Raw genomic sequence first — 72,089 nt, 5'->3', positions numbered from 1 at the left:
ATTTTCTGTTTGCGTAGTAGGTGACTGCAGTGTCAATGTCATGGTTCGATGGAATTAGGACAGTTAATAAACCACAGTGACTTAATCTTTCAAAGTTTATTTTTTCAGGTCTGCGATGATGTTTTGTCTTTGGGCTGTCATGCTCTCTGCAACTAGTCCAAAGTATTGCCTCAGAGTTGGCCTTTATATTGATTCTGGAAGTCTTGATGCATGCAAAAAAATCACACATGCTTGCATTTTCGCAACATTACAGATTTTGTAAGTAAGTGAGATGATGGAGTGATGTATGAAGATTGTAAGCCAGACATTTGGTGCTAGCTTCAGTGTTCCTGAAACTATTTTTGTTCTCTAGCTATCTGAGTGTTGATACATTCTGTATACGTTACCAGCCTATGCTCATGTGCTATATGGAGCTGTTGACAGGATGAGGGTCACAGTAGCTAATACCTGCAAAGAAAGAGCACCTACTTCAGCTTCATTTTAAACTGTGTATTTCCTAGCTTTCATCTTACTGACACCAGTTGTGGTAGGTATCTGGGGCAGGCGCCCGTGGCCAAAACAAGACATTGTATGTGTTGCCAAACTTTATTTCCTTCAATCTGCTGCTAATTTGTGTTTTGAGTGGAACTGGCTCTTCCATAACCAGTATTTCAAACTGAAGGATTGTCATGGTTTTGGCTGGGATAGAGTTAATTTTCTTCCTTGTAGCTGGTGCAGTGCCGTGTTTTGGCTTTAGCATGAGAATAATGATGATAACACACTGATGTTTTAGTTGTTCCTAAGTAATACTTACCCTGATCAAGGACTTTCCAGTCTCTCATGCTCTGACAGTGAGGAGGGGTGGAAGAAACTAGGAGGAAGCAGAGACAGGACACCTGACCCAAACTAGCCAAAGGGATATTCCATATCACAGAGCACGTCATGCCTAGTATATAAAATGGGGGAATATAAACTGAGAGGAGTCACCTGGAAGGCTCAGATCGCTGCCCGGGTCAGGCTGGGTATTGGTCAGCAATTGTTGAGCAATTGTATCGTGCAAAACTTGTGTTTATTGGATTTTTTTTTTCTTTCACATTTTAGTTTTATATGCTCTCCCCTTATTATTTCCCTTATCATTACTATTATTAGTAGTAGCTTACTGTACTTTGGTTATTAATCTGATTTTATCTTAACCTGAGGGTTTTACGTTCTTTCAATTCTCCCCATCTCGTTAAGGATGGTGAGTGAGTGGCTGCGTGGTACTTAGTTGACAGCTGGGTTTAAACCAAAACAAAGCTGTTGATATTTTGTTATGTATTAGGGAAGTCTATGAGGACATCAATTTCTAGTTTTTACAAAAGCTCATCTAAGTAGTCTAACTAAGGTGGAAAGACAGCCAAGCATGTCTCATTGTTAACTGTATGTTTAAATGCAGAGCTACACACTTAAAACAGCAGGTGGTGCTTATCCAGACATTGGTAGCAATGCCATAGCACAGAAATGTTTCCTACCCAACAAAGCTCAGAGAAGGGCTGATGTAAAACAACAAAGAACTTTGACAAATGATGAAACAAAGATACACTTATAATGCTTTCATAACTGCAGTCCTTTCAATACAAGGTCAAGTCAATTTTAAACTACTTCTACCATGCAATAGGCTTTTCATTAGGAAGTATTAGTATTTTCAGGAACAGCACTGTCCTCTCACTACCTTATTATGTCTTATTGTATCTACAGTGATGTTATTCCTTCTTTGAGTTTTCAAACTTCTTTCCTGGAGGCATAATTTAAAGGATTAGTCAAATTTAAAAGAAAAATAAGGGCTTTTAGAACTGGAACTCCTCCTGCACGATTCAGTGATACAGTGAGGTTATCTGTAAGTGCTACCTTTTGTTTCTGTGCTGAAAGTTCATAATTATCAGGTTGGCAATTTTGTATATTTTATGGAACACTCACTACCATTCAAAAAGTGAGTTCAGCTCTGCAATCCTATGAGCACAATGTCCAAACAAATTCATAAAATTCAGTGTAAGATTATAACATCCCACCATCTATTCCTGAGAAATTAAAAAAATCTATCCAGAAATATTCATTCTTTAGCAAGTAACAGTGTTAAATGTCAAGACTGAGCCATTAATGTACAAATAACTCATTCTGCAGAGCTTGTTACAAAATCAGTCTTAGGTTATTACGATTTTCCTTTTATGTGGAGATACGAAACCAGTTATATCTATCGTATTAATGACAATAGGAATCATGGTTTGACTGAAATAATAAGGTAGAGGCTATTAAAGTTCCTCATCTTGTATTACCCACACATTTGCTTTTTCAATAGCCCTAGAGGTCAAGTCAATAGAACTTTATCTGCATCCCTAAAAGAAGCATATATAATTCAATACATATGCAAACCAGAACCAGTGAGTAAGAATCTACACCAAGTTTTACTATGAAAACAAATTATATTTCACGCTCTCCATAGCTTAGCTTCCTGGACTACAGTAATTATCCAGCTGCCAGATAACTAATGATGATAGAAATATTCATGATAGGGTATATGTTTTTCAAAAGATGCTAATACCAGAGACATGCCACCCATGCATTTATTAAGAGGTTTATGAAATGCAGGCAAGCTACAGTGTAGGTCTACCAGAGTAATCTGACAATAGTTTGTTTATATACGGAGTCATTATTTCATGCTCAGCTGATCACATTATCAGCCTCCCCTTACCATGCTGTGGTGGGTTGGCCCCAACCATCAGCCAAGCACCCAGTTGCTCACTCTTTCCTCTTCCAGCAGGACAGGGTAGAGAACAGGAAAACCAACAGCAAGAACACTTGTGGGTCAAGGTAAAGAACATTCAATAGGTGAAGGAAAGGGGTGGGGGAAAAGAGGTCTGCAAAAGCACTCACTCATCACCTTCCAACATCAGACTGATGCCCAGCCATTAACAATGACCATATTGGAAGGCAACTGTCTTCTTTCTTCCTCTTTATTGATGTTGATAGTGCTATACAATATAGATTAACCTTTTGACCAGTTTAGGTAAGCTATCCTAGCCCTGTCTTCTAGGAGCTTCCTGCCCACAACCAGCCTATTTGCTTGGATTGGGGGAGGGACGGAATGTAGAGTGGTAAAAAGGGACAGCCTTAATGCTGGACAAGCACTGTTCAGTAGTAGCCAAAATATTGCTGTGTTAACAGCACCATTTTATCCATAAATCCAAAACACAGCAGCATGTGGGCTGCTAAGAAGAAAATTAATTCTGTCTTGGCCAGTACACATACAGGTTTCCTTTTGTCTATTATGTATCACAATCAGACAGAAATTAGCATTGCTTTGGAGGAAGCTGTATTTACCAGTTTCATAATTGTATTCTGTATTGGAACCACAGTGTGGTTTTATCACATATTTTGGGTCTGTTTTGTGCATGGAGGGAAAGAGTTCTCAAATAGATTGCCTGTTCATACAAATGCATCTATTTTCTAGCGCAGGCTTTTAATTATCTCTCCTTCTATGCATGCAGAAATCCTCCACGCAATCAAGGGTAAGCCCACAGGTGCAAATTTACCAGCAAAAATAGAAACATCAATCTGACATCTTTGTCCGTTTTGACCACTGGCCAATTCAGTGTACTTCAAGTATTGGATGCAGTCAAAGGGCACATAGCTCTGCAGCTCTCACTGGCTGCTGTTCTTCCTCTCTGCTTAAAGGGAAACATTATTTCAGATCTGAAAGGGTATTTGTGTAAATAGATACAAGTTTAAATAGTGATCCACAAAGTGCAGTCTAGCTTTTCAAGGGACTAGAGGAATACCCTGATCATGAGTGTGTGAAGAGCATTTGTATTGGAATGGAAACAGAATAAGGGTTTAATATACAGTATTTATTTTTTGTGTCCTGAAACTAACACTTTTAGAGAATAAATATTTCTGGCTGGAGTGGAAAGTAGAGTTGGAGATAATGTTAGAGTTAGGAGTTTGAAAAGAGAGGGCCTCATGCTCCATGTTAAGAGTGATTTGGGAAAAATTACTTGACCTAAATTTATGACGGGATTACAAGGAACATGCTGAGTTGGTCAGTGCTCTGCAGCTATACATAAGATTGGGGCTGTATGTAGGTTAAGGTTTGTGTTTCAAAACAGTCTTGTGAACTAGAGTTAGTAAAGGAGATAACTTTAAGCAGGTTTACCATTCTAGTGTCAGAGCTAATTCCTTAGAGAACTAAGGGAAAATTATGAGTTTTAACCAGCAATGCTATATTTTTTTAGGTGCAAAATAAAGCTAGGCAGGTGCTTGGAAATAAAGGGAGTTAGGAGTTGCAGGCAATGCTGAGATCAGAAGGGTTATGGTACCTTGACTTTGTGTCTAGTTCCAATGGGGTTTACACAATCTTATTGAACTTAGGTCTCTAACAGACTGGTGCCTTGGAGTTTCAGCTTATGTTAAGTTTAGGGTATATAAACTCAGGAAATTCTGGCCAGTCTTGTATTACAGATTCACTGATGAGGAACTTGAAAATTTGTTACATTAGTGTTACATTTTCTGCTGTAGAAATCTGTTGGTTTAGACTAAAAATCTTCATATGCTCTCAAGATCTTACAGGAACAATTCATAACCCTAGAGAGGCAAATTTAGATTGGAATTAAGCTTTGGAAGTCAGTGGTTTCAAAATGACTGCAGCTAACAAACCTGACATTTCACTATATCCACTCCTAACTTATCCCAAGGACTGAAAGGTAGCTTAAAAAACTCAACAAAATCTCCCATGTCCAAGTAATACTGCCCTAAGTTTAGCCCAGACATGTTTTTTTAACTATAATGTTAAAATGAATCCTGATCTTTTCTCATTCTTATCTCAAAATCCAGATTTAACTCAGGTGCAATATAATGGGAGTGATAGAAAGTTACTTAGCATATTACTTCCTTTAGCATCCAAGTCCTAAAGTTTATGTTACTGAACATTTCTAAACCCAGAACTGACTACAGCTCAGAATTTTCTGTGTTTCAGAATTCTAACCAAATTATAACCCTTACAACCATAACACCAACCATATACTGATCTTGCATATATACATGTTGGAATCCAGGCAAAATATCCTGGAAATATACAGAACTTATTAAGTTCCTCTGTGCTCTAATGGAAACTGCCATAAGCCTGTCAATTAACATGTCTGAGTCCCACAACAACCAGGGCTGCTCGGACTTCCCATTTCCAGGATAATGTGTGCAAATTACTGAAAAAAATCCCTCCACAACAGAACCAAACACAAAACAAAAAAACAAAACCAAAAAAATCCCAGAGAAGCTGTGGCTGCCCCATCCCTTGCAGTGTTTAAAGCCAGATTGTACAGGGCTTTGAGCACCCTGATCTAGTGGAAGGTGTCCCTGTCTATGGCAGGGGTGTTGGAAGTACATGATCTTTAATGTCCCTTCCAACCCAAACCATTCTGTTATTTTTTTTGATTCTATGAGATGCAGAGCTAGGATTGAGTTTCATGCAGTAGCCGTCACTTGTCCTAGTATAAATTAGTGTCTGAAGTCAGGTTTAAGACTCAGAAATTCAAGAAGACCTAACTGTAATCAGTGCTGGCTTTAGCTAAGTTAACTGATCTTTAGACTGACACTGTCAGACTGTGTTTTAGGACATTGTTGAACATGTCATCTAGTGGTCTCTTGTAGTGTACTTTTCTCATGGCTTCATGTTCAAGAAAATAAGCTTTATTTTTGGAAATGCAAGTGGCCAAAAAATGTCACTACCTTACAAACCTTTCCAAACACAGCAATAATTGCAGCTCAGCACCCTCTTGATTTCTTTTACCTTTATTTTAACTGTATTTCTAGCCCTTAAATTGGAAATTAACTCTAGAGTAAAAAAATGGTACACATTATTAACTTCCACAGAAGTGTCTTGGAATTTTTTATCCTAATCTAGGATTTTAAAGATAGCACTGGACTTAACTGGGGAGAAATATATCAAATCCATTAAGTTTTAGTTCCTCTGAGACAGGTTAGAAAACATAGCTACACAACAGTTCAGCCCTCCCTCTGTTTCTAAACATTACTATATCCCTAATTAAGAGCTCTAGGTCTTTCCCAAACAAATTGTGTCAGGTTTGCCTTTCCCCTTGCAGAACCAGCAAACATCAGGGAAACAAACTTACAGAAATACAGAAGTAACTGAAGTTCACTTTTCCTGGCATTCCAAGGCAAACCCTAATTCTAGACGTAAACTTAAATGTTTATGTTCTTTGTTCCTTACCACCAAAACCAAGTACAAAGGAAAAGGCTTGCCTTTTAACAGGTGAGTTCTTTGAGTAGAATACTAAGTATAATCTGCCAGCTCCTAGCAGTACCTGTCCAGACCTTCAGATAACTCTATTGTCAACCAAGAGCAGCTGTCATGTACTAGCACATACCACTTCTATCAAAAAAAGGTTTAAAAATATAAACTGGCTACATGTACCCCTTGTATTCTGCTTGCACTTTCTTTCTCTTCCTTAGCCATCCTGTCTGCATGTGGAGAATACCTCACAGAACCACACTTATCTGCCATGGCTTTATTAGCAAGTTTTCAAAACACTGAAGTAACCATAAAAAGAAGAATAAGCTGGAAATAAAGCAAGTAAGCACTGGATTCAAGTGCGGCAAGGAAGATTTAAGTTAGACACTAAAAAACTTCCATGATTTCAATAGATAATTACTGTAACAAATTTCTTGAGATGATGCTGTTGTATCTTTTTTACTGGAGGAGGTTAAAAATGGCAAAAGTCTATGCAGGAAAACAACAGACACTCTCTTGCTCATAAAGAGAAGGTCTCACAGTCCCTCTTAACTTTTTTTCCCGTGATTTCTATCTAAATGGCAGAATCAGGTAATACAAGAGAGAACTACTATAGATAAACATAAATCTCTCTTCGGAGCAAGACTGAGAAGCAGACCATCTCTGGACTCCTGCATTGAACAGACCTGTGTCCCAGGCAAGCTCCAAGTCTGAATGATAAAGCTGGGGCTTTTTAGAGTACGAAGCACAAACTGATTCTGATATTTCTTCACTGAATCTTGATTTTGAGTCTATGCTTTGCATTAATTAGATCCCAGTCAGACTCAAACTGAAATGAATTAAAAGGACAAAATTTGTACTTTTATTAGCATAATAAATCTGATGCACTTCTATTCTTAAGGATATTCACATCTATTTGTTCACATTCTTTATACAAAAAATATGTTTCAGTTAAAATACAAACACCTTTATTACCCAGTTGTCACACTAAAATAAACACTTTTGTCACAGTATCCTCCAGAAGACTTTACAGTCACCCAGTGAAGCCCTTTAAGTTACAGTTAAGGAAATCTATTTTGTCAAACCAAACATCTGAGCAGGAGTGGCAAACAGCATGAACGCACAGCATAATATATATAGAAAAAAAATAGAAAAAGAAAACATGATAGAGGACAGTAACACAAAATAAAGAGGTACAGAATACAGACAGTTTAGCTGAAAGTTTAAAAGGTATTTCAGGAGCTGAAGGAATAAAAAAAGTAAATCATTTATAGAAGCCATAAGAAATTATGTGGTTTAACACTTAATATCGTTACTATTACACAATGTACTATCTGATTGCAAAATTCCTTGCAATTAATAAAAGTGTAATTTCTTTCTTGTCGACTGTACTCTGGCATAACATACAGTCAGCAGGAATCATTTTCTAAATAGTATGATTAATACAAAACGAGTCTGGTTTTAATATAAGTGGTAAAATTCTGCTTATAAGAACCATTTTCCCTGCTAGATTGAGACATGTTTCTCTCTCTGCTGAAATGAATAGGGGTTCTTGGTTGTTTGTTTTTTTCCTGTAGATCCTCATCTGGCATTTAGGTGTCAATCATTGTCCATCATGCTTTCTGAATATCTGCAGGTGTCACAGTCACCCTGCTTTGCTCTCCATGGATTCTGCAGGTACTCCTCACACTGCCAAAACTACAGCTCAGTGAAGGAGAGACTGGAATGAGTCAGATTTTCAGTTACATTTGCAAGAGGTGAAGAGCAGCAGGTCACAGTAGGACACCCACTCCCCCTCCACCCCCAAGGGTGATGTACAGCTCAAGCTCTGCCCATACTTGCCTCATCCCATGGGCTGATAATGACCATGAAAGAGGGGGAGTTCCAATCCACCCAGAGCCGTAAGCAGTGTAGCTGCAGGAACAAAGAGGGCTTAGCTCAGGCTTGGACCTTGCAGCATGCTGATGTGGGCACCCACTACCAGGGAGGCAGAAAGACTTCATGAAGGGTACAATATCATTATGGGCCAAGGTGAATATAGCTATGGGACAATGGACTTGCCATACAGCAGCCACCTGTACCACCACCTGCAGGAGAAATATGATTCGTCTGCCTTAAAAGCTTTGATGGCTTGACATCACAGACAAGACACTACCTAGGGTAGAGCACCTATAGCCTCTGTGCCTTCAGGGTATGGTTTCTAATGTCTGTGGAAGCTTGTATTGAATACAGCATTACTAAACTGAGTAAAAAAACCAACACCCCCCCCCCCCCCTTCCCCCCAACCTGAAATGCCAACAAGCGGTAATGAAAATTCAACTTTTTGGAGGAAATGAAAACACTATTTGTGGTGCTGTTTATCCCTGAAACTGTTCAGGACTTAGGACAAACATAACCAATTAAATTGAAGGAATTAAAAAAATTCAATGGCTCTGTGAACTTTATGTGTGTGTGGATACAGTTCATTAAATTGGTGCCTAAAGAAAAAAATGCTTTATATTATTATTATAGTATGATTTTATCCCTGATGTAAAGTACAGTGGCACAACAGAACAAATTCTCTGTCCTCCAAAGGCCCATAACACCTGTGAATTGTCACCTGTATAAGTCTAGCTCTTTAAGACCCTTTCTTAAATTCAGAGAATTTCATGATTCTCTTGTAAGATGTGTCAATATTGGATGGTACAAAAGGACCTCTGAAGTCTTGCCTGTTGACACCTGCTGAATATTCAAATTCCAAGTTTCAATGGTGTTTCATCTCAAAAATACTGGTATGGGGCTGCCTCTTTGTTTTTAATTTTTAAAATTATCCCTTGAGGTGGAATTTGTAATGTTGCTCTGAAACCATCGACTTGAAAAAATAGTAGGAATAGTTCAATATCTCAGTTCTCAAATTGCACTTCACACTTCAAAAGAAGGGCTGTTTAGCAATCCAGAAATACAAGCAAGTATGTTCTGTTTCATTTAAACAGTCTCTGCTCATGTTCTTCAACAGGCAAACGGTTTGTCTTTTAAAGAAAACATTAGGTTAGATGGAATCACAAAATGTTTCTTTTATCACTGTAAATATCTAACTGCTGTTTATACAATGTGATTTAAGCTTAAAAGCAGACAGTAAGATGTTGTAGTGCAGTACATTCTTTGGAAATCTTTCTGAGTTTTCTCTAATATTCCTGGAAGACCAAAGTGAAAAACTGAACTGCAATCATTGTTGTGAGGCTCCAGGTCTGTATATGCATCTTACGCTAGCTTCTGCTGCAAAACATTGCAGGCAGGACATAACTACAGATGAGATTTTGGCTGGAGGCTCTTATACTTCTTCCAGTAGCAAGAAATTGGTTGCCTTGTCGAGCACGTTCCTCACACATTCAGGATAAAACTGAGTGGAAAGCTGTGTTAAGGAAGGAATTTTTGCCTGGTCAAAGGGACAGAGAATGTGTGGGGGAGGCTGGCAGGGGAGGAAAGGCTGCCTTTCTATTCTTTCCTCTGCTCTGTTTGTGGTACATTAAAATTTTTGAGGCCTCATTTTCAGAAGTCTAAATTTTGCTGTCTGTTCCAAGAAAAGAAATATAAATGACCCCATAAGGTATATATACGTGTTCAAAGAGTGTAAGCAGAATGCAAAGCAAAGTATGTGCATTTGCCTGCTTTCTTTATCCTCAGGAAAACAAAACATGCTTGGGCAGGTTGTCAAAGCAAAATACATGTAGGAAATAAGGCAAAGTATTGCCAAATATACTGTTGACATCTATCTAGTTTTCTTTCCTTACACCTGCAGACCATACAGTTTTCTTAACACTTGGTTGCATGCTTACTCACAAGTTTTAACATGAGCAAATATTCACAAATAAATCTAAATTGATAGCAGACTTCACAGAATACATCTAAAGAGCTCCCTGTTCCCAAAGCATTCTTAGAAGCTTGAGGTTTATGAAGCTTCAGTTATATCAGCAGGAAACAGAAATTATGAGAAGATAACACATGATTAAATGCATGGTGCTAATAGTGAATACTCATGAATAACATATAGTAAGCACTTGATTGCAGACAAATTTTTACCTGCTGGTAATGCCCGTCATATGCGATGTGAGCACATACAGCATGCTCCCCTCCTGAGCAGTTCACTACCCAACAAGAACATTTCATCAGAGTGTTCCAAAAAACTGAACACATATTTCAACACATTCAGAGATCGTTTTTGAACTAAAAATAGCTGCACTTTTCCTGTATGTTATTTTCAGTCAAATATTCTCTTTATTTCTCTTGTAAGGTTGCAGACCTCATCTGTCCTCTGCAAATGCAATGGAAATGTAGATCATGCAACTAAAAATGCATTTGCAAGGTACATCTTGGATTAGACTTTGCATAAACAGTCTTTATTGAGGAACTGGCAGCTTTTTTTTTTTTTTTTTTTTTTATTGTATTCATAGTAATACCTTGCAGCAAATGTTCAGCTTCTCCTAAGCACTTTTCTCTGCAACGTTTCCCAGTTTCAGCAGGGGCATAATTAAGCAGTATTACTAAACAGATGAAAGTAAGATATCCCTTGCTAGGTATTTATCTGGAGACATTCATTATGAATAAACACATTTTCCTTCATTTTAAGGGATGTTCTTTTAAGAAAGATGCATATATATTGCTGTTATGTTGCGGCATGAATACTCATGGTCTCCAGTTATTCAGATTGTTTGTGACATTATCATTTCCAACTTAGCAAATATTGTATTGTTAGAGGATGAGGTTTGGAAAAGAGCTGTCTAAAAATAGAACTGCTGATCCCACAATGGTCATTACTTTACCCTCAGGCTTTATGCCTAACTGAACAGAAGTGCTTGCTGAGGTGCCAGTGCAGTAACCTCACTGAATGTACTCTGCTATTTCAAGCTTATCACTTCAGCATCTATACAGACTCCAGCTTTGAAATCTGAATTTCCTAAACCAAATTTATTACAACAAAGACCTACATTCTGTGCAAATCTTACGTTAAAATAATTTCAAGATATAATGTAGACTAAATATGTAAACTAAATATATGCAGGAGCACATCTACAATAAAAAAAATTATTATGATGTACCTGCTTGCCTGTTTGCATTTTGAAGGGATCTTATCTCATTCTAAACTATTCTGTTTGGTGTCTGGTGTTCTGTGACTGACTGCTTTTTCCTCTGGATTTTTTTAAACATAGTCAGTGCTATGTTCTGGTACCTTCTCAGACTATATTTAAAACACCATAATCATAAATCATATGCTACTCAATACCCATAGGCACAATCAGTTTTAATTCATTTGGTTAGCTTTGCTGAATGCTGCAAGGGTCCCAACCACCCAGTTGAGGTGAGGTTTTACCATCTATTTCAAAAGAGTAGCAGCAGAAAAAACCTAACATAGCTGACTTGCCTCTCAAGGAGAAAAGAAGCCTTAGGCTGCTCAATGTCAAAACCACTTACTTTGCAACACACCCAAGTGCCAAATCAGCTGTGTATTTTGAAGATAAATGACCAACTGAGCCTAAGTAGAACTGCTTTGGCAATCTGCAATGCCCCAAAGGAGAGTATTTTAATCTCTCATGTGACTTCTTTTATCAAACCCATAACAACATCTGAAGTATAATAGCATTGTTTCTAAATTAACAATGCATAAATCTATGAGCAAAACAGAATAGCTGTGAAGTGTCGGTAGCCTCTTAACTGCACTTCATTTTCTAGCAAATATATAGCTGAGCAGGTGCAGGGGTGGCCTTGTGGCAGAGTCAAAACGGCTGTGGTGCTCCCATGTAACGTTTCTGTGGAAATGCTATGCAAATACTAAACATCTCTTTTTTTTTTTCCTTTTAGCTTCTCTTCTTTTTCCCCCTCCTCACTGAGCGCAGGTTTTCAGTAAAGAATGGTTATTAGTGTAGTGCTTGGGATACTTTCAACAGCCCCACGCAGAAGTTAAGCCAGATATGGGATCTTGTTTACAGAAATCATGTGTTGCCATCATCTCTACTTGTCTCTGCTTGAAGGAAAGCTAATATCCATCAAAAGTAATATAACAGATTTCATTTCAACCCAGGAGCACTCTTCTCATAAAGATCCGTGTATTTTGCAGCCAATTCAAGGAGAAAATGAAAATCAGTGTCAGTAATCTCTTTAAAAAGAAAAGCAAAAATCTGTTCCACAATGCAAAGAGAAGACAGGAAAACAGTGAGTCAACGAGAAAGTGCTCAGATGTTATCTGCGAGGCCCGGGGATTGGGCTGCTTTCATATGGCCTCCCCAGGTTCTATAGGTATGTTGGGATGAAATCCAACTGGTGTCTAGTGTTTCAGCCATCTAGTTAACCTGTCCTCAAATATCATCCAGAAAATTCCTTAACTACTTTACATGGCAGAAATTTTCCAGAAAGAGATCCAGCATAGCTAATCTTAGATGAGCAGCATGGACAGATGTTTTACAAGGGTCTCCAGGGGCACCTGTTCTTGCCACTGTCAGAAGAGCAGCCAGGTATTTGTTTCAGGAGTGTAGTGTACTTCTGATGAACTTAATTTGTGTCTATCAGCTATGTGCACTACTTATTTCATAAGGACACCCTACTGACCCAGTTAGACATTCTGAATTTCAACTTCCCTCATATTAAAATCTTTTGAAGTGTGGTAAAGAGAAACAGACATGGCACACTTCACAAGAATCTAATTGAAATGATCTATAGCAAAAAAAAATTAGTTTTTCCTGTGATCTCATAAATTAATGTAAAGTTTTTTAATTGCTAACAGTGAAGTTTTTAAATGTTTACATATATGAATTCTAACAGTAGATGCTGCATAGAAGTGACAGATTTCCACCACAGCTCTATGTTCACTTCATTATGAACAAAAACCATAAGCAGTATCTTAAATTTACGTACGTGGTCTCAGCCGTAAAATGAATTCTTTCAAAATGAAAATTTCAATGGACATCTGCTCACTCAAGTAATAATAACAAAAATAAATTTAAAAAATCTTCCATGTGCAGGGTTTTCTTTGTACTTCTAAAGCACCTTGAACCAAACAACCTTGGCAAGCTTTTCCAAATACTGCTCAAATTTTGCAACAGAAATATAAGGCTGCATTAAGACTGACACAGCCACTGCTGATAGAATACTGCTGATATCTTTCAGTAGTAATTTCCCTCTCAAATGTCAACCCTGTGTGTGCCAAGGAAGAAGAAGAAAATGTGAATTTGAAATAGTAATTTAACAGAAGTCAGAACCATGCAAAATTATTAAATTAAAATTCTGAACTCCATTTGTCTTGATCCCAATTGAAGATACATTCAAAAGCACAGCTCATAAATAAGTTAATCAGAAGGATTATCTCATATTCTGTTACCTCTGTTGTCCCTAGCTGTATGCAGTTATGTGCTGTTTCCTAGAGAGTCTCAAGTCAGAACGGTATTTGCAGAGATGATGTGATATTTCTGTTAAAAATTCAGTGATTGAAAGAGGCTCAGAACAATCATACTTACATTTTGCATAGCCATTATACCCACTGTATTGTTATCTGGTAAAATAAGCTATTAAAATCTAACATCAAAATCCAATTGCTTACAACCATTACTTGTGCTTAGAGATTGCTTTGGTGTATGACAGAATGGATCCTCAAAATGCAGCTGAAGTCACCTAAGCCAGTGCTATTTAAAATTAGCTTTGAAATTGTCAGGATTTCATGACAAATAAATCAAAAATAGTACAATTGTAGTGACTGTGTTTTCAAGTCTGAACCCAGACAGCAATCACAAGAGATATGTCATCTCTTCTAAGGTTTCTTTCTATGTGGGCTCATCCTATTTTCTTTCTATTCACTTTGCCCTCACCTTTGAGAAAATATGTGGCTTGTTGCATTTCTGTACTTCTGGCTTGATTGCATTTCCAATCTACCTAGGAAATTTGGCCACTTAGAAGCAAAAAAAAAACTTCTCTGTGCCCCAGGGTAAGGTTAGCTGGTTAACAAACAGTCCAGAAGGGCCAAAAGTCTGAACTGAGGGAATTTTCTTATTCTATATGACAAGGTAATGAATCCAAAGTTCATTTTCTGCATCAGGATTCCATTACAACATCTCTCTGTCACTTTCTTTGAATAAACATTTATTTAGCTCAGATATCTGAAGCATTTCTTCATGCTGACCATAAGTGTAAAAAAGGCCTTATTCACTAATTTATTAAGAGCCCTTATCTGTAAATTAAATATGACACGTTTCCATTGGATATCAAATACAAAGAGTTCAGTGTTCACTTTACATACCTGCATCAGACCAAAACTTTTTCTCCCACAAGGAACACAAGACAATAGCAAAATTTAGTGCAATAACTAAATATGCAATCATGATAACACTAATGGAAAAATATGGTATCGTGAAAAAAATGTTTACTTAAATTAGATTTTAGTGCTCCTTTTATTAAACCTGAACAGTTTAGAAATTGGTTACCTGGGTTTTAAAACTGTATGCATTTGTGATATTAATCTATAGAGTCCAAACCTTGACATTTCTTAACCAGGATTTACATTCACAGGAGACACAGGTTCATATACAAACCACTGTGCACTAAGGTTTGGATCCCCATCTGGAAAGTTAGAAGGTAACCACTCCAAAGCAGTAAATAAAACCCAAGTTAACAAGGATGGTCATTAACACAGCCTGTTTACTGTCTGAACAGGAGATGGCTCCAGCTAGCCATGCCCAAAAGGACACCAGCATTTCTTAAGTGCAATGCTACATTATCATTAAGTTATAAATTATGAGAAATCTTGCAGAGATTTGAATGTAAAGCAATATGAAGGAAAACATGTATATACAAAGAGAAGTTTGTCTCCAGATCCAAATCATTTTAACTGTGAGCCGTATCCAGAACTCAGGAAATTAAAAAGAGGTAGTGATCCTCTACAACCTATTTGTTTCTAAATTTGGTAATTCTTTTAATATTGGAGCTACAGAAATATGTATTTAGTTTACATATGACAGTTGCCTGATTTTAAAAGTGAGTGCTGGGAACTACCAGATTAAATATCATTCAATACATACAAGGGTGATGATCTCAAAACCTGGAGAACTGTCTATCATACATTAGACTAGCACTTTCTAATGCTCCAGAATGTTGAAAAGAAACTTGTTTGCTTTTTGGAAAGCAAGACATTTTAAGCATAGTTATAACTAGTATGTCTTAACAGAGCTAGCAAATTAACAGCCACAGCTCTCATCTCTGTTGCAACTGATCTTAAATTTCAATAACATAAAAAAATTTGGGATGAGAAGCCGTATGTCTAGAATCATTACAAGAAACATTTACATTGCCTCTTGCTTCCGTATGACTAAACATCTAAGAGCAAATTTTAGCCACATGACCAAAATAATAGAAATCAGAATACTCTGCTCCTCTCTGTTTTCAGTAACAGTGAACAATTGGCATTTGTTTGTTCCAGGAAAAAGAGAAGTGGTAAAGAAACAGGATTTTCTCAATAAAAATCAGAACAATAGACGAAATTTTTTTCAAGACATTTGGGTATTCACATACATGATATCAGCATTATTACAGAGCTGCTTAGATCTTATCCAAACCTAAAAAGCCAAAATCCTTTCAAAATCTCTTGGGAAATAAGAGTCTGGGCAGATGTTCAGAGAGAAAGCAGCCTTGTTTCAACTGCAGCTGCTACCCTTACTGTTGAGTTCCCAGTTGCTAGCAGATAATACTATCTACCTGGAAGTTCATGTAGAAGAAAACTGCAACACATAGGCTGTAACTCTTACCTTTCAATCACATATGACAGGACTTTTTGTATTTTTGTTCCACTTAGATATACAGATTAAGATGTAGGTCCATCATCCAAATGAGACTTGATTTTGACAAGTTTTCTGAACGGCAGAAGTCTAAAAGTAAAAGAGAATGACACACAAATTCAATACAGATCAAATTATTCCTAAAATATTTATTTTAAAAATGTGCATTGGTTAATGTCTGTTTTTTTTTTTTTTTCTGTGCATAATAAATATCTGGGGTTTTTTTTCCTCTCTTATTTTTATGTGGTTTACCTTACATTTCATTTAGGCCTCCTCAAGAAAGTAATGCAGTCATCTTCAGTCTTCCACCAGGTACAGATCTAAGGAGACAGGGTGACCAAGTGCATTATAGCTCTTCCCAGTGCAACACACATGTCCCAGTTTAAGTCTGAGTTCAGTCTTGCAGTTGTGTCAAACCACACATCAACAGTACCTGGATTCTCATGCTCTTGTGAATAACATCTTCAAAACCCTCCTGGATTATTGCTCAACAGCTTAGATAACCATATGAGTCAGTTCTTTTAAGAATAACATATCCTCCTGTTTAGGATTTTGAGGTATTGGTATGAAGGTATTGGTAATGCACATACATTTCTCATTTGAAGAGATCTGCACTTGCGTTTCCCTGGAGAATGCTCTAACTACCAAGCTATACCTCACTGTACAGTATCTTGCCCGAGTCCTTCCTGCTAAAACTAATCCCCTCAGACTAATCAAATATCCATTTGATGAGGAAGAAGAATGATGTCGCCTTATAACTAGCATCTTCACTTGGGAATCAATTTTAAGTAATGAAATGTTTTACACCAGACATTGACTGTAGGAGGGGATGAAATGAAAGTCTCCCCTGAAGTCTGGATAAGTGCCCTAACCACTAAGGTAACAAGTCTCCAGTGAGCTTCAGTTTTCACAAGTAGAACATCTTCAGAAGGAGAAACCACTTACACCTCCAGGCATGACTGTCAGCAAATTCATCAGAACCAAATTATATATGTCTTCAATTTACCTGAATACTAATAACTTCTACCGTCCCAGTTGGTAGGATGTTTTCTGGAAAAAAGGCACCCATACCCACTCCAGTAGGTGTCTGTGACTGCCAGCAGTGAATGGACTGTTCCATGGACTCAGCAGGTATGCTGAAAATGCATTCTCCTCAGGATTTCTCACTGTGTGCATCAAGAATTGGCAATCACTTTGGTGAATATTATTTCAGGTCAGATATATATACCAGTATGCAGAGCCTATGTAACTAACTGAGGGCTTTGTATCCCATAAGGCCAAAATTCTTCTGTGCATGTGGCTCTACAGAGATGGGTACTCTCAAGGCAGAGAAAGGAGCTCTATTCTTTAATGCCCTAGACCATCAACTGAACAACCAGGAAAAGCACAGCCCAACACTTCTAATGAACCCATCCTTTGTACTGTTTTAACAACACCCGTTTATAGCACATATCAGAATGAGGCAAGGGAAGGATAAGCAGAAAGAGATTGATTTTCTGACTTGCAACCAGCCTTTTGGATATGGAACGGAGTGGAACGGATGTGGAAATGGGCTGTAGTCATTATGCTGCGAAATCAGCAACTTGTTTAGCTCCCACAAAGCCCATGACAAAACATTCGTTTGGCTAATGCAAATGTTTCAGCCCTAAGTAACATGCAATAGTACTCTGCAGTCTCTTTATTAGGAGGAAAAATATTATTCCCTCTGTGCTGAAAAGGCAAAATACTTAATACCACCTCCAGGAAAAAAGTCTTCACATGCCTAACAAACAGTAGTTAATTTAGAAAATAACTCCAGCTGTGCTGTTGCTGTTCCCCTGTCAGCTGACATCCCTTTTTGGCTTTTTGGCATATTATCCCGTGCCTGTAAAAATAATTGACAACGCTGTTTTTTCCCTTGTTCCATTTCCTTGAGCTTTAGATTCAAAATGTAAATTTATGGGAAACAGCACATACATTGTTTGCAATAAGCTTTCATTGCTTTGTGTTTTGAACAAGATGATGGTCATCTAGTATATGGTTAGACAAGAAGCTGAGTTCAGAGTTCAGCTCTTACACAATTTCTGCTTCATCTACAGGCTCCACGGTAAATCATTTAAAATGTAACACACTGGCACTGCATCATATTTCAGTACATAGAACATAAAGAATAATCATCTCTTTGACGAGAAGCCAGAATAGGCAACATGTAAGTGAAGAATAGATGAAAAAAGGTTAGTTCAGGTCAAAGAGGCGTTAGATCATCTAGTACATGGTATATGAGCAAACCACTGACATGGAGAGAAACTGATGATAAGCAGTGTCTTCATGTAAGAACAGTGAAAAAAATGGGCTTAAAAAAGGATATCAGAAACTAAATAAGTATTCTGCCAACAGCAAATATCTCTGTTGCGCCTTGGCAAGAACCTTACCAAATAACTTCTTCAGTGAGGCACAGCAGATCAACTTTTCAATGCAAAAATGAAAGAACAACCTTAAAAAAGGGGAGGGAAGGATAGCTATAAAATATGCATATTCTGCCCAAGTATACTGTAAAGAACTTGATGTCTGTGGAAGGAAGAAGTTATTCAAACATCCTAAGTTAGGCATTTATGAAGAACCTTCACTATAACCACTTACCCACTTTCATTTTACAAGACCTGGTCTGAAATTGCTACAATTTGTACTCGTAGAGTACCTTTGGCAACAAACTAGAAGTTGACAATTCAAAATTCACCTGTCAAAGTATATGTTCAAACATATGGAAGATGGCCAAAAAGCTACATTTTCCCTGCAAATCTTTAAAAAGGGATTTGCAGAATAAAATCAGGAAATCTGATTCCTCTGTCAAGGTACAGAATAAAGGTACTCCCAGACATCATGAATAATTTCACTAGGAAGAAAATGTTTTACAATAGACAGCAACAGATTTTTTTTTCTAATAAATGGTGGCTGACCACTGTGTATGTGTCCGTACACATATGCAATTCCCAAGTATTATCTTTCTCAGACCAACCTAGCAAATTCAAAAAAATACTGTTAACTATTTTATTTTTAGTAATTTTTAGTTAATTAGTATAAATGAGCAAACAACATCTTTATATTGACAAAAACGCCTAACAGGAAATAAATGAAGAAAAAACTTGAATTAAGTTTTAATACTGTATCAAGATATTTTTATAAATTAAATTCTATGAATTCTCTCTACAAAATTCTATAGTCCTCTAGAATGGAGTCAAATTTCTAATTAGGCTTAGGTATAAAAAACTTGTATTGAGTATATAAATACTAAAACAAGAAAAATATTCATAAACTGATATGGAGAATACACAGGACTGTATCTGTAGAATTCCTGTTCTAAGGATCAAACAAATGCTCCCTTGCACTTCAACTGAAAAAATAAGTCTTTTAAACAGAAGATACCTGCAAGCAACCTTCAAATTTATATTTGACTGGTTTTTTTTTCTTTTATTCCTATTGGAAAAGAAATGAAGGATAGAATATATAGCAGGATAGCTGGTATTGGTCAAACCAAGAGGTGCTGCTGCTCACTGTCTGATCAGGAAGAAATAACCATAGATTTGAATTCTTGCCTAGGAATTCTCCATAAATGTAATGGGAAAAAGATGATATTTTTACTCACATTAAAAAAAAAAACCAAAATTTTGTATACTTATGAAAGTAGTATTTAGACGTACTATAGAAAATATAGTAATTTATATTCTTTTTTTCTTTGGGGAAATGAGATGAGGAAAATGCTTTAGCAGAGAAACTATGAAAAATGAGTCCAAATGAAAGGCTGAAGAGGCTTTCAAGAAAAGCTGTCAATGAAAAAGATAGTTTGATAAATTCATGTGTCTTCTACATGACATTTGATGGCATCCCAACTTTCTTCCCCTCCTACAAAAAAAAAAAAGTGACAACTTTAACACAGACAGCATTATACCTAAAAGCTAGTCTCTCCTTGTACTTTAGTCTAGAAATTTAGTGGAAACTTCCATGGTCCCATCTCTGCTTACTTCCTGCCAGTCAAAGGGAACATGATAGATTTATTCACAGGAACCGTTTTCCCAGTGCTGTGAATTGACCGGGGATCAAGCCTACTCTAGAGAAGTACTTCTCCAGCACTGTGAAATCAGTTGCTTAAAAAAGTACATCGCCATTCACAACTCCCACACAATTTTCCTTTTCCTCATATGCCAAGCTAAAACACAGCAAACTTTTTCTCCACCAAACCAAGCTAGTATCAATTCTCCCAGAATTTGCATATTACATACCTAATGCTGGTACATCAAAATGAGAATCGAATTTAAGAGGAATATTGCTGGAACTTTGAAGCCCTGACTCTAATTGTGCTGATCATATGGAAACAATGTCCCACCAGCACATTTTGCCTGTGCAGTACATCTCATGCTGAGTGTTTCAAGCCTGCTTTCCATGAGCCAAACTGTTGATCTCACTTATGAAGCATGCACAGGACAATTTCATACTGTATGCACAGTCCTGCTTAGCACACAACCTCCCTGCAAGGCACAGTGCTTTTGCAGAATTCTTAATTCAGCTCGTTAGAGAGCCTTTCAGCCCATCTAATGGCCAGGGCTGGAAGGACACAAAATGTGCAGTACTTCTATACTGCTTTGGGGGTAAATATTCTTATATTAAAAGTTAGAAAATACTTATGTCCCAGGGAAGTGGTTAAGGGGCTTCCAGGAATTGACGAAAGCGTTTATTTGTTTGTCTCTCAAAGTTGCAGTTAGACAGCCGGTCTTCAATACCAGGTTTACTAATTATGAGCTCAAAATTCATAAACCTGGATGGGAAAAAAGAGATGAGCAGACCAAAAGCCAAACCCACATACTGGACTTTGTATTTAAAACATCTAAGTTGCTTGAAGTGAGAATCGTTGATTTTTATACTTGAGAGATAAGGATAGTGTTTGAATATAGTAACAGATAAAGAACAATTTTGGAACACAACTTCTTTTATTTTTATTCTTGTTCTTCAGGGCAATTTTGGTTTCCTGCATTCTTTTATTAAAAAGAAAAGCCAAAGCTGGAGCACCAGTGCCCAAACTCAGGAGCAGGCAATATCTTCTCTATTTACTTTCAGTAAAGAAAAAGCAGGGATTTTCCATTTTGCACATGATGTCCACTTTCCTGCAGTGATGCCAGCAAGCCAGCAGCATGTATACCTAAATACAAATTATCAAGGGCTATTATTCTGCCATTTTCATAAAAGCCCTCTCTGGGAACACAGAGTGTATATTTCATTTTACCACATCAGAAGCAGGCTTGACAGCAAGGCCCAACTTTGTGCCCCTCCTGCAGTTTGTAACAAAAAACTTGTGAACTGTTTCTCAGGTAATACTGGCATTTCACCAGGGCAGAGAATTTTTCTGATGTGCCATCCTGTTGAGGGAATTTTCCCTGACAAACAAGAAACAAAAAACCTCGCCCCAGTACTGCCACCACCACCAATTCCTATTGACATCAGTAAGCAACCTGAGACCTTCAGCTTTCACAGGTTAGCTGAAATCATTAGACAGAGTAGATCATACTGTTGCTGACTGTTAGCCACTGATTTTCTGTTTAGCTTTAATGGCAAATTTAGCACTTGCCAATGCTGCCAAATTAAAAGCATTGCTTATAAAATTGAAGTCACTTCAGGAATGAAATAAAAATTAAAGGCAGGTCAAATTTTTCCACATTGTCAGCATTTGCTCCTAGAAGCAAGTCTGAAGGAAAAGGATCTTCTATATTACTACTAATTTCACTTTGGTCTCTATAGAGACAGTCCAGAAAAGTGCTAATTTATGTCAGAGTTTCAAAACCCAGGCAAGATTCCTTAGTCATACTCTAGTTTCCTGAGAAAATTCCATTAGCTGGCTATTAGTCTCCAAGAAGAATTCACATCTTATTAGAAAGTCATCTCTATTCTGTATCTACCTGATGCCATGATCTCTGGCCAAATTACTAGAATATGGAAGGGTACAGTATATAGCTTAGAATAAGGCTTCTGTATTTTGGGGTGAGACAGTATTTGTGGCTTTGTATAATCACCAACCACAAAGGCATCTCAATCCTTCATAAAAAGGACTAATTTCATATTTTAAAGAACCTAATATATATATTTTTTAAGTCCCACCTTCTCTCTATTTGCAGACTAAGAGATGGAATAAAAATATATATAAAAAAAAGAAAAATTACAGAAAGAAGGATATGAAAGAACTGGAATAAATAGATAAGAGAATTAACAATATACCTACTACAAGTATCTCCACCTTTGGAGGGGAAGTCTTGGAAAAGAATTGAAAATAATCTTCTCCCCCACCCCCAAAGACCCTGTTTTCTCTTACTAGAAATTACTAGCCTACTAAATCCTGCATTTTCACTTGAAAGAGTCAGGGGAGGGCATTTGCTGAATGGAAAAATTCATAATAAAGACACCATCTGGAATTATTAGCAAACAAAAAAAAATGGCATCATGCTGATGAAAGCTTGGAAGATGCAAGGAATGAAAAATCTAGCACTGACTACTAAAAGTAACCCTTCCAGCAAAAGGCAGTATTTTTCTTAATGAATATTTTATCCAGAAGGCTCTCACCTCCCAAATTCCTGCAATCGAAAACCTAGGCAACTAAGGATGAACTCAAAATATAAAAGAACGACAGAAACTCCCAATCCCTCCCCAAACCTTTTTCAAAATTCCCAAATCATAAATAACTGAAATGAGAACTTGTCAGAAATTATTAGTCTCTGTTGACACTAGTAGAGGCTAACTGAATGCAAGCACTATCAAAATGTAGCAAAGTATTTCAGATTTCATTTTCAAAGGATACAAAAAACTGGCAGGGCCTCAGTCACTCCACTGTTTTCAGCCCAAAAGCAAAGCCCAGATATTCTGGAGCATATTAAGAAATATGGGTTGCTATTAATTACTTTTCAGTAGTGCATTAATTTTTTCCTTCCCCTCACCTTTTCATTTCCTGTGATACCTTTTCCTGAAATTTTTAATCCTTGTTTGCAGTGTTTATTAGAGGTTTTATCAAACGCTTGACAGAGTGGGTCAGTTAGGGCTTTTGGACTGTTTTTTATAGACCACTGAAGACTAAATGATTACTATATGGGTTCCTGTGTCTCCAAGAGCAGGAACCCACTCCCACTGACACAGGTTGTCTCATCAAGTCTTACATGCAAACATATGAGGAGGAAGATAAATATGAAATTTTCAGCACTGACTTAGTAGGAGTAGCATGTGAAATAAAACCACTGAGACAGCCACAAACAGATCTGCCAAGTACCATATCTCTGACTGACTAGCATACACCATGCTTTTCCTTCACTGTTGTCCCTTCTTCCCATTCTTGATTTGACACCCACTTTTCTTACACCCTGTATGTGACACCAAAGTTCCTCTTCATGCTCACAACATTTTATTATCCCTCAAGTCTGGTACTTTTACTTAAATGCTGTTATCAGTGATCTCAGATGGTTTGGGGCTTGCTTTATTTTACTTTGTAGTAGTATTTCTAAGATCTAAATGCTAGTATTTCTAAGATCTAAGCACTATAAAACTGTGTTTAACTTTAATTAAATGTGGGTACAAATCTCCCAGAGCAGAGAAAATAGAAGCCTGGTGTTTCAGAGTGTTTCTGCTACACTGGTGACAAACCCACTGCCTCTAATGGAGTCATACCATTACAAATGAGTGGACATTAAGATCACTTTTTGAGATAATATAAATATTGCAACCATTTTTACAGGTCTTTTTCATACAAATCACATTCTTGACGACAGCAGAGTTATTTCCCTGAGTACAAGACTGATTATATATGAGAAATAATAATGGGAGAAAAATAATTGAAATAAATAAAATGCTGATGATAATTGACAATATATTATGCTAAAGCATAGCTATTTAAAATTAACAGAGCTGCAATTTAAGTACAGTCTTAGAAGAGAAGAGCCTTAGGCATTAAAATATCCTATTTTTCACTACTGCAGAGTTTTCTGAAAATCACAGAACACAAGTTGCCAGATACCTTTTGTTTGCTGTTTTCCTTTATACTCAAACGAAAATGGTTGCTTAGAGATAAATAACAGTATTTTCCTGTACTACTGTATGCTGGTGGATACAGAAGTAGATCTGCTGGAAAGTAGGGGTTGCACACTAGGTGATTTACTGGAAGATACTGTGCTGTATAAAATATTTTCAATCTAGTATGACTGATCACTTAATAGCATTTCTGTTCAGGAAGAAGATCTGAATCTCTGTACCTTCACCCTGCCAGACTCCATGTAGCCACAAAGAGTTTGCAAACAAGATAGATAGTTTTATTAGCTTGCAACCTTAAGACAACCATTGCAGAGGGTGATTGGTAGCAATCAAGGGACCTAACCATTCAAGTGTATCTTTTGGTAAGGTTAGGATAGACAAGACATGAAGATAAAGAATAGACTAACCAATCTCAGTTTGCTAGAGAGCAAGTGAGGCACAGATCACTGATATGACTTCATGTGATAAGAAAAAGCAAGAAAGCGAAAGCAGAACTCTAACCCCCCCCTAAGTCTTATTAGTTTTCTTTCAACCCACCTTTACAGGTTTCAGACTGTGCTATCCCGCCACAGCCAGTGTTTCAGCCTGCAAGTTTCACAAGAAAGGAATATGCCCTGATGCACCTTTTTCCAAAACACTGCAAAATGTTGTTGGATAGTGGGTTTTTTGGTTGGTGGTGATTTTTTTAAAAAGCTGCATTCTCCTTTTGAAATTAATTATTAATGCAAACAGGGTAATTTATGAAGTACTGCCAGTTAAAGCCTAACTATATCAGGTTTTATGCATGCATTTCCACCATGCTGAACTAAGAGTTTAATAATACAGCTGTCAGAGTAGTTAAAGTTAGCAGAGCTTTAAAAGCTGTCTCTCAACAAAATGGTGTCCTAAATTTTATGAAAAACAGAGTAAAGGGTGAAAAACAAATTCAACCCAAACTTATCCACGGATCTTTGACCCCAGCTATTTACCACCTTTTCCTCTAAATTTCTTCAAATAAATAAAATGGATGTATGAACGATGGGAAGAAGTACTTCTGTGGCTGCTACTCAGTTCTTAAAGAAACATTCCAATTCAAATCAATCATTGGCCTAAGATTCAGAGCCCCTTAACTGTGATGTTGTAGAGCTGCAATTCCCTTGAAGATTTTTCTTTTTGTCTTCTCTTCTTATTTAGAAAAGTTTCCACTTCAAGGGAGGAATTATGACTTCTGCCTGTTACATGCTTAACTTTACTTACACAAGGACTGTAAATGATGTAACATAAGTATTACTGCTTCGCTAAATCACCATGATCAGACAAATTCATCACGAGACACAGTGAGAGCAATTATATAAAAATTATGTAAAATTATATAAAAAATCAAAGAGATAATCATAGAATCATTTAGGTTGGAAAAAACCTTTCAGTTCATTGAATCCAAAATTTTTCAGCTGCTGTTAAAAATAAAGCACATTCCACGCTTTGCCAGAGTATATTCTATAGGCAGGATAAGAAGCTATATCTTAGTTTATCATTTTGATTTCAATGAAAACATTAACCTCATTTTGCTTTGTGCTCTGGTGCACTGCTGAGGTCTGCAAGGAAGCACAGTGATTTCTGGTCTGACTCAGCTCTGCTGTGAATCAAGAAAGTATTATGATTATTGCTGTTTACGTAGGCTGTGTACACATAGACTTTGGTCTCTATAGCTAAATGACTGTAAAGTGTAATGTTTATTGGGCCTAGACCACAGTCCATACCATCCAGTCAGAAGAGTAAGATTCACTCTTGCTATTTGAACACTACTAGAGCTACTTAGAACCTACATCTTTCCAGGTGGGTTAGTGCAAAGGGAAATATATAAATCCCGGAATAGAATTTCTGCGCAGCTTTGTGTAGTATCACCTTTACCGGGACACGTGGCATCCATATGGAGTTCACATAGAGTATACAGTCACAGACTGCATCCGCTGCAGCATGTCGTAACTTACTTGAGTTCAATTACCTTGTTCATCATTCAATGCAATTTCAGTGAATACAGATACCTAGAGTTAACTAATGAAATAAATAAATAAGTAGACTCTGTTACATCCATCAACTCACAGAACTAACCCTTCTGATGATACTAAGTGTGCAAAAGGTTAGTATGGCATTTAGTCTTGTACAAGGTTCATGCAGATAGGCTTTCTTGTAGTGATTAATAATATTAATAACTATTAATTCTTTCCTCTTTAAATTTTTTTTCAGCTGTAGTGTTTCTTAGAAACAGGTTTATTGTAGGAGTAATTTTACTTTTTTTTTCTAAAATTTTATTTTGGTAAGAAGAAAAGCATGAAAAAAACAATATTCTCACTGTAGCAAATTCTCAATGTTCAGTTTTAGGAGGTGAAGTCTTCCAATTAGGTAATTGAATTCACTGCACCCCACTTACCTATTAAATGACATTTCTTAAAAAGGTGGAGTCTACCTGCTTTTTACTTTTCCTCACTCCAGAGGATAATATTCTCTTCAAAAGTTATACTGGAATGTATAGGACTTTCATAATTTTTTTTCTCTTTGCTATTTTTTGCATATCCACTACCTTTGTCATTTACATTTTCTAAGTCTTTACAGAGATTTTTTTTGACAGAGGAGAATGATATTCTTCCAAAGCACCTCCTGTCAGTGGAGGAGAAATTCCTTCTATCTCCATGCATTGTAAATAAATTGTATGATTAGAACATCAGCCTTTTAAAATAACGTCATGTCTATTTTATGTTATGCATCTTCATCTTCCCAGTCTCTATAAGCAAAATATTATGAGTCAGACTAGAAAAGAGAAAAAGTGGACAAACAGAAGTACAGGATTACCTATGTTTTCCAAGTTATTAAGTATTTTAAATTAAGATTGTGGCATTATAATTTCTCAGCTAATATTTAATTTTCCCTTACAAATTGCCACTGTGAGGTACATTTAATAAGGTCCTTTTCTGGAGGGAATTTGTTCAAGATTATTTTAGTTCCTTAGTTTTTCTACAGAAAATCTTGCTATCCACATTTACCAGTCCCCAAATCAGCAATTAATCTTCTGGCCAAGTTGCAAATCAATTCTGATTCTTAAATCACTCTTGATTCTTGTATGATCATTTGACAGCAGTAATACTGAAGTCACTGATCATACAATCATAGGATAGTTTGGGTTGGAAAGGACCTTAAAGATCATCTGTTTCCTCAAGCATCCTTGTCCCCCATACAGTCTACCAAAACTGCAGCCCCCAACCCAGTCACAGCTCTCAAAATCCCTGTCTACAGTGTCCCACAATCCCTCTACAGTGTCCCACAAGCAGAAGCCCTGCTCCTTGGTCCCCACATCCTCTTTTTTCCATCCCCTACTTCCAAGCTGTTTTATGAGGTCCTTCACTAACCTCTCTTAAAGCAGCAGAATAACTGGGACCAAAGGCAGCAGTCAGGCCACACATGGAAAGGCAAAGAAGATGAGTTTTATTGCTCAGATAAGGGAGACAAGAAAATTAATCCAATTCCACCTGCTTACGGATGTCTTACTAAACAGCAGATATTAGGCGAACCAGATGCCTCTTTGCTGGGATGTAAACCAATGCACTAGGGATAGATCAGAAAAGCTCTCCCTCAGAAAGAAACTTCTCATACTGTGGGATCTTGCTCTGGCAAAAATCCCATCTCTGAGGCTAGAACCGAGGAGCTGATAACCCAAATGCCTGTATAACAGCGAGTGGCTTGAGGAGAAGACCAGTATGCTACCAAAAAAAAACAGTAACAAATCCTCGTGGTAGCTCCAAGTGACGTTCATTTGATATAGGCCAAAACCAGCTTAGGCTTTACACCTGCACATGATAATAAAAGGCTTTGCAAAACCACAAGTAGTGTATCTGTCTCTGCAGAACAGTAAAAGATAGAGAGTAAAAAAGCAGCTTCTGAAGGGCTGCTAGTCCACCAGAGTCTACTTGCTAGTTCTTCTTCTCTTCCAGAGGCAAAGAAGTGAACAGATCCTTGACCCCTTTTTCCACAGCTATGTGGTTATTCTACCTCCAGAGCTGACTGGCAATGAAGGATCATGCTGTGGTTCTGGTTCTTGGTATGATTGCAGTCTAGAGCAATATGATGTGTTGCTCTAGACCTGGGTTGTATGTGGCCATCTCATTAAAATGTTCTTCAAAAAGTTCTGAATTAGAAAAATAAAATGTTTCCCTCAATGAGACCTCCAAAGATGAGCATGTCAAGGCTACATTGGAGCCTGCCACAGTGGTCACCCTCCAATCCAGTATTTTCCAGTATTTTATTTTGTCAGTGTTTTCCAGTTATGCTTCTCACTATTTGGTTTGCAACCACTTTTTTATCCCTGCTTCCCTCATTTGTGTGTGTTATCCATCCATCAGTCTTTCGTTTTATCACAATTACTCAGTTTTTGCTTTTTTGATATTTGACCTGAGGCACATATTTCGTTTTCTCTTCGCACAGGCTTTATTCCCCTCCTCTCTAAATCTCTAAATTTCTATGTAGAAAAGAAAATACATTACATCAAATACATGCTGCTACAGAAGCTGAGATTAATAATTTGGCACCTGGTAGATCCTGAATTGCCAAGTTAACCCTCCAGATATCTGCAGTATCTTTGTGAAAATGCTACTGACATTCATCCTTTTCTCCCATACAACATAGACATACAGAAAATAAACAGAAATCATACTAAATAGACAGTCTTGCAATTTAAGAAGATGAGATGAGAAAAGAAAATTTAACGGTAAACTTCTAGAAAGATTTTGTGAGACCTTTGAACTTCCTGACTCATTTTCTTCACTGCTAGTGTCCTTGAATAAATCCTCACCAGCTCTGCACTAACTGCATATGCTTTTCTTTCTACCTCTTCATAAAGAATCTAACAAATGTATTTTAGCCATTTAAACCCCATTTTATTTGGCAAATTACATACATTTTTATAGCATATATTTGCTGAAATAGGTCCATTTGTGTTGAAAATGCATATTGCGTTCCTTACCTGAGGTGAGTGAATATAGCATCTGTAGCACAATTAACTAAAAATTTTTAACTTCTTTTTAGTTCTCCCTAAGTCTCTTCTCATTTCACTCAGAAATATATGTTTCAGAAATAACTTTTAACAGCAACACTCAAAAATCTGGGAATATTTCATTTCTGAAGTTATAGCAATTTATCACTAAATAGCAGTAGCATTTTATTGTTTGCTTTTCCACTAAAACTGTGTAATCAGGGTGATTGTGACTTAAATAGGAATGAGGATAGAGGTCTGAAATATTCAGAAAGCAGAGGGATAGATGTAGTAGAAATACTACTGTTAATTTTGCAAGAACTAGTTGTTTCTATGTTATTGTCTTGGGTAGGACATGAAATTTGTATTTAACATTTGCTGTTTATCCCAAGCAGCACTTTGAAACCTTGACGTCATTTGTCTTGATCGCTTAAATGAATAATGGCATTAATAATTCCTTTGGGCTTTTCCTGGACTGTTTTCCATATGCATTTGCTTTGGTTTTGTTTGTTTAATTCTTGCTGTTCTTGTTTTATCTTTAATTAGTTCAGTGTTCCTCTTTCCATTCCAAGTTGCACAATGCCTTTTGAAGTAGCAAAGAAATAAGTCAGGAGGGAATAATTCCATCCTTCAGGAAATGCTGAAATTTTGATTTTCTTTTTCCACTCTGAAATGGAATTAAAATGACCTATAAAACACTCTTTCAAAAACATCATTAAAAACATTTGGAGGAATCAGATTGTTTTGTTACAATAAAGTCTAAACATTTTACTATTAAAACATTTTTAAGACATGATCTGTACTAAAATAGAAGTTATTTTAAAAGTGAGGTTGGAAAAAAATGAATCAAAACTTCCACAGATGTCAAAGCAGGATAATTCTCTATATGAAAAAAAGATGTGCCAAATTTTCCAGTACTTCCCAGTGCATTATTTTCCTTTTCTTATAATTCCACAAGATTCAGTACTCTCCACTTTTGTGTAACCTTCAGGCAACACAGAGCAGCCATTTAAAAAAGAGAAACACTACAACTTCCTTCTCTTAGAGAAACTTTTTCCCTTTCTCTCAGCTTCCCACTTACCAACTGGGAGGACATTAAATATCTTTGTTTCTATTCTGCTTCCCTAATGTCTTCTTAACAGCACCATATAACAATTCTCAGGTTTCCAGCAGCCCACCTTCTGGTATGTCCTGTTCATGTCCGACATCAGCCTTCAGAGCTCTGATTCCAGAGCTCATTAACTTCTCTGTTGACTTTCCTGTCCACCTTCAACGGCAGCATCTGTTATGGCTTCCTCAGAGCCAAACTGCCAAATTGCCCAACACTACTGGCCATACTTTGCACTTCTGGCATATAGCTTACCTGGCTCCAGCTGACCTCTTTCTGCCCTCACTCTCCATAATTTTCATTTGTCCTCCTTCTGTCAGAACTTCAATACATCAAAAGGTCTTTGGCACATTTTATTCTCCCCTTAGATCCATTCCTGTGAATACAAATTCAATTGCTATCCTGATACTGATTCAGCCTGCATAGAATCCTTCTGTCCAAATAAAAATAGGGATGGGGCAGGTAAAGGTGTAATTTATCAATGGGAAAGAAGCAAATAATTTGTAACTGCTAGCATGAATGCTCTCTGGAGCTTGATATGGAACCCATGATTCCTAATTGTCACTATTTTGTTTGCCATTAAATACCAATTTGTTCTTTTGGTGATAAACTACTATCATTACCAGTAACTTTAACTTCCCAAGTATCAGAAATGTATATGAATCCAAAGACTATTCCTCTGCTGATGAAATATGTGACATTCAGACTTAACATAAGATGATGCTTTTATTTTTACAGTCTGCATATAAATCACTAGAAATGAGTTTATCTACACAGAAAACTTAAGTGAAGAGGCATATATCTCTTTATGAAAATAAAAATTACAGTTGATTACAGCTGTAATCTCCAATTGCAGCTGAACCCACATGTACAAGGACTTTGCAAAGCACCCTTCAAGAAAACAAATTAAAGAAAACCCATACTATGTTCATTCTTTCCATGTATGTGAAATACCTACTCTGGGCTTGAGTGTGGTGTCTGTCACATATCATATTGCAGATGCTGTGAGTGATCTATATATTGTACCTATCAAAAATGAAAAAATTGCACTTGTTCTAAAGTTCTTTTGCCTGGAGTCTGAATTGCAGAAGTGCTTAGCATATATGACTTCCCATTCAAGCCAATGGAAGCTGTGAATCATGTTTAAAAAGTATGGATACTGCCTGTTTATTTAAAGGAATAATGTTTGAGTCAACTATTGTTTCAAGTTGAGCGCACAAGTTAGTTTTGATCTTCATAGTTTAGCTATCTTCCATCTACATGTAGAACAGCAACAGCATGCTGTCATCAGGATCTTGAGAAGTTTAATTCACTAATTCTGATGGTGCCTAGAGGGAGAGGGGAGAGAGGAAAGGAGGGAATGAGGCCTAGCTGAGAGCCTACAAACAAGATCCTATTGACTACTGACGCACTGACTTCAGCTAAACTGAGAGTCTTCAGAGTAGGCTCTAACCCCACAGCTCCCAGCTTTGAACACCATGATCCCTAAGTGATGTTTGCCCAGGATAAACATGGTCAATTAAGAATGATGCCTTCAAAATCCAATTTGAAAATTAAGTAAGATCTAGAAACAATGGGGTGAAAACAAAGATGTTAAGTAACTGGTCATTAAGTGAGCATTACAGATTTTGTGCACAGGAAGAGGCAGATGTTCTGTAGAAAAAACAGTCTGTGAAAATGCCCTAATGTATAGGAAAAAGGAAATGAATTATGGGTGATCAGACATCCTTAATTATGACACTTCTTAACTGGCAATTGTTTGGACCACATAGTTATAGTAGTGTTATTCTAATGTAGGTATGTGTGTGTTATTGAACTAATGGATATTCTGCACATACTCTTTCACACAATTGCTTTCTGACTGGTTCTCCGCTGTTCTCACTGGTTCCTAGTAACCGATAATATTTTCTTCTGCAGTCATGCTGCTTGCTAAGCCTAGTTCTTAGTGAATAAAGCCTTGTCATGGTTTAAGTCCAGCCTGTAATTCAGAACCACACAGTCGCTCACTCACTCCCCCCTTCCTCCTCCAGCTCCTGGAAGGATGGTAGGAGAATTGAAAGAATGTAACTCCCACGGGTTGAGATAAGAGCAGTCCAGTAACTAAGGTATAACACTTATACAAGAGGCTCCATCTCTTATAACAGTCTTTCAGAGCAGGAGAGGATGTGTGCAGTGTTCACATTCATGAATAAACTCGGCAGTAGTGTCCATTTCTAAGTCCACCCCTCAGTCATGAGTCGATCTATATGTTGCATCTCTGCCCTGATGGCCTGAAGTGTCATGGGTCCACCATTCTCAGTATAATTCCCCTCCCCTTCAGCAGTTTCTGCAGCTTCTTGCTGGGGACTCCATACAGCTGCCTTCCATCTCCGATGCTTCCAAAGCACTGGAGGGCCCCACTGACCTAGATACTTGCCCATGCTGTCCCACACACCCTGCCGCTCATGACTGTCCAGCCTTGGGGAAAACCTCTTGGTGGTCCTCCTATATCATCGTCTAATCCTACAGAAGACCCACTCCACTTAACTTTTGAGGTCAGACAAAATGGTCACAGATAAAACACACTCTGTATATGTGCCAACATGGTGATCCCCATCACAATCAGCAGGCAGGTCTCAATGGTGTCCAAAGGCCATTCCAATCCTTCAGAACTCTCAAACAATGCTGCTGTACTTGTCACTGGGGCTGGTGTAGCTGCTGTGTTTGGAGATGGAGTAGCTTCACTGTCTGCTGCAGTCAGAGTTTCAGCAGCTGCTGTAGTTGTTGCAGGGGTGTGTGGCAATGTCTCCCTCATAGGCTGACCACCCGAAGAGAGGAAAAAGGATGTATAATTATTATACACTTCTATTATATACCTCCCAAAGTATAGAGGTGGTGACCACACTGGGAACACAAACCAGATCAGTTTCATGATCAGTGAGTCTATTGTATTACAAGTCATTACCATAAAGTACAGTGAAACAAGAATCTTAGCCCAAGGCCCCCAGCCAATAAACACTAACACAGCAAATACTGGCTGTAAGTAAGTTACAACATGTTGAAATTGTGAGATCAAGAGCAACAACTTTGAGAGCCAATAAATCAGCATTGTGACAGGTGACTATTAATCCAAAGCAATGAATGCTTATCACAGATACAATTAGACACAGTCTGGTCAGATCTGTGGTTATCTCAACCCTTCATGCCCCATGCTGGGCACCAAAAGAACTCTCATGATTTAAGCCCAGCACTGTGACTGGAGCACAGCTCCAGCAAGTATAATGGAGCCCTGAAAGATCAGAGAAAGAAAATGGTTGATCCTGTCATGTTTTTATTTCCACTTTCTTTTGAAATGAAGCACCTATGATAAAGGTCATTTTACTAACCTTTATAACCAGATCAATATAAAACACTAAGGAAAACAAAACTCCTTAATTGGCCACCTTAAGCACAGTACCCCTGTGCCATTTTAAAAAACACAGAGAAAGGAACACCCGCATTTTCTTCCTCCTAACCTCTGGAATTTTTCTGCTCCTGCTCTCTTTTGATGGAAATAATTTCAAACAAAGCCCACAGTCTGCCTTTTTTCACCAAGGAATAACTTATAGCACACATTAACGTATCACTCCCTCTCCTGTTACAGCAGCCCAGCATCAGGCCAGTTTTATGGTGCAAGAAACTCTGACCCTAGGGTAAAAACTGTGCTGCAGGACATACTCCCTACTTAGCACATGAACTATTTCTCATATTTTCCCAACATTTATGTTCTAGAGGAATGCTTGCAGCTATGGTTTCAATTTCTTTTGTATGCAAAATTGCTTCTAAAATGCACCAGCATATATGGTTAAACAGAAAGAGAGATCAGACAATGCATAGGCAAGTGGCATAAGGTTGAAAGTATAATGTGGCATTTATAACTGAAAAGGTAGAACAAGGAAAGTAATCTTTAATTTTTAAGACTGGAAATTTAAAAAAAATATTAGGCCATGGTCTGCCAAAGGTCCACTGAAATATATGGCCCCAGGCTGTACACTGTGACAGTGATCATATTGAAAAGAAAGGTTTGAAGTTAAATGGTCCAAAGTCAGTTTTCAAGAAAAATACTCAGTATAAGAATATTGCAATAAAATCACTGCTGTGACAGAAATCAGTAAGTCTTATATATAATTTATTTCATAAGACATAGACCCATCTTTCAGTTGTACTTTGATTGTGGTATTTTAATTCTCTTAACTTTAGCAGCTGAGACACAATGGTTTGGAAGAAGGAGCACTGGGTTAATGTTTTAGGATATATTATGCATGTACCTACTTCTACCTTTTATGACGTTTAATTCATTGATTTTTAAACCTAGCAAGAGCTATTGTGATTGTTTAGATGGATTTCTTGCAAAACATTGACTATGAAACCAGTAATTCATGTCTCAAATCAGTAAATTCTGTCTGAGCCGCAAGACATCTATCTTGCCTTATTCTTTCTTCTCACTTTTACCTGTTCCGTTTGCTTCCCTTTCTCTTTCTTCTGAAAAGAAAAAAAAAAAAAAGAAAGAAAGAAAGAAAAAACGTCAATCTATTTTCATCCTACAGCTCCTAGGAACACATTTCTTAAATCACATATAAAAATCTAATGCAGCTTATTGGATGCTGGATATGAAAGTTGATTCGGAGAAAACTCCAGGAACAAACTTGCCAACAAAGTTTTCAAGCTGACAAGCAGGTATTCTTTATTGCGGCACCGGGAGACACGAGGGAAAGCTCCTCCTAACATGTGTCCCCATATTGCTATACAAGCCATCCTTATATAGTCTCTGGGCATGCATACATATTCATGAGGCTACGTATGGATTACATCATTTTCCAGAGAGTTCCCCACATGCGTACAGAATTGTGGTGGTGGTCTCTGAGGGTCGTTTACTTCTTCCAACAATCTGCATCACTTCTGGCAGCCTTTGAAGCACGCCCAGCAGATGCTCATACCAGTTTAATTGGTTCGTTAGCTCCAGAGACATAATAACCCTCCCATCCTCCTACTTATCAGTTAGTTTAACTGTGGCCCATCCTGGACACCTGCGGTTCCCAGATACTCCTTATCCCTGTATCCTGTTCTTCTAGACTGTTTTTCTTAAAACTATGCCAACTATAATGATTTCTCTTGTGAGAATTCTCAGTATGTTCTCTAGCTGTACTCTATTTTTTTTCTATGTATCATGCACCTCAGTAATTTTCCATTGCTACTATTACAAAGCCATCAAACTTAACATTACTTAAAACTAATTCTAAAGGTTTCTATATTCCATTTCGTGATTTTGTGCCCCTTCGTCTCAGATTCCCCCCCTTTTCTGCCCTTTTGCAAATTCTTTTGCAACATTTTATATATTACCATTACCATCAAAAGTCTTTTTGAAATAATTTCCTGTTTCTACCTGGTGCTTAGTTTCATTCCGTTTCCAATCTTCGTAATTTATCATAGACAGTTTGCAACACCAGAGGGAACATTGTATCATACCACAAGTAATCAATATTAAAATAATTAACACCAATATTCCTGCAACCAGTTGCCTCAACCAGGAGAGATTGGGTAACCATGAAGTTAACTTTTTCCATGTTTCTTCAAAACCCCAGGAGGTGTCATCCATGGCCATTTCATGAAATATCTTAGTTTGTTTCCAAATTTCCTCCAGATCTGTTTCAATTCTGCCACTTTAGTCTGTATAGGAACAACAGCTTTCATTGATTATGGAAGAAACCCCTCTTTGTGATGCCAGTAACATGTCTAGAGCCATTCAGTTTTGTAATATCACCTTAGATAGGCTAGTTATCTCTTGTTCTGCCTGGATTATATCGATGTTTTTACTTTCCATTTCCTCTATGGTTGCCGAGATATTTACAATTGCCTTCTCTAATTCACTTACTGCCAAAGATGGAATTAGCCCTTTTACAAAACTGTGAAATGAGTTGTGCCGTTCAATAATAGGGTTAAACCCTCAATTAATTCGTTTAGCAAAACTTCTAATCCAGGTCCCAGAAGGGTACCTGTTGATAATAGTAAAATTGGGTATTACAGCACCTAAGGTGCATGCCCCCTTCCAGCTGGGGGTAGAATCTTATAAGCATTTTTCCACATAACCAATACCATCCTTTCCCTTTAGGAACGGGCCATCACTGAACTACGATACCATCTATATTAATTGTATGATTGCAATTTGAATGGTGACCTACATCTGTGGCATTTAAACAAGCCTGATCTCCTACCCTGGTTTCTGATGTAATACATCTTTGTGCACAGGTGTAGTATTTATTACCTGGGTTAGGATTAACTATTTCAAATGTTAACCTTTCCTTCGAATACAGATTGCTAGTGTTCACCCACAAATTTGTCCATGAGACAGTGTTAGGAATTGGAACTCCAATTAATGGGAGATCCAGGCTTTCTCCTGATTTAGGCAACTGTGCACACACCCAACAGTCACTATGATTAAAACATTAGTAACATTCTGCACTAATTTCAGGTATAAATTCTGGTCCCAAGCTTGTGCGCCAGTTATCATATGAGTCCAAATTATGACCGACACAATTTCATACGCAAGGGTACTGAAGGTTCGATCCACCATGTCTTCTCTGGCTCTGGTGCTTTCTTTATTCTTGAATAATGTACCCAAGCAGGTTGTTCCTTTATCTTCACTGCTGTAAAGGTGATCAATAATATCTGGTACAGTCCGCTCCACTTCTCCTGTAGAGGATCTCCTGAAAAATTCTTAACATAAACCCAGTCTCCAGATCTGAAAGGGTGAATTGGATAATCCAAACCTCTGGCTCTTGTCCCTACTATTCTCTTATTTATCTCCTCCAACTGTTTTCCCAGATTGATCAGAAACTGTCGGAGATAGCCTTCTCCTACTTCCTGAAGACTTTCTCCTTTAAACTGGGACTGATATGGTCTTCCATACAAAATCTCAAATGGGCTAACCTCTTCTTTTGACCGGGGTTTAGTTCGAATTCTTAATAGAGCCAGTGGCAATGCCTGGTACCAATATAAATTCGTTTCCTGACATATTTTACTAATTTGTTGTTTAATCAGATGGTTCATCTTTTCTACTTGCCCACTGGCCTGAGGCCTATATGGAACATGTAGTTGCCAATCAGTTTCTAATTTTTTGCTAATTTCTTGTAACAATTTTGCACTAAAGTGCGAGCCTTGGTCAGAAGAAATTGCATCTGGTACCCCAAAACGAGCTTATTATCTTGTTAAATAATATTTTAATCACTTGTTTTGCATTAGTTATTCTATAAGGGAATGCTTCTGGCCAGCCTGAAAAACACCAATAAATATCAATAACCCCCTTTTTTTTTTTTCTGTAATTCAGAAAAATCTTTTTGACAATGCTGTCCCTGATAACTTCCTCTACCAGTTGTCCCAGTTTGATTTCTATTTTCAGTCTTAGGATTATTCTTAAGACATAGCTGACATTGTTTTGTCACTAATTGAACTGTGGTGTATAGATTCCTTCCTACAATTTGTTTGTCTAAATATTTATGCAAAGAGTTGCTACCCCAATGAGTTTTATTATGTTCTTCCTGAGCTAACATCCAGAGCTGGTTATAGGGGATTACAAGGGGACCATCAGGTATTTGAGCCCAACCCTCTTTATTTTCCTGTCCCCTTAGATCCTCAATCAATTTTCTATCCTCTTTTGAATATCTAGGTTTAGATTTTTCAATTGTTAGTTTGCCATCAGGGATTAAGGACATGATTTGAAATTGTTCAGCTGCTCGTTTGGCTTCAAAATTGGCCAAATTATTTCCAATTTATTGATCAGAGTCACCTTGCTGATGTCCTTTACAGTACATAATAGCTACTTCTTCAGGTAGCTGAACAGCTTCCAGTAATTGTAGAATTTCTGTATCATGGTTAATCTGTTTCCTTTGTGTGTTCAAAGGTCCACATTCTTTCCAGATAGCACCATGGACATGGACCACACCAAATGCATATTTAGAATCAGTCCTAATATTTATCCTTTTATCTTTAGCCAGTTCCAGGGCTCTTATTAATGCTATTATTTTTGACTTCTGGGCAGAGGTGTTACCAGGTGAAGGTTTAGATTTTTTTTTTTTTTTTTTTTTCCTGTGAAGTGGTGGTAATGGCATATCCTGCCTTTCATTTACCATTTTTCATGAAGCTACTACCATCAGTAAACCAAGAATCAGCATCTTCCAGAGGTTTTTCTTTCAAGTCTGGTCGGCTCGAATATACAGTCTCTATGGTGGTCAAGCAGTCTTTTGTTAGTGGTTCTGTCGACTGTTCCAGAACACCATAATCATGGATCCAAAATCTGCACCATCCAGTCATTCCCAGGGATGTCCGGAGCTCCTTGACGGTCGATGGTCTTGGAGTCTGGCAAATGGCTTCTTTTCTAGCAGTTCCAAGTTCTCTCTGTCCTCCTGTTATTTCATATCCTAGGTAGGAAACTTGGGTTTGGGTTAGTTGGGCCTTTTGTCTGGATACCCGATAACCATTCAGTCCCAGAAAATTTAACAATTCCACTGTCCACTGGATACATTCTTCCTTTGTTTCTGTAGCAATTAACAGGTCATCCACATATTGTAACAGAGTCCTGTTTGAATAGGTGGCTTCCATGATTCTAGTTCTCATGCTAGCTGATTTCCAAAAATTGCCGGACTGTTTTTTTTTTTTAACCCTTTAGGTAATACTGTCCAAGTTAATTGAGTTTCCCTTCCTCTGTCAGGATTTTCCCATTTGAAAGCCAATAATTGTGGCTTTCTTTGGCCAATGGTAAGCAAAAGAAAGTGTCTTTTAAATCCAGGACGGCAAACCATTTCTGATTATTATTCAATTTAGTCAATCAGTCGTACGAATTAACTACTACTGGATGAATATCCTCTGCAATTTTGTTGATTGCCCTGAGATCATGAACCAATCTACAACTTTTCTCATCATATTTCCTTACTATCCAGATAGGAGTATTATATTCCAATTCACATTCAATTAATAATCTATATTTTAAAATTTATCAATTTTTTTTTATTCCCTTTGATCTTCTAATTTTAAGGGATACTGTTTTATTCTAATTGGGTAGGCCCCCCTTTTTATTTCCACTTTAACAGGCAAAGCATTTTTCGCCTTACCTGGAACTTCAGATGCCCATACTCCCACATATACCTGATTAAGGATTTCTTCTATTTCAGGGAGGTCCTCCTTTTTGCTTTTCTGTTGAATTAAACTCAAAACTGCAATTAATTGTTTTTAACTCTGAATTCCATTTTGCCTTCTTTAAATGTTGCTTCTCGCCCTAACAAAGATTTTAGAGAATTTGGCATGCATAAAAATTTATGCATTCCGATTTGTTTTCCCAATTTGTACTTTAAAGGTTCCAAAAAGAATGCCTTTTTTTTTTTTTCCTCTTTTCCTTGGTGGCCAGTAGCTCCCACATCTGTAACGAATTCTTTTCTCTCTTATTTAACACCAAATAAGTTACTCCTGTATCCACTAAAATTCCACTTTATTTCCCCTAGTTCATAGTCTTAATGTAACCAGTGGATCTGCTAGGGTAGATTCCCCAGGTCCTCGTCAGTTTAGTTCCAGTTCAGTCACCGGAGCCACTCCATGGCACTGCCCTCCCCAGGCAGTCTCACTTCCAGCGTCCAAAACCCCCCATAGCACGCACACCGGTCCGGTCCCACAGAAGAGAAGAGCCCACTCCCCCACCTCCTCCCGACATCCCTCCTCCCACGCTCAAACACAGGAGCTGCTCGAGCTCCCCTCCTTTCCCCCTTGGTTTTCCTTTTTTTTTTTTTTCTTTTTCTCACAGCAGCTCCCCCTGCTCTGCAGGGCCTGCAGATGCCTGCCTCTGCAACGGCACTTCTGGTTTAACCCCTTCTTAACTCTGAATGTGAATGTGCCGCTTGTTGCCAGTGACAGAAATCTCTTCCTCCTTATCAATATCAGATAGGACAGAGGCAGAGGGTGCTCCTCTCGGAGATACCTGTAGTACGTGATTTTCCACCTTATGTTCCTGATTACTGTTTTTTAACTTTAAACATCTTTCCCCAATATCAGAGGCTGAGCATCTCCAGCGTAACTTTCAGTTTTTCCCTGTCCTTTTCCAAAGCCAAAATTAAGGAATCTGGCGGAGCTATATTAATTTTGCATTCAGTCTGTCACTCTGTGTGATTTCTTAAAGTGAAAAACGTATCTGCATACATTACTTCATCCCATTTTCCTTGCCCCCTTAAAACAACATTAATTGTAACAATGTATTATAGTTCAGAGTTCCATTTTTAGGCCATTTTTCCTGATCTTCCAAAGTATACAAAGGCCACCATTGGTTACAATATTTTACCAATATTTTCTTATTTACCAAGCCCCCAGGAGACCCTCCAAGTTCTTTCCAGTGTGCCAAAATGCACCCAAAAGGATTCTTTTTCAAGATCTCTTCACTCTGCTGATTTTCCATTATCAATCTCACATTCACACACACACACAGATGGGATCCCCAGACATACTCCACACAGTTACAACACTTGAGACAAAGATAGAGACTTAAATTCAACCAACCAAACAACAGTTAATAACACAGTTATAACATCCTGTCACCAGTACCAGAATCACAAGACCAAAATCATTACTGTAACAAGCCACAAAATAAGGCGAATACCAGTAGAATCAAAAGCAATACTTCCTAACCCTTATAGCTCAGACCATATTGTAACATTAATAGGGGGGTTTCCTTGAACCCTTTATAGTTGACCAGCCTGTCAGTGTCCCAGGAAGGATGAGACCCTTGTGTCCGACCAGCCTGTCTGCATCCCACTGTGGGAACCATACTGAACAGCCCACTGTATCGGAGGGTGATTCTACTAACCTATTCAGGGACCCCCGCTGACAGCATCACTGAAAAAAATCCCTTATGGGCTGTTGATAGCACACTGGACCCAAAACCATTTCCACAAGACACCCCCCTGTGTCTTGTAGGACCTAAATCACAAGATGCCCCCTGCTTAGTTATAACAGTCTGTCACTGATACCAAAACCACAAGACCAAAATCCTTAATATAACAAGCCACAAAATAAATCAAATACAAGTAAAATCCAAAACCTTTTTCTGCAAGACACCCCCTGCGTCTTGCAGGACCCAAACCACAAGAAGCCCCCTGCTTCCTTTGGGTGTATACCAGTAAAATCCAAAACCTTTTTCTGCAAGACACCCCCTGCGTCTTGCAGGACCCAAACCACAAGAAGCCCCCTGCTTCTTGTGGGTGTATACCAAACGGACGCTAGCAGCCGGGTATACACCTTTACCTACGAGATTTCTTATCTCGATTTACGGAAGGCTTCCAAACCATGCGTACGCTTACCAGGCCAATTTACCAAACCAATTTACCAAACCAATTTACCAAACCGAGGTGCCCCCTGCACCTTACAGACTATACAAAAAAAAAGAATACCTTTTATGAGATGGTCCTTGTCTGCTCCCGCAGCGATCCGAATGAGTCGAGGGGTCCCTCCGGGAAAAATTCCCGAGGGCCCTAGGGAGCCCTGTCCTCAGCGGGTCCTGCAGCTGAGCAGAGAGGGTCCCATCTGGGGTGCCAAATTGATTCGGAGAAAACTCCAGGAACAAACTTGCCAACAAAGTTTTCAAGCTGACAAGCAGGTATTCTTTATTGCGGCGCCGGGAGACACGGGGGATAAATCCTCCTAACGTGTGTCCCCATACTGCTATACAAGCCACCCTTATATAGTCACTGGGCATACATACATATTCATGAGGCTACGTATGGATTACATCATTTTCCAGAGAGTTCCCCGCATGCGTACAGAATTGTGGTGCTGGTCTCTGAGGGTCGGTTACTTCTTCCAACGATCTTCATCACTTCTGGCAGCCTTTGAAGCACGCGCAGTAGATGCTCATACCAGTTTAATTGGTTCGTTAGCACCAGAGACATAATAATCCTCCTATCCTCCTACTTATCAGTTAGTTTAACTGTAGCCCATCCTGGACACCTGCAGTTCCCAGATACCCCTTATCCCTGTGTCCTGTTCTTCTAGACTGTTTTTCTTAAAACTATGCCAACTATAACGGTTTATCTTGTGAGAATTCTCAGTATGTTCTCTAGCTGTACTCTATTTTTTTTCTATGTATCATGCACCTCAGTAATTTTCCATTGCTACTATTACAAAGCCATCAAACTTAACATTACTTAAAACTAATTCTAAAGGTTTCTATATTCCATTTCGTGATTTTGTGCCCCTTCGTCTCAAAGTCAAAGATACATTTGTTTTCTGAACACCTGCTCTGTACCAACTCTGACGGCTTACTGACATGACAGTGATAATCTTGTTCCTCTGTTCAACATAAAAATGTTGACACAATTTGTCATTTGTACAGGGATAAAGCAGGCAGGAAGGCAGGTTTAGAGTTATCATGACCTGGCTTGAGTAGTTCTTCTATGTACTCCTGTTACTGTCATAGCCACAGCAGTATTGCTATAGGGGGAGACCCTGAGGAGATAAAGTTACAGATTTTTTCATCCACTTTTCTGACTGGAACAGATGAACAGTCTTCATTTGTTGTGCAGACATGCAGGGCTATGACCAGGGAGGCAGGAAATGTGGCTAAGACCAGAACTTGATCAGAATAAAAAATGGACCTACCCCCACATTTCCTTGTGTGTGAGCACCTACTAAGGCATCAGGCTGCACTCAGCATCTGAAGAGAGGTTTCATCAAGACACAAAGATCTAGAAATGCATTTATCTTTAAATACAGAAGAACCAGATCTGTTGCGAAGGAAAAAAAATTGTTGGAAAAAAAACTTCCCACAGAGTTCCTGGTGGGAAGTGGAGGAGACCCTTCAATTCTTAATGCAGCAATTTCCTATAGTCTTCCTCAGACCCATCTCTGCATCTTGAAGGATGTCTCTCCTCTTTCTTCCCTCCCAAGGTCTAGCTGTGGGCACATAAGCCCCACCATTCCACTCTTCAGTTATTATCTAAATGTACATATACGTGTGCCATACTTGCTGTATGTACTACCTTTTAATTTATTATATTTCATTAATATTTAATGAAATATGTAATTTCATCTTATGTCCAAATAATTTCTGTCATTCCCTTTTATGTGTCAAGCGGTGTTTATAAAGCCCTAATAAATGTTCTGTGAAGAATTCAACAAGAATTTAAAAGTAGCTGCCCTCAATAAAATGTATTGAGTTGCACCTTTTCTCTGAGTGTTTGACCATTGCAGTGCTGCAGAGGAAAATGCAAGATTTATCCATGAAAATCAGATGTTATAGCAGAAGAAATTACGATAATGTACATAATTAATAAAAAGGTACCTCATGCACTTTTGTCTCAAAATATTACACACAGCAAAATTTTATAATCCAACCATGCATCATATTTACAACTGGCACAAGCAGTGCTCATAGCAAGTGCTGATGCTGAATTTACTCTGTGCTGGTCATGCTGAAATAAATAAAGAATGATTCAAGAAACTGCAGTAAATGGTTTCTACCTTTTCTTCATAATCAGCTTCCTGTGACTTTTCTAACATTTAATTTCACTACTTTGCACTTATTGAGAATTTTCATTAGAGAATCTCAAAGCTTTGAGATCTGAACATACCTTAGTGAGGAAATTTATACTGATTTTTGATAAACTATAACTGAGGTTGAGTTAATGGCAAAATCAGTGAAAAATCAGGAAGTCAAACTGACTGAACATATTTGCTGGGCTAAGTGGCTGATAACCACTTCCCTGGAATTATTTTAAAGGGCTTGCTGCACTAAAGATTTCTTCTTCTGAGTTATGCCTCTCTAAAAAGCTTTATAAAATATGGACCAAGTCAACTTAGGTAAAGGATATTGTTTTTAGAAGGGAAGAATTTGGAGAACTCATATTTACGTATTATTTCAGTCACCTTTAGAAGCACTATTATACTACCCAAAATAGAATTCCAAAATTAGGAACAAGTGTAGCATTCATTGAGATGAAGTTTGTAAGTTCTGGATCTGGCCTCTACAGAATTAAGTGAAACTTGCTGCATTACAGGTATTCTGCCTTGTGAGTTACCGGTTTATTTTTTAATAATTTTTTAATAAATTTTGTAAACCAGAAGTTTTATCAAGCTTAATCCTCAGCTGTTTTACATTTACTATGTTTGTAAGCGTCCTGGGTTCAGCAGTAGCAGTTATTGGTGGTAAGCGGTTGTGTTCTCTTCCCTTGTTATTTCCCTTATCATTATTATTATTGGTGTATTCATTATTATCATTATTATTATTGGTGTATTGTTGTAGTCTCTCCCCTTGTTATTTCCCTTATCATTATTATTATTGGTGGCAGCAGTATTGGTTTTGTGCTATACCTTAGTTACTGGACTCTTCTTATCTCAGCCCATGCAAGTTGCATTCTTTCAATTCTCTTCTCCACCCCTCTGGGAGTGGGGGGAGGAAGGGGAGAGTGAGGGAGCGGCTGTGTGGTGTTGAATTACAGGCTGGGCTTAACCATTACAGTTTTCTTTGGTGCCCAACATGGGGCGCGAAGGGTTAAGACAATGGCAATCTGACTGGAGTGTGTCTAATCATATTTGTGATAAGCATTCATTGTTTCTGATTAATAGCCACTCATCACAATGCTCTTGATCTCACAGTTTCAGCATGTCATGCCTTACCACCGGCCGGTATTTGCTGTGTTAGTGTTTATTGGCTGGGGACCTTGGGCTGAAATTCTTGTTTCACTGTACTTTACAGTAATGACTTGCAATACAATAGAATCACTGATCATGAAACTGATCTGGCTTGTGTTCCCAGTGTGGTCACCACCTCTATACTTTGGGAGGTATATAATGGAAGTGTTTAGCAATTACACATCTTTTTTTTTCTCCTTAGGTGGTCAACCTGTGAAGGAGACATTCCCTTACCTTCCCAGCTCCCCTACCAGACCATTTACAGCATCATTTGAGAGTTCTGAAGGTCTCAAATAGCCTTTAGGTACCCTTGAGACCTGCCTCCTGATTGTGATGGGGATCACCATGTTGGCACACATACAGACTGTGTTTTGCCCACAACCATTTCACCTGATCTCAAAGTTAAGCAGAGTCGGGTTTGGGCCTTGTCTAGGGTTAAACAATGATATAAAAGGACTAAGAGATTTTCCCTGAGGCTGGACAGTCATGAGTAGCAGGGTGTGTGGGACAGTACGGGCAAGTATCTAGGTCAGTGGTCCTCACCAGTGCCTTGGAACTTCACTACTGAACAAGTGCAAAATCCAGAAAAATTAGTAAAACATTTAAATGAGGTGTGTTGTCATCCTGGTCATACCAGAGAGGGACAAATCATGGCAACATGTTGGGTCTTGACCTATGCTTACAGACCCCTGTTCAACACTGTCCAGCACCTCCAAAGGGAAAAAAAAGTCTCTGGATCTAATGGCAAAGCAACAGACAATGCAGCTACTCCACCTCTAAATGCAGCAGCTACACCAACCCTAGTGACAAGTACAGCAACTACTCAAACTCCAACTGCAACAGACATTTCAGCTACTCCAGCTCCAAGCACAGCAGCTACACCAGCCTCAGTGACAAGTACAGCAGCTATCCAAGCCCTGACAACAGATACTGCAGCCACTCCAACCATAGTGATAAACACTGCAGCTAAACCAGAGGACCAATTCATGCCGATATCAGTTGCCCCTGAACGTAAGGGGAAAAGCCAACAAGAAGCAGGAAAGATGAAGCAAGATGAAGAAACAATGTACTCACCACCCAGGACAGCATTTGACCAGGAGTTATTAGTACATGAATCAGAGGAAGAAGAGGAAGAAGAGGTGACTTCCTGATCCCAGATCTCAACTGAGCTACAGAATATTAGAAAAGATTTTTACCCATCATCCAGGGGAGCACATCATCACCTGGTTGCTTCAAGGCTGGGACAATGGGGCCGATGGTCATGAACTAGAAGATAGAGAAGCCAAGCAGTTGGGATCACTTGCTAGGGAAGGGAGAATTGACAATGCAATTGCAAAACAGAAACAGTCCCTCAGCCTTTGGAGGCGGCTCTTGGCAGCTGTGAAAGAAAGGTTTCCATATGATGTTATGAGTCATTCAGCCAAGTGGACTACTCTAGAGAAAGGGATCCAGTCTCTGAGGGAATCAGCCATTGCAGAGATGATCTATCACAAGCAGAATGCCAGGAAAGGACCCATGGACCCAGATGAAGTCAAATGTACACGACCCATATGACAGAAATTTACATGGAATGCACCGTCATCACATGCCCACTCACTGGCAGCAATAACCTGGAATGATATAGCATCACCAACAGTGGATGAAATGATTTGTCAACTCTGAGGGTTTGAAAACAATCTCACCCCTTCCATCCTTTCAGCTGTGGAAAATCTGTCTCAGGAGTTCAAACAATTGAGAGATGACCTATGTGATCTATCCAGTTCCCCACGTGTATCAACCCACATCTTAGCTATTAACAAAAGGCATCCTACTGCTCAAGAGAGAAAATATAGGAGGCACAAGCCACAGTCCACCCTATGGTTTTACCTGTGTGATCATGGAGAAGACATGAGTAAGTGGAATGGAAAACCTACCTCAGCTCTGGAGGAACGGATGTGTGAATTGAAGAGGAAAACAACGGTCAAGGACGATCATCACATGAAAGCTGCGGCTTCAGCCTCTGGTGAGCAGGGTCCCAGATGGAGTGGAAGAGCTGATTTTACTTCAGCTCCTGTGGTAAAGACTAATCCCTGTCAACAAGATGTAAGTAACCAATGTGATGACTATTAGAGGGGCCCTGTCTCCAGCCAGGTGGACGTAGGTGACAATCGGATTTACTGAGCTGTGTGGATCAGATGGCCTGACACATCAGTCCCACAGAAGTATAAGGCTCTAGTAGATACTGGTGCACAGTGTACCCTGATGCTATCAAGCTGTCAAGGGGTGGAACCCATTTATATTTCTGAAGTGACAGGAGGATCCCAAGAGTTGACTGTACCAGAGGCTGAAATCAGCCTGACTGGGAGGAAGTGACAAAAGCACCCCATTGTGACTGGTCCAGAGGCTCCATGCATCCTTGGCATAGACTAGCTCAGGAGAGGATACTTCAAAGACCCAAAAGGGTACCAATGAGCTTTTGGTATTGCTGCTTTGGAGACAGAGGAAATTTAGCAGCTGTCCACCTTGCCTGTCTCCCTCTGATCCTTGTGTTGTGGGGTTGCTGAAGGTCGAAGAACAACAAGTGCCATTTGCAACCACAATAGTGCACCAGTGGGAATATCGCACCGAGACTTCCCATCCATAAGCTGATCCATAGACTGGAGAGCCAAGGAGTGATCGGCAGGACCCGCTCACCCTTTAATAGCCCCATGTGGCCAGTGTGAAAGTCTAACAGAGAGTGGAGACTAACAGTAACTATTGTGGCCTGAAGTGCTGCCATAATGGACATGCCAGAACTTCAGTATGAACTGGAGTCAAAGGCAGCCAAGTGGTATGCCACAATTGATACTGCCAATGCATTTTTCTCAATTCCTCTGGCAGCAGAGTGCAGGCCACAGTTCACTTTTACTTGGAGGGGCGTCCAGTACACTTGGAACTGACTGCCTCAGGGGTGGAAACACAGCCCTACTGTCTGCCATGGACTGATTCAGACTGCACTGGAACAAAGGCAAGCTCCAGAACACCAGCAATACACTGATGACATTATCGTGTGGGGCGACACAGCAGAAGAAGTCTTTGAGAAAGGGAGGAAAATAATCCAAATCCTGCTGAAAGCCACAAAACGGAGTAAGGTCAAGGGACCTGCACAGGAGATTCAATTTTGGGGAATAAAACAGCAATATGGATGTCACCAGATCCCCACAGATGTGATCAACAAGATAACAGCAATGTCTCCACCAACTAATAAGAAAGAAATACAAGCTTTTTTGGGTGCTGCGGGGCTCTGGAGAATGCACATCCCAAATTACAGTTTGATTGTAAGCCCTCTCTATCATGAGACCTGTAAGAAGAATGATTTTAAATGGGGCCCTGAGCAACAACAAGCCTTTGAGCAAATTAAATGCTAGATAGTTCATGCAGTGGCCCTTGGACCAGTCCGGACCAAGCCAGATGTAAAAAATGTATTGTACACCGCAGCCAGGGAGAATGGTCCTACCTGGAGCCTCTGGCAGAAAGCTCCAGGGGAGACTTGAGGTTGACCCCTTGGTTTTTGGGTTGGGGATACAGAGGATCTGAGACCAGCTATACCCCAACTGAAAAAGAGATACTGGCAGCCTATGAAGGGGTTTGAGCTACTTCAGAAGTGATTGACAATGAAGCACAGCTCCTCCTGGCACCCCGGTTGCCTGTGCTGGGCTGGATGTTCAAAGGCAGGGTCTCCTCTACACATCATGCAACAGATGCTACATGGAGTAAGTGGTCTGCACTAATTGCACAACGAGCTCAAATAGGAAATCCCAGTCACCCAGGAATTCCAGAAGTCATCATGGACTGGCCAGAGTGAAGAGATTTTGGAATGTCACCAGAGGAGGAAGTGATGTGTGTGGAAGAGGCCCCACCATATAATAAACTGTCAGAAAGTGAAAAGCAGTATGCTTTGTTTACTGAGGGGTCCTGCCATATTGTGGGAAAGCATCTAAGATGGAAGGCAGCTGTATAGAGTCCCCTATGACAAGCTGCAGAAACTGCTGAAGGAGAGGGTGAATCGAGTCAGTTCGCCAAGGTGAAAGCCATCCAGCTGGCCTTGAACAGTGCTGAACAAGAAAAGTGGCCTGTACTTTATCTCTATACTGACTCATGGATGGTGGCAAATGCCCTGTGGGGGTGGTTGCAGCAGTCGAAGCAGAGCAACTGGCAACGCAGAGGTAAACCCATCTGGGCTGTGGCACTGTGGCAAGATGTCATTGCCCAGGTGCAGAAACTGGTGGTGAAGGTACACCATATAGATGCTAATGTACCCTGGAGGGGTTCACTGAGGAACACCAGAGCAACCAACTGCTAAGATTGAAGTGGCTCAGATGGACTTAGACTGGCAACATAAGGGTGAATTATTTTTGGCATGGTCGGCCCATCACACTTCAGGCCATCAGGGCAGAGATGCAACATAAAGATAGGCTTGTGATCGAGGGGTGTATTTAACAATGGACACTATTATCCAGGTTACTCACAAGTGTGAAACATGCTGCAATTCAGCAAGCCAAATGGTTAAAGCCTCTTTGGCATGGAGGACGATGGCTGAAGCACAAATATGGGGAGGCCTGGCAGATTGATTATATCAAACTCCCACCAACCTGCCAAGGCAAGCGCCATGTGCTTACCATGGTGGAAGCAACCATCAGATGGCTGGAAACATACGCTGTGCCCACACCACTGCCCAGAACACTATCATGGGCCTTGAGAAACAGATTTTGTGGTGACACAGCAACCCAGAGAGTACTGAGTCAGACAATGGGACTCATTTCCAGAACAAACTTATAGACACTTGGGCCAAAAAGCATGTCATTGGGTGGGTATATCACATCCCCTACCATGCACCACCCTCTGGGAAAATCGAATGGTACAATGGGGTGTTAAAAACTACACTGAGGGCAATGGGTGGTGGGACAATGAACTCAATTGTATGCTGTTGCCTGCTATGTAGCACTTTTATAGCCCACCAACTAGATGTCTGCAGGTCACCAGCGACTGCCCCTCACTTCCTTACCATCATCCCAACAAAGAATGAACTTTGATCAGCAGGCAATGATCCAATGCTGCACACAGCCTCTCCTGCTCTGAAAGACTGTTACGAGAGATGGAACATGATATCATGGACCTGATAGACTCAGCAGCTTTGTAGTGACTGGTCCATGCACTAAGGAATGATCTCTATCCCTCTCTCTCTCTGTGTGTATATATATATATATATATATACGATAAGAGTGATGGCATATTGAAAATATGGGATCTGAGCATGACATGAATGGTACGGAATAAGGGGTGGATACTGTCCTGGATTCAGCAGTAGTACTAATTTTTCTCCTTCTCAGTAGCTGGCAGTGCTGTGTTTTTGGCTTTCAGCCTGGGAACAATGCTGGTAACATCAATGTTTTCAGTTGCTGCTCAGTAATGTTTACTCTGACCAAGGACTTTCTGAGTCTCATGCTCTGCCAGGGAGGAGGGGAAGCCAGGAGGAACCAGGGACAGGACACCTGGCCCAAACTGACCAAAGAGATATTCCATACCCAGCATGTCATGCCCACTACATAAACTGGGGGCAGTTACTCGGAAGGGCCAGATCGCTGCTCGGGTTGGGCTGGGTATCGGTTTGTGGGTGGTGAGTGGTTGTATTCTCTTCCCTTGTTATTTCCCTTATCATTATTGTTATTGGTGGTATCAGTAGTGGTTTGGGTTATACCTTAGTTACTGGACTGCTCTTATCTCAACCCATGGCAGTTACATTCTTCCGATTCTCCTACCTATCCCTCTGGGAGTGGGGGGAGGAAAGGGGGGGGAGTGAGTGAGCAGCTGTGTGGTTCTGGGTTGCCAGCTGGGCTTAAATCACGACAAACATTGGATTTTAATAGCAAGATTCTCAGGTTAAAGTCTTTAAACATAGTTCATCCTCTTTTTACCCAATTTGCTCTTTAAAATAGTAAATTAATAGAGAAAAATGGGGATAAGAGGCTGAAGAATGTTGCATATATAAAAAAAAATTATGACTGCATAAAAATGAAATTTCTGTGCATTAATGTAACTCTGCAGCACATCTACAGCACTGCGCTTTATGGCTATATTTAAAAGAAAAGTGAAAGGAAAAAAATAGTCTTTCTGCACACAGAAGAGAAATGCATTTTCCTGTTTACACACTATAAGACAGTTAATGATTCCAGAACCTTAATGCTTCTGCTAAACTCAGTAGACCATTATGGTACACCCAGAATTCCCTGACTTCTGTATTTTTTCATCATGAAATACCTCAGACTTTTTAAAGAGGGTTGGGGATTTGGAAACTTATTGGCTTGGAGATCTTAATAAGCCTCCAAACGTGTATATGGCTGTGTTAACCCGTGAAGCAGTGCCTATATGAAGTGTGCAGAATCAGATGCTCTTAACCACTGTGTTCCGGCAGGGGCAGAAGTTTAAATTTGTGAGTAGCTTCAGAGCAGATTGTGTGCATTTCTTTGTTATAACTTGGATTTTATATTGTTTGTAACTCATTAAAAGTGATTTTCCTTCTATTACATAGGGCTTAGAAAACTTATCCAGGAAATGAGGCCCCACATCCAGCTCTCACTTTCTTCTGAGGAAATGCAAACACAGACTTTAAACACACCAATCCCCTCAAGATGCCCAGCTGCTCTCCCTGATTTGTGGACCTAGTGATCAGAAAAGGGCATGCTGTTTCTGGCCATGCAGAACTGCAAGCCCATTGACACTCCTCAGAGCAATCAGAGCTACCTATTCCATTCAGAAATCCCCAGTTATGAGGACCTTCAGAAGCATGGTTTGGCATTTTGGATTTAGAAATAGAATCTGTCTAGGTGTCATCTGGAATGCTAAATTCCTTTGAGGTATTTGGTGGAGCAGTCCCAGCTCAGAAGTCCAAAAGCAAGGCACTCCCTAATGTATGAAACAGGTTCAAGACATTTCAGTGGTAATTTCATTGTCTTCACACCAAATATAAAGTTTTCAGTCCTTGCCCCTGTGTCCTCTGCTTTAGATCACTGTTCATAGACATTTTTTCAAGTACTCTTTCAGTAGGCACCTGTCACATATTTATTAAATTTCTTTAAATGATAGGGACAGTAGCATTAAATAGTTACTTGAACTTTCCTGTGTGCTGGAGAACCACAGCCTTATTCAATTTCTACCTCACCTCGACTTAGAGTCTTCATGTGTATTTATGTGGTTATATGTGTATCCTATAGCAAATTTAATAAGAGAACTATGCAGTTTGAAAATCACATTGACAATTCTGGAGTTCTTTATCACCTTTTTAAATATCTGAGCTGTCCCCTGAAGCCTGCTGTTTTTCAAGAGACTGAAATCTTAACATTGCTTTTAATCAAGCAATACTACTTCATTATTTCACAGAATTATAATTGTTTTAACTAAGACAGGTTCTTTGCAGAATAGTAAAATTCCATCTCCACAGTTTAAACCTCCAGCTTATCAGACAAAAAATTTCTAAATGTGTTTCTATGGAGACCTGGTAGGAAGAAGACACAGTTTACAGTCTTGGTAGATGTAGACTTATTTTTCAGGTCTACATAAAAATGCCAATTTGGACAAGCTTGTCATTATTATATGTTCTTTTATTCTTATGTAACACACAACTTTTCATAATCAAAGGAATTTTATGTTTGAAAAATTGTACAGAAGAAGATGGCCCAGCCAAGTAGATACTCAAGTGTGTTTTTCAAAGTTAGGTGCTTAGAAAGAAGTGTAGAAACTGTCTAGGCTGCTCTAGCTGCAGATAAAAAAAAATAAAAATAATTGTAGTTTAAATTACATCATTGGTTCTGGCTACGCTGAACCAGTAATTCTTTTTCATTAATTTTTAAATCACCCTGAACTTAAACAACTTATATTTCCTTCTTATTTTATCTTTTTTTTCCAAAGTCCTTCGCATAGAAACAAGATCTGTCAGTAGCCAGTAGTATGATCTCTACTCAGCACAGTTTTGCCAAGAGAATCCGGCCTATATGCATGAGCATCATCAGGGATAAAATTGTTTATACCCCAGACCTTTTTGTCCTGAATCTTCCATCAAGGTACATCCATTCTTTAGTGTCTATCTGAGTGGAGAAAACACAGAAAAATAACCCCAAACCCAAAATTTAATGTTCTCCGTAAAAAAAAACAACCTAAGGACCTCTCCCCTATCATTTGGTCCACTGCCAACCCCCTTGATTTCCTTTATCTCTTGAGCTGATCCACCCAATCAATTCTGTTTGGGACAGAGCTCAACAAGCCCAAGTAGGGTTTGTTTCAGTTCTACTTGAAGAGCTAACTATACCCTCAGATCAATTAAGCAAATGCTATGCAGAGTACACACCAGTCTGCCTGTACCCGTACGTGGAATATTTTACTGGCTTATAAGCTAAAACTTATATTTTTTAATTGTGATATACCCCTGCTATAGATGTGAGATTTATAATTCAAGGTGCCTAGCATGGTGCAAAAGGGAAATTCTCACTGTAGGGCTGGATGACTGCATGTCCCAGTGTCTGACTCTCAGCCCTCAGCAGATCTCCAGCTATGCTCTGAGTCAAACCAGCAGAAGTTTCATAAATGTACTCCACTATGCATCATCAGTGAAAAATATTTCTCTTTCTTTGTATTGGACTAGTATGTATTTTCTGGCTGGAGGCTGTACTGCTACTGTGGACTGCAAAAGGAACTCCATAGGCTATGGAGCTACACTTCTCTCTTCATTTTCTTTTAAGTTCCTGAAATGACTTTCAGATGTGTTTGCAATCACGGGGCTTGTTGAAGGCAGTTGGTATTTCAAGTGTTCAGCTCAAAGCTGATTAAAGATTGGCTTTGTGTAAAATTTAAATATTTCATAACGTAGCTTTCAGCCCATTTTGAAGCAAAATCAAATGTAAGTGCCGACTAAAAGCTTCAGTTTGGTATTTAGAAGAGAACAATTCCTACACTTTGATTAATATTTTTTTGATATAACATCTATTATTTTAACTATGTCTATTTGATAAATCTGTATGACATAATCAATACAAGTGCAGAACTAATTATTTGAGTGTTAGGTCAGGTGGAGTTCTTTTGACACATTAGCAAGAGGTCCAAAGTAGCCATCCTTTGGTTAAGAACTGTAGTCAGCCTGATGAAGCAGCACTTCACTAATGCGTTCTCATTAGCTTTTCTGGGAAGCCACACAGGAATAGAACTGCTGCCTCCTCCCAGATGAAAAGAAATTGGCTAGCATCTATCTCTGTAGCTGAAACTAGTCACTGAGTTCCCCATTGCCACAGGTGAGGTAGGATAGTAATCCCACATATTGTTGCCAGATCGTGTTGTTTTCTTTTTTCTCCTTAGCCACAGAAAAGGATGGTTGGGGGCCTTTTTGGCTGCTTTGAATGCCTTCCTAGGGACCCCCTATTATTCCAGAAATGCTAGTACAAATTGTTTTTAGACTTGTGTATTTAGAAAGTGAGATGGATATAGTTTCTTTATTTTTAGATATCTACTTTGTTGTGCTTTTAAGTTCAAGTAGTCAAAGCAGTTCAACCTTGACTAGTCTCATTAGCAATTACTTTGGTTTCTAGTAATGAGGTGAGTTCTGCTGTTCTGTATTACCCCTTGAATTTCTAGAACCTAGATTTTAGTATCTAAAGAACTACTAAGGTCACTTAAATACAGCATATGCTATCAAGTATACTTTTTATTTACATGAAGTAGACCACACATATAGTAAAATTTCCTGAAATATATGACTGAAAAAATTCAATGATTACATGGGATCTAAAATTAAATTCACATTTGGAGGTTTCATCCTACCTTCATTTAATAAATTTCTGGTCTCTATTAAAGATATCTCTCCCTCAATCTTTTGCAGCTTTAAAGCTAAAGCAGATTGCTCCTTATCACTTATTGTTTTTGTCTTTTTACAGTAAGAAGTATTTCCAGGATGAAATGGTTCTCTAAACAGCAGGTAATAAAAAAAAAAAGCAATAAAATCAGAATTGATTATCTTCCAGAAAATGCATAATTTAATTTAATTTGAACTAATTATCCCTAGAAATCAATTGTACAAGCGTTATGGTATTTTCCATGGCTTTTTGCTATTGTTCTGACTGAACATATGGCTGTGATGCAAATGGTCTCCCTCTGAATTTAAAAGAAACTAAAATGTTCTGCAAAGGAGTTAGATTAAGTGAGGGAGAGGACATATTTTATTGTCTCACATAAGAATTTTGGGTGACTTAGAACTCCTTCAGCAAAACACCAAGCAAGTGGCAGGTAAGGGGAGTTTCAGACACCATATTTAAGTAAAATAAACCTTCAAATATTTTATAAGGAAGATAGGTTCAAAAACAGGATTGGGAGGTCTTGAATTCACTTAATTCTTGCTCCAAATATGATTGTTTGTGTAATCTTAGGTTTAGTTGCTCAGCTTCCTTTTACGTTAGAGTGATTGTACTGGATGATGTAATCAGTACAAGAACCTCAAAATAGGCCAAAATACAGTCGTGCCTCTATTTTAGGTTGCTTTACCTGTGGCTTAATACAAATGAAAATCAGATATATCTGCTTCTGTTTTTCCATGTCTAGATGAAATGGGATGGGAAACGAGTAGAGATGGAGGTCTGGAAAATTAATTGCTTGGATCATCTCAGTAAAAATTTGATTGTCTTCCATAATGAAGTCCTCAGAATATTACTTGTGCTATATTTCTAGTTTCTTCAGTCAAATCTGAGTTTGTTTTTGTTTTTTTGTTTTGTTTTGTTTTGGGCTTTTTGACAGGAAGGAACTGTAAGAGTTTTTAAGCCATGAAGTCAAAGATGATGATTCCTTAACATTTCTGAGATTGCTGCTGCCCATTGGTTCATTTTCGTACCAGCAGCAAATGTATTTATTTTCACAAAATCAGTCACATTTGTTTTACTTCTTTCCAGTTCAACAGCATACCTAAATGTTGTGGGTTTTTTTTTTTTTTGTTTGTTTGTTTGTTTGTGTGTAGGTTTTTTTGTTTGGGTTTTTTTTGGTGGGGGAGAGAGGGTGTGGGGAGGTGTTTCTTTTTCTGGTTGGTTGGTTTGGGGTTTTCTGTTGTAGGCTTTGATTGGTCGGGTTGGGTTTTTTTGTCTTTGATCAGAACACTCCACTGTTTTCTAGTGCTGTTCTCTTTCATTTATCTCATAGAAATCACTGCCTTTTTTAGATGGCTAGAATTGTCTTCCTCATACTAAAATTCTCAGTTGCCTCAAACTCAACAGTAAATGCTCTGTACATAAATGGGCAGGAGATTCAAGAGAACATGCAAGAAACCATCTCTTGATTTAGTTTGCAACCCTTATTCCATAGCCAGGAGTATCTAACTTTCAGGGAAGCTGAGCTGCAATCCATTGGTGAGGAAAAATCATAGCAAAGGAGTAGATGTAAGAAAAACATGACAGACAGCCTTGGCCATGGTCTTTCCTGCTTGGATATTAAAAGTAGGATTGTAGTAACCATTAAAATCTTTGTGAGCTTGTATTTTCTAAACTTAAATTATTTAAAAATAATACAACTTTAAATAAAAGTGTTAGGTTTTAATTATAACATGAATGCCCACCTTCTTCTGGACTTTTATTGTAACTTTCAAGGAATACTATGCCAATTGTATTCTTCAATTAGTAGTAACAGATTCCCCAACAAGAAAATTCTTGGTGCTTAAAACATCTGCCAAACATCTTTGCCTTACACTGACTATTTCTCATATTCTGCTATTGTGTGTATACATGTAAACATCTCTGTCTATCCAGACACAGAGTACAGTGTATACCTTGGCATTTAAAATTTTATCAATGCATGTGTTTCACATGAAATCCAAGAAATAACATGCTTCAGAAAACTTCATAAGGAAGAGGGATTTGACCTAAGGCTGTTGTTGGGTGTGCTGAAGAAGTCACAGTTGACTACACTGCTTAACTTTTTCTGAGGTATTAATATTATATTTTATCTATTCCACCTTATACCCACCCCTTTGACATCAGTAGACATTATATCTGTAAGTTCAGTGAGAGCAGAAGTAAGTCTATGGTACTTACAGAGAAAGGCATAACTTGGCAACATAATTTCCAATAATAATTTCCATAATTTACTTAACCAGTGTTTCTGTGTCTGGCTTCTGTTTCAAAAATTCACCAAAAATTCATCATGTTTGTTCAACAATATATACTTTGAAATGGAAAGCAACAAACTATAAATGATGTAAAAGGGGAAAAACCCATATGCTGCTATATATTCACTTTTAATGGATAGGAAGCATGAAAGTGAGTGCATGTAAACTAAACTGAGCACTGGCTTGCAAGATAATAAACAGAAAGAGTTAAAAGATGTTTCTCTTTCACAATTTCCAAATTCACAATTGCTGAAATTCAATGGAAGCGGATATTTCTATGACAGTCAACATTAGGAATCATAACTGAGGATCATTCTGCCATGCTGCAAATTTTACTTGTTTGATCGCTGTTTGATGTAAAGAGACAAAGTCCAAATAAATTACATACAGCATCTGGGGAGGATCAGACCCTTGGATGTCATTGCTTCTGTATTGGCAGATAAAGCTTCGCTGCAGAGGACCATTCCTGCATTTACAACCTGGCCCAAGGCAGCAGCACAGAAATGGTGAATGGGTTTGAATACACTATTTAGTGTAGATTTTTATAGACCCTCAATACCTGAAAGAAAAGTATGCACTGAAACCAGCTCATATACTGCTATGAGCAGTGAATGTGGTGGGCTTTCAGGTTTACAGTTTTTGCATTTATATCTAGCAAGTCTTGGGTAAGAGGGGCCAGCACTGAACAAATGGGGAAATAGGATTTGGAAAAAGGCTTCTTGGATAATCTTTGATGCATCTTTACTATAAAACTGTGTTCATGTCATTGTTCATGACAGGAAGATGACTATAATCCTGTGGGATTTATCTGTTGGTGAGCCTTAATCACTTTTCTTGCAGGCTAGTGAAGGGCTCACGTCAGCAGCCAGAGTGCCGACAGTTACGCTGAAACAGAAACTTCTTTAAAGTCTTCCTGGCAAGAGTCCTTATTTTTATTCCAGCTACTGTCAAAAGCACCAGTGAAAAATGAGAAAGTCCCCAGGCATTTTTTTAAATAATCAGGTGAGGATTTCTCCCAGAGGAAGATGGATGAAATTAGAGACACACATTACCTTCCATTAGGGGTGCCATGGTCTCAGGAGAGCCCTAGCAGAGCTTTCCAAGCAGCCTCCAAAACTGCAGCAAGTAACTCAGTGTCAGAGAGCCTTATAAAATAGTGAAATGCACAGAAAGGATCTTTGTGAAAGCAACGAGCATTTGTAAACTTGGAAGAAATTAGGTTATCTACTTTATCGATCCAGGTTCAAGACAACTGCAAAGGCATTACATAAACCTTTCTCAAAACATTCAAGCTCAGCTACAACGTAGAATTGAAAGCCACATTTTTGTAAACTAGTTGTCAAAGCTATGAAATAAGAAGCTTGAACTTGAGCTGGGACATCTCTTGGTAAAATTCCAGGGCGCTTGTCAACCTTGTTGTTACATACCAGTGTGAAGCTCTGAGCTCTGTGGTCTGAAGAAGCTGTAAGCTAACATGTGAGCTTGGATCTCTCTGCTTTGGTTTCTTTTTTGCTTCCAGAATCCAAGTCAAGCTTTCTGCTGTTTCAAAGCCACTTCTCTCTTTTGTCTTTCCTCCCAAACCTTTCTGGGGTGGGCACAGGCTCTGAGGAGCTGTAAAACCACACTGTAGCTAATTAGACAAATAGGTCTGGTAGTTTTAGCAGCATTTCTAAGTCAGAAATCTGATAAAGGGATATCGTAATCTCTGGACAATTTTGAGGGTTTATCATGGTCTTTTGACTCAGAAGGCTGCTATTTACTGATTTAGAGAATAGAGTTGAAAATGGTCAGAAATGTCATCCTGTCATGGCTCAGTACAAAAGTTCAGTATGTTTTTATTACAGTCCCTTTGGTTATGTACCTGCATATAAAACTAGTAAACTAAAGATAAAGTAGGGGAAGTTATATATCTTAGATAATTAAATATACCCAAGTGACATATACTGCTTGGTGGAAAATCAGATCTGAAAGAGTTGTTTCTTCCCAGCATTGTTTAGACTGACCTTCAGGAAAAGTTACGAATAAAGTGCTAAACAAGACTTCTTACTGGGAGCTTAAGAAAAAAGGAGTTTAAGACACCAGAATTAATTATTGGGCTCAGGACTATGTTCCTTATCATCTAGTATTTCTGGGCTGCTGCTTTTGTTTTCTTTCTTTTCCTGGACTTTCTCTTGGCGTTACTGTGGGGAGCATGTGCAGCAGTTTCAAAGTTCAGGGAAAGAAAAGCCTGCTCTTCAAGGAAAGATTGAACCTCTTTGTTATGGAATAAAAAATGTAAAGCTGCTTCCCCAACACTTTGACACTTCACACTTCCATGTATTTAACAATGTGGATGTTGATAAGCAGCAACAGTAATGAGTGTCCATCAAATTTTTGGTTCCTGGGTGAATCAGTCCTTTTCTAAAAATGGAAGAATCTTCTATCTTCTCTGGACACCTGACAATGATAGTCTTTGTGGTTCTAATCATTATAGCTATCTTATTCTACTGTTACCTTATTGCTACTTAATGTTCTTTTTCACCAATAGTTTTAATTTTAGTGGCTGCCCACAATGTAATATTTGCAATTAAATGCTGAATGTGTCAGTGTCTTAAGCAGCATGCAATCAGGCATGTTTTCTTCTGATTTGAGTGATAGGTATTTTTATTAGAAATAAATTGCAGACTCCTTCTCTCCCCATTCTTTTTAACATGCCAGAATAATTACGGGTGAAGAGAAGACAAATTATTTTTTATCTTCCCTTGTAAGCTAATTGTTCACAATGGTAAAAAGATGATTTACATATTTCTGTAATGGTGGACTTGCTAGGCTAAGTCAGAAAGCAATGAAAATATTAGTATACCAGTGAGAGGTTTCTGCCTGCAGCCCCCATGAGTCAACCTCCAGCTCTGTTTCTATGAGTGATTTTGTTTACATTTTAAGACGCATTTATTGGAGTATAAAAATGTAAATATCTGCAGATTGGCTGTACACAATTCATTGTAGGGGGGAACAAAAATCCCTTTGCTTGGCTTTGTGTGTTTAATAGGAATAATTAATGAGCCTGACAATTTAATTCTGCATAATCATATTCCTATAAGCAGCTGTACAACTCCTCATTTATCAAATTCTGCAGGACAAGCAGAAATGGTACAAAAATAGGCATGAAACAAACCCCGGGCTCCTCTGAGTGCTGCCTGCACATGAACTTTCAAGAAAGAAAGTATGAAAATTAAGCTATTCCATCAAAAATCTAAAGATTTTGTGCTGCACATATTAAAGACTAGGTAGTAGATTGGACCCTTCACACATTTCAAATTAGTGGTGAGTGAAAATGAAGAAGAGTAACAGGAGTTAGGGGATATAAATGGATGATATAGCCAGTACCAGCCCCTAGGAAAAGTGTTATCTCTTTAAAGACACCATTTGCTTTCCTGCTGACATTTTTCTTATTGAGAGAGGCCAAACATTGCCCAGTCAAGATTCTCTCTTACCATCAGCCAGATGCAGTTTTCTAATTATTGTTGTTAGATTTTTATGAAAGTGACTTAAGCACTTTGAAGGTTAATTGCGAAAGGAAGACTGTGGGATATGTAGCCTAATGGGAATTGATGAATGATTATTTATTATATCGGGGTTTAAGAGCAAGTTGCTTTATATCGTATTAAAAAATCCATAAAAACAAGTGCTGCCTCACATGTTACTGATTGATTGATTTATTGATAGATTGATGGCTTGGCTTTGTGAGTGAGGATTTGGGAAGGGCTTTACCCACGCTTACTACAAGCACGATGACCAAGGGTATGTGGGATATGCAAATCTGGTTGGAAAAAAGGCTGCTTAGGCAATCAGGAAGTGTCTGACCAGGACTGTCATCTCCTGAGCAATCTCGAGTGACCCATGCGCTGGTCCACCCATGATCATGCAAGGTTGGATCTGCAGCTTCCCATGCACATTGTCACCTGCCGTTTTGACCCTCACCTGTCCATACAGACAAGTGAGAGTGAGCCCTTCCAGCCTGCACAGTCGAGTTTTTAGGTGAGGCACAGAGTGCACAGAACTGGCCCCACCCTTTAAACCTGAGGTTTAACTGCCATGGCCTAGCTAGCTAGGACGGTGACAGCAAAGTCCTCAGGTCATAGGTTTTGTAAGAGAGTCCTTCTCTGATGGAAGACCTTATAAGACTAAACAAGCTCCATCTGCCCGGGTTTGAAGATAGGAGTTTTCCTTCTCCTATGAGGAAGGGCTTTCTTCGCTAACGAAGATTCAGGAAGGGCTTTAACCCCCACATTCTGAGCAAGACTGTCATCTCCTGGGTCAATCTTGAGCGACTGATGATGCAACAGCACAACAAGCATCTAGACGGGATTCTGGCTTAGAAGCGTTCAGTCATAAGCCCGCAGATGGTAGCCTTGCACCAGTGGCTCCTCAGCCAAGAGCACGCACCAGGGGTCTGAAGCTGAGCTGTTTATGTAGCACAAATTCTGATGCTATGCGTTTTCTGCCAAGGCACAATATTAAAACTCAAACCCCAAATTTATCAATTATATATAAATAATTTTCATTCTTACCAAAATTTTCTATAGTATTTGGTTATCTTCTGAGGGACTATGTATTAAGCATGCAGAGTTTATGGAAGATACCTGGTCTGCTGTTTTTTTCCACCTGTTTCTACTCAGGTCTGGTGTCTCCACCTGTTATTAGCAGTGACTCTTGAGCAAAGTGACAGACTGTTCGCTTTATGATGTGTCAGATTTGAGGAATATGTCACCTATTTCTGGTATCATTGTTTGTCTGAAGTGACAACCCTACAGACTCTGGAGCAACCTATTCTGATTCACTCCTGTTTGCAGTTGTTGTGGGGTTTGGGTTTTTTTTGTTTGTTTGGTTTGTTTTCCAAAGAAGCATAACAGTTTCATGATTCTAGGACATCAGATCATATCAAATGATCTTTGTCCCGCCTTTTCTGTATTTCTCTTCTATCCACACTAATCAGGATCACAAGTATTTTAACAGTTCAGAGGTTCTCGTTGCAGATTTCTTTTCAACAGAAACAGTAAGTGCTGTTTTGTGATAAAATCATGCTAAATACAGATCAGACTCTGACTGCATTCTATTTAACAGTCTTCTTAGAATTAGGTATGATTTAGAATTGTGTATGATTAAAGAATCTTAAAGAATCTTTAAGATTCTATTCTTCTGTCATTTTAATTTCTTACCAGAACATTGCACACACATTATAGAGGGTGTGCTTATCCAAGCTTCTATGCACATTTTGCACTAAGATTCTCAGACCCATATTATCCACTCAATGGATATTAATGCATACCTACACTTCAAGCAGAGATGAACTAAGTAGCTCTTTTTCTGAAGAAGCCTGGACAAGAGGTTAGTCCTTAATACTGTGGCAGTATTGAACCTTACAGGTTTTTATGCACCCCAGTGATTGCAGGCTTCCCTCCTTTTTAATATAAGTTACCCTCTCCACAGATCCATATATCACTGCACAAATTGTTGTAGTAGTCTTGGAAGGACAGTGCTCAAACTGATATATTCCTGCACCAGGCTTGTACTTATGTCTATGCTGAAGGAAGATTTATTTTTGGAATTTGAGGGGAGAGTTAACAAGGAAGGTACAGGGTGGTTTATAGGAACAAGCATGTCATGCTGGATCAGGTTTCAAAAACTGGTAAGGATGAACGTCTGATGTTTCGGACAAAAGCTTTTCTTCACAGGCAAGTCCATATCCCTTCCAGAATCTGAGGCAATAAACACCAAGCATCTGGCTGTCTTTTTCCACCTTTCTCAAAATAAACATGTAAGACTTGTTCCATCATTGTGTCACTGTCAGAGCACTAAGTGCATCTGCCTTTCCCTGGGGTTTGGCTGCCTGGACTCAGCATGCACATAGATAATGGTGCCTGGTGTCCAGCCTTGAACTCTTTGAGAGTGGTCTGCCAAAAAGCCTTCCTAAGCACTTTTCCTCCCTGCTTTCATTCTGCTCAGGAATTGCTTTTAAGCTGTGTTGCAGCTTTATCTGTGGTTGTTCTCTTATCTCCCTAGCTCTGACCTGATTCACTGACTTGACTTTCTGGTTTGACCTCACGCCTGCCTCATCACTGTGGTCTTGCTGGATAATTGCTGGACTCTTGATGACCTTTGTTAACATCTCAGACCAGTTCTCTGCGCTCAGGCGCTGTGGGGCCATTCCTTGATCACTGCTTCCTCCATTCATGGAGTAGCACATGCCCTTGCTGCTCCTTGGCAATTAGAAAGAGACTGTGTGTACCCATGGAGACATCTGGGTTATGAACATTCAGGCATAATTTATTGGTCTTTGTTAATCATCATACTTAATCATCTCCAGTGACTGGCTGTGACCAGTAGGATCAGAATTTCCCATTCATGTAACTGAGGGTTTGCTGTAGCATGTAGCATATGGGGAGATACATCATTTACACAGTAGTAAAATGACCGTGAGGCAGACTCTGAAAGCCACATGGATGTTAGTAATGAGTAGCATGAAAGCATGGACAGTCTGCCTTATCTATGAGAAATCCAGCAGCAGATTTGTAACTCTGAACTGGTTCCATAGAGTTCGGGGAGCCAGTGTTCATGCTGCTGCCCTGGAGGATGAAACTGTAAGCACATGGTGGGAGAGCTCATGCTATACCACAGATACCAGGATCTCTAATGCAGCCTTTTTTTTTTTTTTTTTTTTAATCTTGAAGTAATTATGCTTCCTGCTAAATATCCCATCTGCAGTGAGCAATATCCAGACTGGGAGAGCTTCACTCTTGCTGCAGGTTTAAGACCTAGGGAGAGGACCATGATGTAAAACTGCTTTTTTTTTGTAGATTTTTCTGGTAGTATCTAGTAGGGCATGGATAATTGTCTGTGATTTGCACTTTGCCAACACAGCCAGTAGCAAGAGGCAGCACAGCTGTGCAGCAAGTGGGAAGAAAATAAGTCAAAATGTATCATACAGTCCTTTTCATGAATCTTGCCGCTGGGGTCATGACATGTTCAGGGAGCACACACATGAAGTCAGAATGCTACAGGGCAAGTATTGTTGAGGTACTTCACACAGGGTAGTTGTGTTGCCATACACTTCTGCCAATGTGAATAATGTCCATGACCTCCCTGATTCAAAGAATCCTGAGTTTTTAACAATACAGAGGAATACCTGTATGTTACTTGTTCCACAGGAGTATGAAAAAATCTCAAATAGAACTATCAAAAAACATACCCAGATTTACTCTAAACAAGGCAGTTTCTCTGCCTCAGAAAATAATCATTCTTCTGAGTCTTACTGTTACTTCTATAATTACTCCAAATTCACTTAATCTTGTATTATCTCCAGACTAAACCCTTTTTTCCTTTTTCTAAACCCAAAATTTGAAGCTATTGGGTTTGGTTTTGGTTCAGACCACTTGCAGACTTTTCTCTGGCTTCATTTTCTCACTATACAAGCTATTTAAGAGAACATAAAGATGATTTTAATCTACGAAAACACTGTTCCCTTCAGATATCATACTGCAGTTTCATCATTAATCTTTCAAGGTTGAGTTATGTAAAAGCAGCTGAATATTAGTTCTTGTGTCAGAATCATCTATTTACGTTTGGCAGGCAGCATCCTTATTTTCTTCCCTGTTCCTGTGGCAATTGCCCTTGCAGGTCAAATGAAACCCTGTTTGAAATTTCTCCAGTTTTTGTTTTCGCCGCCTAAGTCCTAAAGCTGTGTGGCTTGTAATAGTTCTGTTCTCTGCTTTCTCATATGTAGTTTTTTGGCTTACTTTCAGTTCTGGCCTATGGTCACTTAAGACTTGCAAGAGATGCTTTGTTGTGTTTCAATCCCATGTCATGCATAAGAATAAGTTGTTGTTACTGCTACCTTGATCCACATTTCATTCCCTTGTCTCCCCTCCCAGTTCCCTAGGAAAGTCTACAATTAAAGCTCTCCCTGTGATGAAATAGATTAGGATGAAAAAGAAGAAATGTATTGTGTACATATACTTGTCACAGACTTCTTTAAAATCTACCACCTGGGATCATAATCAATCTACCTTTTCAGAGAAAGCAGGTTGGCTTTATTAGCAAAGAAAATCAAAAGCTATCAGCAGTAAGTTTCTTTCTTGAGGTGTTATGGTTCTTACCACAAGTCTATTCATCCTGTATCATATGGGTCTTATTTCCCAAATCATTTTTATCCTTCCCAGACTGGGTAGATATAGTGAAATTCTCTCTGCAGTGAGTCATCAGGATCTGCTACTCCTTCCCTAGCAGGACTTGTATGTGCTAAAAGGGAACGTTTCTAGGAAAATGTTACAGCCTGTTATGGTTTGGAAGAACTACTGTGTACTGTCTTTTTGGGATGTCTGTCAGTTAGAGGATAATGGCTCCGAGAATGGGAATTGGGAATGTTGTTGTGGAAACAGTTGGCACTAAAAGAGGAGCAATCAGTGAAATGGGGAACTAACGGCATACTGAAGGGTCCGTAGCTGGTCCTGAATCAAGAGCTGATGATAGACCTCAGTTCATATATTGTTGAAGTTCTGTAATTACATTGAAACTGTTGAGCTGTACCAACATCTAACTAGATCAGAAAACACTATATTTTGTTTCCCTTGTGAGTATGTTAAATTAAATTCAGAACATTAAAACATTTTTCAAAGATTAGCAGAGACTTTGGAAAGCCAAAAAATGGTTTAAATAATTAACCACGAAGGCACATTTAATCAAAGTGCTATCTCAGGTAGACAAGAAATACAGCCAGGAGGAGAACACAATGTGTTCCATTTCCATAGAAATTTACTCAAAGGAGAAAGGAAGGTAAGCACTTGTTCCATATATAAGGCAGTAAAATACCCTTAAAAAAAAACATCGTAAATTCACCTGGTCTGCTATAAAAAAAAATAAAAAACATAGTAAAAAAAATAGTAAAATGAAATAGCAATTTTCACATTCTGCACCTATAAAGATAAGCAGTGTAAATTTCTAGAGGCCAAGCAAGGGAAGAGTTAAAAGCTATACCTGTTAATAAGTTTGCATAGTAACAGGAACAGTCTGCTGAGTGAGCAAAAGTTGTCTTTGCCAAAGTCCTATTTTTAGAATGATCACTGTATTCTGCAAGCTCATTTATAACTTCACTGGTTAAACCAAAACAGGCTAGATGAGCCTGACAAAAGCCAAAGCCAGATGATTATTTTTATGACCACATCTACAAATGTGAATGATGCTTTAATGACCTTTTTTATTCATCTGTTATTTCATACTGGTGATACTTGGTTTTGTTTAAAGAAAATAAATAAAAAAAAATGCAAAGACTCCTGTTCAAGAGTGGAAACAAAACATCCTTAGTAAAGAATGCAACTACTGCTTGCAAAATATAAACAAGACGTTTTCATTATTTTCTTGTAATCAGTGATATATTTGTTGCTCATATACTTAATCTCAATATTCATTTATCTGTTTGTTTTCACTGTGTATTCATGTTTTTATATCATTTATGATGCTATTTTTGCCACCTGCCTGAAGTCTGAAATACCCTGAGGGAGTTAGAATGAAATCTACAGACAAGATCTGCATCAGCTTAGTCATTGGTCAGAAACATTCAGAAATTTAATTTTAATAAATAGTTGTTATTGCAAATGCTAAATTCTATGAACAAGTGGTGTAGGAGGTGATTAGTAAAACACAGTTTCAATGAATCACAGTCATTCTGATGTCACCTCTGTTACATTGTTTACATTTATTAGAAGACTGACAGTATTTTTCTGCAACATTGTCACATTCTAAAGATAAATTCATCTTATGTACCTTTTTGAATGAAGGCCTCATCATGAGATTTTGTGAGAAATGGCCCTTCTCTCATGTCTTTGCTTACGAAGCAAACAGGTGATTTCTGGTGATCTCAGATCCATGGCAAAACATTGGTATAAGCCTTCCTTCATCCCCTTCATCCCTTCTCTACATTAATGAAGTAAAGCAATTGTTTATGCTCTATTTTCATATCAACCTACTTTTTGGCAAAGGATCACATATGATAAACGCTATAATTTCAGCCATAAATGTTGGAGTATTGTGTGCAGTTCTGTGTCCTCAGCATAAAAAGGACATGGAACTGTTGGAACAAGTCCAGAGGAGGGCCATGAGAATGATCAGGGGACTGGAGCACCTCCCGTATAAAGATAGGCTGAGAAAGTTGGGACTGTTTATCCTGGAGAAGGCTGAGTGGAGACCTCATAGCAGCCTTCCAGTATCTGAAGGGGGCCTATAGGGATGCTGGGGAGGGACTCTTCATTAGGGACTGTAGTGATAGGACAAGGGGTAATGGGTTAAAACTTAAACAGGGGAAGTTTAGATGGGATATAAGGAGGAAATTCTTTCCTGTTAGGGTGGTGAGGCACTGGAATAGGTTGCCCAAGGAAGCTGTGAATGCTCCACCCCCGGCAGTGCTCAAGGCCAGGTTGGACGAGGCCTTGGATTACATGGTTTAGAGTGAGGTGTCCCTGCCCATGGCAGGGGGGTTGGAACTTGATGAACTTAAGGTCCTTTCCAACCCTAACTATTCTATGATTCTATGAAACATACTGTTTCAGCTGCTAAAGGTTTATTTGCCTCTCATTTTCCATGATATAGATGGTGAGTTTTTCATATGGAGCTATGCCAACATGAAACCACAGTAAATAATTTGATCCGTAATCTTTCTGTAGAGGTCTTTCCATTTCAGTTAGCTACACTGGGAGTATATGAGATCCTAAGATTTATGTAGTAATTATCTTTTGCTGTTAAGGTCTAATCCAGCCTCCACTAAAGTTAATGTACATTTTGTCATGCTATAACAACTGACTTAAAGCTTTTATGGGTGAACTTATTAAAAATAATAATAATACTTAAAACTAAGCATCATCTTGTTTTTGGATTAAAGTAAGAGATATATACTTGATGAAAAGGCAATAATGATGGGTTTCGCAGTCAAATGTGAGAACCATTTTGGAATAAGAATTCTATTTGAAAAAAAATGCACAAGAACATTGTTAGTCAAAGAAAAAATATGTTAGGCCAAAAGACCAAGTTGAGAGTTTTGGTAGCTTAAATTTTTGTTAGCTTTTGGAAGGCATTGGGATTTGTGCTGAAACAGAGCTGTTTCTACTGGAAAAAAAAATATACAAATTTTTATAGTCACACTTTGTGACTGGACCTTTTCTTTTAGTTGTGCAGCACTGTCATCATATTAAGTAGATATAAACAATGAATGTAATATGTTAGCATGCACATTGTTTAGTAGATCTGGTGAAAGCATGGAGTATCCCTATTGCAGTGACAAAAAGAACATTTTATTTCATATCTTCCCCAATGCTGAAATAAACTGCTGAGCAATTTCATGGCATTTGGCAAGCAAAAGTGTAATCCTTACAATGCTGAGGATGCCTTAGTTATGATGTTCCCATTTTAGATTATCCAGAATGTGTGTGGCATATTTATTCCTCTGAATAACTAACCTCCTCTTTTAATTACCTGATGCATTGCTCCCCCCCAACCAAAAGGAAACCAAATCAACTTCTCAAATGCAGATAATGAGAACAAATCAATAACACCATTGTAAAATAGTACTAGCTTGAGGAGACAGCTGCAAGAGTAAATAGGTTCATTTGTTTTAAAATCCTTCCTGAACATCATGACTCATCTTCTGGACCTATTTTGGGCTCTGCCGTGTGTGTGTGTGGCTGAGATCACACAAGCAAGCAATCCAAACAGCTGAAGCAGTGCAAGCTGTCAAAAGGAATAGTTTATTACATGGATTTGCTGTATAGAAATGTCTTTTCATGGTCTGCCTGTTCATAAAAGGATTCGAGCAATAATCTGCCTCGGCTGCAATGACTTAAATCTTCTTATTCAGAATCAGAGAGAGCTTCAAATTCCTTCTCTAGATAATGTCAAATCTAATTCCCTGGAATTACCAGAGAAATTGGGTAAAAGTACTTAGGCTGTCTTTCTATTTTATTTGGAAATCAGGTTTAGGAGAGGTCAGAGAAACAATGTATGTTTAGAATAGAAATATATTTCTAGGTTTAAATATTAGCTTTTTCTGTAGCAATGCCTCCAGAGATTAAAAAGGTCACTATCTGATCTCTAACCATACATCCTCTAATGAGGAAAATTCAGTATATATGTACTTATATGTACATATAAGTATGATCATGAGTGGGGTTTTTTAGCTTTTTAACTTTGAGGGCTGCAAGGAGTGCAAAACACTGATGCTTGCTTGCTGGGGCATATGCATGGAGGTGTCAAGCAGGGGCTTGTTCAGAGTACATGATGTGAGTCAACTCTGGCTGGCAGAGAGGGCTGCTCAGCTGGGTGAGCAAACCTCTCTAGTAGGAGTGCTACCTGCTTGGAGGGAAGCAGATGTGTTGGGGAAGGAGAGAAAGGAGATGCCCACAATTTATTCATTAAGAAAATGTGTTTTCTCCAGTTTTAAGCTTTGCATTTGTCCTTTTGAGAGCCAAGAACAATGGTGTATTTTAATACAGGCAACTGGATGAAATTATGATAGCTCTTGGAGACAATCACTGAGAAGAATAAAAATACACTAATTTCAACAGAATACTGACAGTGTGCCCTGGTCACTTCAGAGAAATTCTTGCTTTTAGGTCTGACAGTTTTAGAATTCCAGGCACAGCATTGTGTTACGAATAAATGTGAAGAAAACAAAACTGGTGATCTGCACTATTCAACAAAAATTCTGAGGCAGTTAGTGTCTGACTCAGACCCTAATTTCCAAAGAAAGCTTGGTTGGCAGTGTGGTTTGGGGGTTTTGTTGCTGATGATTGCCTATTTTATTTTATTTTTAACTGTTTACTTCTTCACTTTCCCCAAAGCTCCTAAGCCCTAACTAATAAAATTTCTAACCAGATTAGGATGGGTGTTTCTTGAAATCCTGAGATTTTAAGATCCACATGAGACAGTTTGTTGGACTGACCAAAATCTTATCTCTAGGTTTAATTCTATTCACTACTGTCCTGGGAGTAAGGTATGATGGGAAGGAAGTCACCTTATGGCCAGGATCAGCAGGCCAAGTACCCCCTCTGCTCTCTGACATGTTAGCACTTTCATTGTTGCTTCCATGTCTTGATATAATGGACATCCTGATCCTATCAGAGCAAAGTTTTGAAAAAGCAGAAATTAGTGGCAATCAACAGTGCAATAGCCATCATAAGCTTATTATGAGTCCTGATGACAGGGGCATCTGGACATCTTGCAGCCAACAGCTAATGTAGACAATAGGGTATTTATCAAACAGTAGCATAAAGTCCCTGATGTTGCTTATTCTCTTACTGCACATAAGCAGTGTGCTTCATGGTAGATGGCTTTAAAATCTTTTAACACCTTTTCAGAGTAATTGCTAAAGCAAGTGAAGAAACAGTGGTTATATTTTTCTAATCATCTATCCAAAGAAGAGGTCCTTCCAGTTCATGAAACAAAACTGATGTTTACAAAAGATTTATGCCCCACATAATTTCCCATCTTTGCTACATGCAAGTGAATATATTGGTGCCGTCTTCCAGATTTTGAATATTTGGATCTTATACAACCCTTGTAAAAGACTCTCACATCTAGAATAGTTCTGGCAAGAAACTGATCAAGTCTCAACAGACACCAAAACCTAGTAAATAATTAGAACAACATATGTTATTATCAAACTAGAGACACTAAAACATACTTACGCTCATTCATCTGGAGCAAAATTACCTCTGCAGCATACCCAGCAACATTCTAACAAGTGAAATGTGCGAAGTATCCAAATGGTTATTAATTTATCTTACTTTTGTGGGAACGGTACTAGGAATATATGCTAAAGGAACAAGGACATTTCTTTAACATTAAGCCAGCTGGGTAATACCTTTTACCAATGGAAACTCGTTAGCTGGTTTCTAGCAGATAGCAAGATAGCACTTGCAGCCTGTAGGAGGAATGGATAACTTGCCTTGCGGTTGCTGTGATTCTCCAAGATGTAGTCTTCAGAGCAAAATGGCTGACAGGTATTGGCATAACCTGCTCTAAAACAAACAAAAATACAGGAAAAAAGACAGAAAAAATATACTTTTTTCCAAGGTACAGAAATATAAACATTACTGTGCCTAAATTACAGGTTTACCAGTCCTGAGATGTACAGACCACCTGAAGAATCATCTGTGCTGTCTATGGCACATACATAAAAAGCCAGTAGGAGCTTTTGCTTTGGCATTTAATGTTTTTGAAGCCAAACCACAGTGCTTGCCTACCTCCATGACAAATCTCTGGCATTTTAATTAATGAAAATCATAGACAAATTGCGGTAGAAAACAAGGTGCAATAGAAGCAAATTTGTTCTTTGTTATTGCACTCTGCTACAGAAATCTGGGAGCTGCAGTACAAAGGAATCTTTTGAATGCTATATGAAAGCTAAAAGTACAGATTTTTTGCTGTACTACTACCTGTCAGTTAATAGGCTCATTTTTCTCTCAAGGGAAAATAAATTTTCCTTCTGCAAAGATATTTTTTATGTTTCCTCACAGTGTGCAGTACTATAAATTGCATATAAGGGACTTGGCTGGAATTTACAAATGACAGTAGTCTTTTATTGTGTTTTATGCACTTGTTAAACTAGAATGGCTACTGTAACTGAAGTAATATAGTACTCATTTTCTATGCAATTTGATTTAGGGAAATCTAATGTCTGATGAGAACTTACTACATAATTGAGCATTAATATTCTTTTGTGCTCTTCTCTGGTTTAGTACCTCACTTCTAACACAAAGTTCATTGACATTCTCCTAGCTGTGCTCAAGGTTACTCATTATGGGATCATTACTGCCTACCTTCACCTCAATTTTGGGGAATTTCCAGTCCAGTTACAGTGTTTAAAAAGCCTTTCAACAATTTTTAATTTTTTCAAAAATCAAACTTCTAGGTACTAGTGAAGACACCCTGTCAATCCCACTGTTGCAGCACCTGAGGAGCTGCATGGTGCAGCTGTAGCTTTGTTCCATGCTGCTACCCAAGACTGATGGTGAGTGAAGTTTCTAAGTTTACCATAGGCTTTCAAG

Source organism: Neopsephotus bourkii, unplaced genomic scaffold, assembly GCF_033783945.1.
Source record: "Neopsephotus bourkii isolate Nb327-2 ecotype Australia unplaced genomic scaffold, CSIRO-AGI_Nbou_v1 NB_855, whole genome shotgun sequence".
Lineage (NCBI taxonomy): Eukaryota > Metazoa > Chordata > Aves > Psittaciformes > Psittacidae > Neopsephotus > Neopsephotus bourkii.
Note: the sequence above shows the minus strand (reverse complement) of the source record.